This window comes from Mercenaria mercenaria, unplaced genomic scaffold (genome assembly GCF_021730395.1).
Source record: "Mercenaria mercenaria strain notata unplaced genomic scaffold, MADL_Memer_1 contig_684, whole genome shotgun sequence".
NCBI classification, from domain to species: Eukaryota; Metazoa; Mollusca; class Bivalvia; order Venerida; family Veneridae; genus Mercenaria; species Mercenaria mercenaria.
In genome coordinates, this window is record NW_026463575.1 from 5,061 (window position 1) to 66,661 (window position 61,601).

The 61,601-nt window shown below is 36.9% G+C and overlaps 2 protein-coding genes across 2 annotated transcripts; both read left to right on the forward strand.

Annotated features, from left to right (window-relative positions):
• Window positions 1–25,816: 25,816 nt before the first annotated feature.
• Window positions 25,817–58,034, forward strand: LOC128554722 (uncharacterized). The gene is made up of 4 exons (XM_053536034.1): window positions 25,817–26,334; window positions 27,003–27,060; window positions 50,258–50,542; window positions 57,904–58,034. Exons 1-4 carry the CDS (start codon window positions 25,819–25,821, stop codon window positions 58,032–58,034), a joined length of 990 nt encoding a protein of 329 aa, XP_053392009.1. The 5' UTR covers window positions 25,817–25,818.
• Window positions 58,035–59,737: 1,703 nt separating this feature from the next.
• LOC128554723 (uncharacterized) lies at window positions 59,738–60,313 on the forward strand. The gene has a single exon (XM_053536035.1). It carries the CDS (start codon window positions 59,738–59,740, stop codon window positions 60,311–60,313), a length of 576 nt encoding a protein of 191 aa, XP_053392010.1.
• The last annotated feature ends 1,288 nt before the right edge of the window (window positions 60,314–61,601 follow it).

The following is a 61,601-nucleotide window of genomic DNA, read 5'->3' on the forward strand; positions in this document are numbered from 1 at the left end:
ATTTGTTACGGACGGACGGAAGGACGGACGCAGACCATTCCTATAATCCCTCCGCCACGGCGGGGGATTAATAAATGACAGTTTCTGGGAGATGTGATTTATCAATTGTGACTTCGCTTTGAATGAAAGTTTCTGGATTTTGTGAAATTTCAAGTCCCGATTTCCGCATCATTTGCAGTTTGAGTGCCAGATTCTGGTGTTTTGTGCAGAGACACACATTTCTGCTCAAGCAGCTTGTCAAATGAATATGTTTTGGTCTCATTCTGCAGAAGGTTGACACAGACAGTTTGTGTTCTGGATTTTCAGCCAGATACTTCTGATGAAGGTTTGCCAGGTAATCAGTGAGAATACGGGTTTGAACCTTCCCTTCTTCGCATTTTGTTGCATCCCTTTTGCCTGGCTGAATCCTACAATTATCTTCCCTTTCAAAGAACTGCATGACACTTTCTTTCAGTTTAAGCATTGTTCTATTTCTCCTGATTTTTGTAAAGTTAACTCATAAATGCATCGGTATTTTTAGCTCACCTGTCACATAGTGACAAGGTGAGCTTTTGTGATCACCCTTCGTCCGTCGTCAGTCCGTGCCTGCGTCCGTGCGTCCGTCCGTCAACAATTTCTTGTCTGCACGATAGTGGTTTCATTTATGATTTTATTTTAACCAAACTTGCACACAACTTGTATCACCATAAGATCACGGTTCCTTTCTTGAACTGGCCAGTTCCCATTATGGGTTCCAGAGTTATGGCCCCTGAAAGGGCCAAAATTAGCTATTTTGACCTTGTCTGCACAATAGCAGCTTTATTTATGATTTGAATTTTACCAAACTGGCACACAACTTGTATCACCATAAGATCTTGGTTCCTTTCTTGAACTGGCCAGATCCAATTATCGATTCCAGAGTTATGGCCCCTGAAAGGGCCAAAATTAACTATTTTGACCTTGTCTGCACAATAGCAGCTTCATTTATGATTTTATTTTAACCAAACTTGCACACAACTTGTATCACCATAAGATCTCGGTTCCTTTCTTGAACTGGCGAGATTCCTTTATGGGTTTCAGAATGATGGCCCCTGAAAGGGCCAAAATTAGCTATTTTGACCTTGTCTGCACAATAGCAGCTTCATTTATGATTTGAATTTAACCAAACTTGCACACAACTTGTATCACCACAAGATCTTGCTTCCTTTCTTCAACTGGCCAGATTCCATCTTGGGTTCCAGAGTGATGGCCCATTAAAGGTCCAAAATTGGCTATTTTGGCTTTTGCAGCCATATAGAGACTTCATTTATGGTTTTATTTGATACAAACTTCCAAAATATCTTCAACAACAATAAATCTTGGATTCCATGACAAATCAGATCCAATCATAGGTTCCAGAGTTATTTTATATCTGATTACCTCCCCTGATGGTAATCAAAATGGATTTATATCAGTAAGTACTTACAGGACTTACTTGAAATTTCATTATTGTTATTAGTTGTACTGAGACAATCAGGGTAGATAACTATGGACTGATTTTATGTCAAATTACCTCCCTTTATTTCAAATTAAAATTGTTATATCTCCATAACTAATGAAGATACTGATCTGAAATTTCATTTATGTCAACAGATTTATTTGGCAGATCCTTCTTTTGTCCACTTACAATATTTTTTAGCCCACCATCTGATGATGGTGGGCTATTAAAATCACTCTGCGTCCGTGGTCCGTCCGTCCGTCCGTCAGTCAGTCCGTCCGTCCGCTAGCAATTTCTCGTTATCGCATCTCCTCAGAAACTACTGGGGGGATTTTGACCAAACTTTGTCAGAATGATGTATTGGTACCCTAGTTGTGTCCCCCTGAAAATCAGACTGGTTCAACAATTTATGAGTGAGTTATGGCCCTTTGTTTATTTCTATAATTTACATAGATTTATAAAGGGAAACACTTTGAAAACCTTCTTGTCCAAAACCACAGGGCCTAGGGCTTTGATATTTGGTTTGAAGCATCATCTAGTGGTCCTCTACCAAGATGATTCAAATTATTTCTCTGGGGTCAAATATGGCCCCGCCCTGGGGGTCACATGGTTTATATAGACTTATATAGGGAAAAACTTTGAAAACCTCTTGTCCAAAACCACAGGGCCTAGGGCTTTGATATTTTGTATGTGACATCATCTAGTGGTCTTCGACTAAGATTATTCAAATTATACCCCTAGGGTCAAATATGGCCCCGCCCAGGGGGTCATATGGTTTACATAGACTAACTTTGAAAATCTTCTTGTCCAAACCACAAAGCCTAGAGCTTTGATATTTGTAATGTAGCATCACCTAGTGGTTCTCTACCAAGTTTGTTCAAATTCTCCCCCTAGGGTCAAATATGGCCCCGCCCCGGGGGTCACATGCTTCATATAGACTTATATAGGGAAAAGCTTTTAAAATCTTCTTGTCAATAACTACAACATTCAAACTTGGACCACATGTATATTTTTGAGTGGCAGATGAACCTTGACATGAGTTGACCTTGATTTTGACCTAGTGACCTACTTTCACATTTCTGTAGCTACAGCCTTCAAATTTGGACCACATGCATAGTTTTGTGCACGGGAAAAAACTTTGACCTTGATTTTGACCTAGTGACCTACTTTCACATTTCTGAAGGTACAGGCGTCAGATTTGGACCTATGAAATAGTTCCGTGTTTCAAATGAAATTTGACATTGATTTTGACTTAGTGACCTACTTTCACATTTCTCAAGCTAGACCCTTAAAATTTTTAGACCACCTGCATAGTTCTGTGTACCGAAAAAAACTTTGACCTTGACATTGACTGGTGACCTACTTTCACTTTTTTGAAGGTACATCTTCAGATTTGGACCACATGCAAAATTTTTGGTTTCCGAAATGAAATTAGACCTTGATTTTTGACCTAGTGACCCTACTTTCAAAATTTTCTCAAGCTATACACCCTTTCAAATTTGGACCACAGGGCATAGTTTTGTGCACCAGAAAACACTTTGACCTTGACATTGACCAAGTGACCTACTTTCACATTTTTGTAGGTACAGGCTTCAAATTGGACCACATGCATAGTTTTCGTGTTCGGAAATGAAATTTGACCTTGATTTTGACCTAGTGACCTACTTCCACATTTCTCAAGCTACAGCCTTCAAATTTTGACCACATGCATAGTTTTGTGTATCGAAAAAACTTTGACCTTGACATTGACCTAGTGACCTACTTTCACTTTTTAGCCCACCATCATCAGATGGTGGGCTATTAAAATCACTCTGCGTCCGTGGTCCGTCCGTCCGTCATTCCGTCCGTCCGCCCGTCCGTCCGTCCGTCAGTCCGTCCGTCCGTTAACAATTTCTCGTTATCGCATCTCCTCAAAAAACTACTGGGGGGATTTTGCCCAAAACTTTGTCAGAATGATGAAATGGTACCCTAGTTGTGTCCCCCTGAAAATCAGACTGGTTCAACAATTTATGAGTGAGTAATGGCCCTTTGTTTATTTCTATAATTTACATAGATTTATACAGGGAAAAACTTTGAAAACCTTCTTGTCCAAAACCACAGAGCCTAGGGCTTTGATATTTGGTATAAAGAAATTATCTAGGGGTCCTCTACCAAGGTGATTCAAATTATTTCCCTGGGGTCAAATATGGCCCCGCCTGGGGGTCACATGGTTTATTAGACTTATATAGGGAAAAACTTTGAAAAACCTCTTGTCCAAACCACAGGGCCTAGGGCTTTGATATTTTGTATGTGACATCATCTAGTGGTCTTCAACTAAGATCATTCAAATTATACCCCTAGGGTCAAATATGGCCCCCCCCTGGGGGTCATATGGTTTACATAGACTTATATAGGGAAAAACTTTGAAAATCTTCTTGTCCAAACCACAAAGCCTAGGGCTTGATACTTGTAAGTAGCATCATCTAGTGGTTCTCTACCAAGTTGTTCAAATTATCCCCTAGGGTCAAATATGGCCCCGCCCCGGGGACACATGGTTCCTATAGACTTATATAGGGAAAAGCTTTTAAAATCTTCTTGTCAATAAGTACAACATTCAAATTTTGGGCCAACATGTATATTTTTGAGTGCAAGATGAACCTTGACATGAGTTGACCTTGATTTTGACCTAGTGACCTACTTTCAGATTTCTGTAGCTACAGCCTTCAAATTTGGACCACATGCATAGTTTTGTGCACTTGAAAAACTTTGACCCTTTATTTTGACCTAGTGACCTACTTTCACATTTTTGAAGGTACAGGTATCAATTTGGACCATATGCATAGTTCCGTGTTTCAAAATGAAATTGGACATTGATTTTGACCTAGTGACCTACTTTCACATTTTTGAAGGTACGTCTTCAAATTTGGACCATATGCATAGGTTTTGTGACCCAAATTAAATTTGACCTGATTTTGACCCAGTGACCCACTTTCTCATTTCTCAGCTACAGCCCTTTAAATTTGGACCACATGCATGGTTTAATGTACCGAAACAAACTTTGACCTTTTTCATTGACCTAGTGACCTACTTGCACATTTTTTAAGGGACAAGCTTCAAATTTGGACCACATGCATAGTTCTATATTCTGAAATAAAAAATTGACCTTGATTTTCACCTAGTGACCCCACTTTCACATTTCTTAAGCTACGCCTTCAAATTTGGACCACATGCATAGTTTTGTGTACCGAAATGAACTTTGACCTTAAGATTGACCTAGTGACCTACTTTCACATTACTGTAGCTACAGGCTTCAAATTTAGAACCACTTGCATAGGATTGTGTAACCCAAACAAACTTTGACCTTGACATTGACCTAGTGACCTACTTTCACATTTTTGAAGGTACAGGCTTCGGATTTGGACCACATGCATAGATTTTTTGTTCTGAAATGAAATTTGAACCCTTGATTTTGACCTAGTGACCTACTTACACATTTCTCAAGCTAAGCCCTTTAAATTCGGACCACTTGCATAGTTTTGTGTACCGAATTAAACTTTGACCTTAAGATTGATCTAGTGACCTACTTTCACATTTCTCGAGCTACAGCTTTCGAAAATTGGACCACATGCAAGTGTTGTGTACGGAAATGAAATTTTTACCTTGAGCTAGTATTTAAATCTTGAAATTGGAACACTCAAAATGGCACTTGGTGGGCGCCAAGATCACTCTGTGATCTCTTGTTTGAAGGTACAGGCTTCAAATTTGGACCACATGCATAGTTTTTTGTTCCGAAATGAAATTTGACCTTGATTTTGACCCAGTGACCTACTTTCACATTTCTCAGCTACAGCCTCAAATTTGGACCACATGCAGGTTTTATGTACCCAAAACAAACTTTGACCTATACATTGACCTAGTGACCTACTTTCACATTTTTGAAGGTACTAAGCTTCAAATTTGGACCACATGCATAGTTCTGTATTCTGAAATAAAATTTGACCTTGATTTTGACCTAGTGACCTACTTTCACATTTCTCAAGCTACAGCCTTCAAATTCGGACCACATGCATAGTTTTGTGTACCGAAATGAACTTTGACCTTAAGATTGACCTAGTGACCTACTTTCACATTTCTGTAGCTAGAGGCTTCAAATTTAGACCACATGCATAGGATTGTGTACAGAAACAAACTTTGACCTTGACATTGACCTAGTGACCTACTTTCACATTTTTGAAGGTACAGGCTTCAAATTTGCACCACTTGCATAGTTTTGTGTACCAAATTAAACTTTGACCTTAAGATTGACCTAGTGACCTACTTTCATATTTCTCAAACTACAGCCTTCAAACTTGATGCACATGCATTGTTTTGTGTACAAAAAACTTTGACCTTGAAATTGATCTAGTGACCTACTTTCACATTTCTCAAGCTACAGTTTTCGAATTTGAACCACTTGCACAGTGTTGTGTATGGAAATGAAATTTGACCTTGAGCTTGTCAATAAGTCTTGAAATTTGGAACACTCAAAAATGGCACATTGGTGGGCGCCAAGATCACTCTGTGATCTCTTGTTTTTTAATTACTTCCCTTTTACGTTACTATAAATAGCTTATTTTAGTAACTTTTTTATTACTGGCCGTAGGGAAAACACGAGACCAGTTTTCTGTGGTACAACATGGATGGTACCTCCAATTTTTAGGTGTATTTTAACATAATTATACCTTGTAAGATTTTTCTTTCTTTTTGGTTAAATTCCTTCCCTTTGTTGTTCCTGTCCTTTGGACTTAGATATTTTTTCTGAGGACCTTCTTGTCCTGAAGTGCAATGATAACAGGTGAGCGATATAGGGCCATCATGGCCCTCTTGTCTAATTACTTCACCAGCAACCGCAGTGTACCAACCATGACTGAGCCTTCTATCGCTGTTCTTTGAACCGGTTTTCATGTGATGCAGTAGTACATTTCCAAACAGTAGCTGCTTTCTTACTTGTTTCTCTCTGATTCCGTAGGTCGACATAAACATTTCAGTTTTTTTTCTTGGAGTCATATTTTCATTTTTAGCTCACCTGTCACATAGTGACAAGGTGAGCTTTTGTGATCACCCTTCGTCCGTCGTCTGTGCGTCCGTCAGTCCGTCAACAATTTCTTGTCTGCACGATAGTGGTTTCATTTATGATTTTATTTTAACCAAACTTGCACACAACATGTATCACCATAAGGTCTTGATTCGTTTCTTGAACTGGCCAGATCCCATCATGGGTTCCAGAGTTATGGCCCCTGAAAGGGCCAAAATTAGCTATTTTGACCTTGTCTGCACAATAGCAGCTTTATTTATGATTTGATTTTTACCAAACTTGCACACAACTTGTATCACCATAAGATCTCGGTTCCTTTCTTGAACTGGCCAGATCCCATTATGGGTTTCAGAGTTATGGCCCCTGAAAGGGCCAAAATTAGCTATTTTGACCTTGTCTGCACAATAGCAGCTTTATTTATAATTTGATTTTTACCAAACTGGCACACAACTTGTATCGCCATAAGATCTTGGTTCCTTTCTTGAACTGGCCAGATTCCATTATTGGTTCCAGAGTTATGGCCCCTGAAAGGGCCAGAATTAGATATTTTGACCTTGTCTGCACAATAGCAGCTTCATTTATGATTTTATTTTAACCAAACTTGCACACAGCTTGTATCACCATAAGATCTTGGTTCCTTTCTTGAACTGGCGAGATTCCTTTATGGGTTCTAGAGTTATGGCCCCTGAAAGGGCCAAAATTAGCTATTTTGACCTTGGCTGCGCAATAGCAGCTTCATTTATGATTTGAATTTAATCAAACTTGCACAAAACTTGTGTCACCATAAGATCTCAGTTCCTTTCTTGAACCGGCTAGATCCCATAATGGGTTCCAGAGTTATGGCCCCTGAAAGGGCCAAAATTAGCTATTTTGACCTTGTCTGCACAATAGCAGCTTCATTTATGATTTGATTTTAACCAAACTTGCACACAACTTGTATCACCACAAGGTCTTGGTTCCTTTCTTGAACTGGCCAAATTCCATCATGGGTTCCAGAGTTATGGCCCCTTAAAGGTCCAAAATTGGCTATTTTGGCTTTTGCAGCCATATTGAGACTTCATTTATGGTTTTATTTGATACAAACTTCCAATATATCTTCAACAACAATAAATCTTAGATTCCATGACAAGTCAGATCCAATCGTAGGTTCCAGAGTTATTTTATATCTGATTACCTCCCCTGATGGTAATCAAAATGGATTTATATCAGTAAGTACTTATAGGACTTATTTGAAATTTCATAATTGTCATTAGTTGGACTGAGACAATCAGGGTAGATAACTATGGACTGATTTTATGTCAAATTACCTCCCTTTATTTCAAATTAAAATGGGTATATCTCCGTCACTAATGAAGATACTGATCTGAAATTTCATTTATGTCAACAGATTTATTTGGCAGATCCTTCTTTTGTTCACTTACAATATTTTTTTTTTAATTACTTCCCTTTTACATTACTATAAATAGCTTATTTTTAGTAACTTTTTTATTATTGGCCGTAGGGAAAAACCGAGACCATATTTCTGTGGTACAACAGGATGGTACCTCCAATTTTTAGGTGCATTTTGACATATCTGTACCTTGTAAGAATTGTTTTTTCTTTTTGGTTAAATTTCTTCCCTTTGTTGTTCCTGTCCTTCGGACTTAAATATTTTTACTGAGGACCTTCTTGTCCTCAAGTGCAATGATAACAGGTGAGCGATATAGGGCCATCATGGCCCTCTTGTTTGATTTTGGTTTTGAAAGCCTTTGCAATTTTCTTTGTAAGGTTTTAACTTTCTTTTTCGTTTCAATATTTTCTCGGATAACCTTCCTAAGCTTTGCATTTGCCGTCTTGAGGGCTTTATTCAATCTTTTTCTGGGCCCATTTCTTCTGTTTGGAAACCTAACAATCAGGTGACTCGTATTGGATTCTTGAGTATTGTATCAACTTGTACTTTCATTCAACTGATCATCCGATTCAACGTTATTGTTTGCCTCTACCTTCTTGGACCGACGGTGTTTCTGTACACGTACATTTATCTGTTCATTTCTCTTCTTTCTTTCTGAAACCGACAACTGTGATACAGGTGTGTAGTACTTCTTTTGCCTTCTGCGTTCCTTCTGCAGGAACATCTCACCCGCACAGACCTTCTTACGCTCTCTGTAGCGCTTCTGAATCTCTGCTCTTGAAAGTGGCATTCTGAAACATAACGTTACTGAAAGTGAGTAAAGGTGGTATTACATAAAATATTCAAATAGTGTTTCAGTTTGTAATAAATTGCATGTAACTAATAAAATACTTCTATTCTAATTAAAAATGCTTTTCAGGACTTTAAAATCCGTGCAGAAATATTTTCCTGTTCTCAGGAAATCCCAGGATTATCCTGGGATATCCTGAGATTCTTTTAGCAAGGCTGCATAAAAGTCTTGAAGACAGGACTTTAACACTAAAAGACAGGACTTTTGATAGAAATTGTCCTGTTCACAGGAAAAAGATAGGACTTTTGATGGAAACTGTCCTGTTCACAGGAAAAAGACAGGACTTTTTCTAAAAGATACAGACTGAAAGATGGTAATTAATTTGAAACATGATCTTGTAATGGTCTAGTAAGTTAATTACATCCTGGTGTTGAAGACCCATGTTTTGTATCATTAAGCACTTGTGCTGTTGTGTTGTTGGAGTAACAGGAATATATTCTATATCTGTGGTAAGTTAGCAAATTATTTCTGTATTAAACTTTTAGAAATAATACTAAATATATACCTACATTTAATGATTTTACAAAACAATACCAGTAGGTTATTTAGAAAAGTATTTTTCTTTAAAATCAATGAGAGCGTTGAAGAGTGAAATATGTTAGTACTGTTTAGATTATCTGTACATGTTTGATCAAAGGCAGTTTCACTCTTAAAAGTAAACAGATCATAGAATGATAAGAGCTTTTTGCTCAATATGAAGCTCAAAATTTGATGTTTCTAGACTAAATATTACACCTAGTGTTTTTGCACATATTTGAACTGATAAATTGATATTTCTGCCATGACAGGTTGTATGTTTTAATGTACATGATGTATACTTTTTAACTAGAAAATATTTTTAATATTTGGAAATGATAATCCTTAATTATTATACAATTGAAATTTAACATTCATTCAATTTGTTAACTGTATTTCCCGCCAAAGAGAATTTCAAATCGTGTTTACAACGTATTCAATTACATGTCCTGGAAACTTTCCTGAAGACAGGACAAGTGTCCTGAGATTTCCTGACAACAGGAATTCCTGGGATTTCCTGAAGACAGGACAATTCTCCTGAAATTTCCTGACATCAGGAATTCCTGGGATTTCCTGAAGACAGGACAATTGTCCTGGGATATCCTGACTTCAAGAATTCTCCAGACATTCCTGGGATTTCCTGAGAACAGGACAATATATACTTTTATTTCCTGACATCAGGAAATCCCAGGACATTCCTGGGATTTTCAGGATAGCAGGACAGCATAGGTTTCTTGGTGTTCTGGTGTCCTGTTTTTTTCCTGTTCACAGGAAAATCCTGGGATTGTCCCATTCCCATTTAACGGCGTGAAAAGTCCCAGGACTATCCCAGGAATTCCTGAGATATTTTCAGGACATTATCCCAGGATAGTCCTGGGACTTCCTGGGATAATCCCAGGATTTCCTGTTCCTTTTTTGCACGGGTCGTAACCTACCATTTCTAAGAGATCTTTTTTCTTGGATTTACTCAAACATGTAAAATGTATATTAATCAGATTTTCCGTAACTAATAAATCTTAGCAACGAGTTTCTAGTACGGTATTTTTTGATAAACAGCATTTATATACAGGGCACTGTAGTAACAACTTATAATATAAATGAAATTCTAGACCCTTCATTGTTAAAATGGGAGATTTATTCGATGAAACATAAGTTACCACAGGTAACGTATGTTTCAGTACTTCTGACGACCTTATCTCTGTACGAAAAGCTTTGTGTACGAATTGACGCTGTCTGTTTACATAAAAAATATTTCAACAATTCGAAAAAAAACATTTATCCACATAAAATGATTGTTTCGGTAAAGAATGTAGACTAACCTTAGGGGCAGGTATTTCAGGATAATTCTGTAATTAGCGTGTATATTTCCCAGCCAAAAATCAAATTGATAGCGCTTTCAAAACATGATTGCCATTTTCTTGATGACGTCAGTGTACAAATAAAACCCGTACCGCATCCGTACTGCAGTATACCGTTGGTTTTATGCATTCTTGGTAACATATGTTTCATAACGTATGATTCATTTCAACTTTGCAATGTTTAAAAAATGGCTGTGTGGGTGTTATGTAAAGGCTTTACTCTATATTAAAATATAAGTCCTGAAATTTAATACCTGTTAATAGTGCATATGTAGCTAAAACGTTGACCTCTAAAACCAGGGTAACGTTTGTTTCATTGTTAAATGCCCTTGTGAATTTTTTAGCGAAAATTCAAAATATTCGGAAAGTGCATTTTGTTGATATGTTTCAGAGGGTGATTACATGTACGTTGATATACTCATAGTTGATTGAGGCGAAATGGTTTTAAATATACCTTATTTTGACATCTGTACATTGTTGATGAAAGAGGAATAATTTTTGTCCTGCATTTTGGCGACATCCGACAATTTTATACAGCAAAAGCGTTTTATCATTGGGAAGACCAATGGGCACGCGCAAGTAATCAGTAAACATACTTTATTCACAACAATAGTAAGAAAATGCTATACTTCCACGTTGACAATGTAGTAAAGACGGCAAGTTGAAATATTGGAGTGGCGACAGTAACGTATGTTTCGTTTCTGGGGGCTGGAAGTGCTGGTGTGCCAGAATTACACTGCATATTAAGAAAATTGGCCATGTCTCCGTTTGCCAACATTGGCATCTACAATTAAAGTATATTAATGGTGTGCCAGGTCTTTTCAATAAAGGGATATCCTTTGGAACATCAAATGGCACGTTTTATTGAGAATCAGCTATAAAGGTATCTGTTGCATTTTTAAATTGCTTAACTGGCGTTACATTTGCTTTATATTTCATACATTCTGATATGATTCTATTTAAAAATAAAGAAATATAACATAAAATGTTTATGTTTTGTATAGAAAAACTTTAATTTGAACATCTAACATAAAAAATAGAAATTATAACGTATCTGTTTTATTCAATATCTATGATGTCTTATTAACTCCAGATATCAATAATAAAACCGTAATCAACTATTTTCTAAAACTTTAAGTTAAGGTGACGATTATTCAACCAATTCAAACATTTTTAACACTTTTATAGCACAGTCGTATAACGTATCTGTTGTTTGTAACGTATCTGTTTTTAATATGTTTTCTCAAGTGAAAAATATGAAATCTGGACTAAAAGATAAATACTTTAACTTGGATACAAAGTTAAACACGTGTTCTACTACACTGACCAGTAACATTTCGAAATAAATGCAATATAAATGTATGCTGAATGAAACACTTCGTACCGTATCTGTTAAAAACAAATTGAAACACGGTGGCAGTTGAACATCATCTTATTTTATTTTCTACAATATGTTTATTTCGTTAATAAATTAATGTTATTTTGATAATCATATCATTAAACATTCAAACTGTCAATAGTCGTTCCGGAACATGCATTACGCACCTGAGTATTTGAAGTGAATAGATGTTGTAACGTATCTGTTGTCCAAATTGCCAACACAAAAGGTACGTGGTCAATATACACATGATTGACACATATTGAAAAGGGCGATATTTTGTTCTAGATGAATATCATTAACTAATCATTTGAGCATAACAGTTTAGTAATTGTCCCAATATTTAAATTTCAGTTCCATGCAATTTAATTCAACCCTAGATCGCCGACATAGATTTTTGATCTCATTTGCATGTGTTAAACATCTGATTTCGAAAATTAGTTATCTCTAGTGGACATTTCAGTGCGATTTTAGACAGTATAAAACATGCCTCCTTCATTTTGAAAGCAAAATAATGATAATACCAAAAAGTATAAAAAGCTGAACTGCGCCGACATGTTTAAATTGGAGTTGCTCCTCTATCTGTAGAATGGACGTATAGATTAAGGTGAGATATGGTTAATATGGCTGACAGCATGTATAGATGTACTTGTTCAGGTGTTACACCAAGGGCATATTCAGAGGGGGTGTGATGGGTGCAAATGCAAACCCCCTTTTTCCACAAAGTTTGCAAACTTTATTCCATGAGGGTAGTTTCGCATGTTCAGATCAAAATTTTTTTTGCAATGTAGAATTTAATTAAACTCTTGATTTTTCAAAACATTAGATTATACCTAGGAAATTCAGCAAATAAAAAGGATACTGGTCCAGTGCCTAAATCCGGACAGTGCTTAATAATTCGGACACCATTAAAAAACGCTTTACGGTCGTGATCATTTTTTACTGGAATGAACATGATCGACGCAGACGAACGTTTTGATGACCTGTAATGTCAACAACAGTGTGTGAATGTAAGTATTTCCCGAGAAAATTACCTTCAAATATCCGCACCGCTAAAAGTAAACATTGTGTGTTGTGGGGGATGACGTCATACAGCGCTCGCCAGTTATTTGAGGTGCGACAAGGTACTAATTTAATGAGAAAACAATTATGCCTGTTGCAGACGACTCTTTTTCTTAGTTGATCAAAACTGATGTAAAAATATGTTTTACATTTCTGTACTACCCTCAGTATTTATATAAGAAATTTAACCGATTTCTGTTATATAATAATCAATTCAATAGAGAAGAAAATGCCAGCATTTTTGCAGACAAGGGAAGCAGTTCATAAGATAAAGTGTATAGTGCATAGTTGCGTCACAGAGTATAACGACATCAACAGAATCTGCATGTGTGTAAACATTAATTTTCGCTAAGATAGATTTTATTGCGTATTATATTATTGTTATATTTGGCAGTTATACATTAAATTAGAAACTAGTCCACATGATCACGTGATTAACAGGTAATAAAACTTCAGTCGAATGGAGATGTCTGTATACAAAATTTACAGGACTTAATCCGACTGCTTTGTTTCAAACCAAGTCGTGTTCATTTTCATTTTTTGGAGCACTGATTTGTTGCATATCATACCGAAATAGTGTCCGAATATTTAATAACTCTGAAGGTCGTTTTTGACAGCTTTTACTGGCCCACTTTGGAAGACTTTTTTATGATGAAATCAGCAATATACGCTTTTGCTGTTTTGCATAGAGATTTATAAAGAACCTAAAATTATACATTTGAAATGTGATGCACATGCGGTTTCGGAATGCAAAGTTTTGGTCATAAAACCGCCAAAAGTGTCCGGATTTAGGCACTGGACCAGTAGAGTCATCTGCTTGATTTTATGCTAGACTGATTTGAAAAATAAAGAACCTAAAATTATACATTTGAAATGTGATGCACGTGCGGTTTCGGAATGCAAAGTTTTGGTCATAAAACGGCCAAAAGTGTCCGGATTTAGGCACTGGACCAGTGGAGTCATCTGCTTGATTTTATGCTAGACTGATTTGAAAAATTTGAGCCTCGCGCAATTTTTCATAATGGTAGTTTGGGAAAATCATAACTTTAAAAACATTTTCGCGAATAGAAATTTCTACAATGTAGATGAAAATTCTCACAGTAACTGTTGTAAAATTGACATACGGCCTATAATGTGGTGAAATAAAATGTATAGGTATGTGTGCTTATTTTTGAGATACTTGACCATGATTTTAGTGAACTGAATATTTCATGCTAATTTTAAGACATTATAAAAAATTGAATTATTTAACGTGACATATACTTTAATGTCATATTTTAATTTTAGAAATATTTGTAGTAACAGTGCCATTTTAATAATTTACTCACAGGTTGTCATTAATTCATAAAATGATTTTCAATTTCCTATGCCAAATCCAGTCTTTATTCTACGTTTTCCAGATATTTTAATGACATTATAAGGATCTTACATGCCTGCCTGTGTAAGACTGGGTTTTCCCTACCCGAGGGACAGTGTGGAATGGAAAACCGAGCGTTAGCGAGGTTTTTTATCCATGCTGTCCCGAGGGTAGGGAAAACAGCTGTCTTACACAGGCAGACATGTTAGATCATTTTTCTTGCCTATCATGTTCAAAATAGATCGTGGAGACAAATAGGTTTGGGTATTTCCTGACATTATTTATAAATTTTATGACGTCACAATGGTACCAGTACTATGTGACGTCACCTTAGTGCACGCTATTTTAGACAAGGTTTTTCCCTAGGGAAAGACAGGAATATCTATCCCCGGCTAGTGCTCGGATAAATGTATACTTTCCCCGCTAGGTAGGCAAGAATATGCCATCACTTCTCAAGTTCTGGTTTATCAAACTTTTACATACATTTCATGCCATTTCTATTTTGTTACTTTATGAGTTGTGCCATATTCGAATAGTCTGCATACAAAAGAGTGATATACCTGTATCATACATAGGCTGTATGTACTTTCCAAAATAGACAAAGAAATATTTTACAAAGTACAACTACAGTGGAGAATTTAATAAATGAGTTACAAAAAATATGAAGGATGTTAATTTGTTTCAGTGTAGGATGGAAATATCTTTCACAAGTGAACACCAGATGCAAATTTATTTTCATGTATGGACAGGGCACTAGGCAACTTTTTGGGGACAGGTACACATACCCTCAGGAAGGGGAATTTCAGGTCATTTTAAGACAAAAAGGGAAAGTTTTAGCCATGTATATGTAACTACTTTTCGCACTTATTAATACTGTTTTCAATAATTTCTAACTATAATGTTACTTAATTGCAACAGTAACCTTCCTTAGAGGCACTATAATATAACTTGAAAGAGCTTGAGTTCATATCTAGTTGTGTCAAACAACCTATTATCAGGGGAAATTTCTTATGAAAAAGGGGGAAAAAACATAATATTTTATGGGGGAAATTGGGCCCATATTTGGCCCCATAAATGGCCAAACTAGTGCCTCGATGGAATAGAGCAAGTGAAAAACGTAAGAATTAAGTGTTCATAAGTGAAAGAATAGTATTTTGATCTTACATTATTATGTAAAACAAACAAATTTTCTTTTTATTTTATGCTCTTCATTAAAATACTGAAATTTATCAGTGAAATAAAATTGATATTTTCACTGCTTCAAAAAAAAGAATTATATTAAAATTATACTATAAACGTATAATTTGTAGTGTGCGATCCAATTTTACAAAATTAGAGAAAATTCAGTTTGGACAATGTGTGTAAGTAATTATATATAATAATTATTCCTCACTGATTTTTTTAAGATAAAAATAAATGCAATTGTACCACTTGCATACTGAATATTTTGAAATATATAAAATGTGAACATACAACTGAAAATACAACTGAAATAGGGTAAAATGCACCTCAGTACAACTGGAATAGGGAAAATAGGTACCTCAGTAAAACTTAAATATGGAAAATAGGCATTTCGGTACAACTGAAATCCTGGGTAAGAATGCATTGCTGGAATATGGAAAATAGGCACCTCAGTACAACTGGAATAGGGAAAATAGGTACTTCAGTACAACTAAAATAGGGGAAATGGGTGTTGCGCATTAAACATACAGACAAAGACCTAACGGCATAGCCAAGATAAAGGGTACCCCTGATGTTGCACATATGGTGAATTTTAAACTCAATCAAAATTTCATATCTTATCATGAGATTTCAAGGTACATCCTTTGAGCACAAGAATCTATCAGGGTTTTCTTCAATTATGCAAAATAAAAAAGTTACGGATGCTCAAGGAACCACACCTCTTAGGGCCTACGGACTCTACATGCCAAAGCATAACATACCTAGATAACACAGAAAAGGTTATTCATGGTGTTGAAAATAAGTTAAATAGTTGCATTAAGATGTTTTCAATATTGCTTTATGGAATATAAAGTTGATTTTATGAATTTCATAATATATCCAGAGCTGGATATCAAAGTACCATCAAATGAGACAATATGCACTGCCTTCCAATTTACATTCTGAACAGAAAACTAAGAAGAGTATGACAAGCTTCCTTGAAACCTATTAAGAAATATGTATATAAATAGAACTAAAGGTTTCAGATAATAACTTTAAACACTTATCTGATACAGAACCCAATACAAATTGATATCAAGGCCTACGGACTCTACATCCGTGTATGGTTACTAGTAAAATAGTTGCTGCAGTATAATATTTCATAGTCAGTTTCTAGAATTAGTGATATTTTCTGACAGTCTTATAATTCTTAGGTCATTTAAGAGCATTATATAACTAACAATTTTATTTAATTTATTTTTTGCATTTTGATTATTTAAACTTTACATGTAAAGACACAAGTGAGCAAACTGTTTCATCATGAACATGAAGAACATGAACAAATCATTGAAATGTGTCAGTGTACCTCACTTTTGGTTTTAACAGGAAGATTAATCACATTCTAATATGACTAACAATGCTTTAATCATCACAACGATATTATGTTGACGTCTCATCAGTGTGATATTTAGCGCCATGTACCCATCAAGAAATAGCACTTTCAAATGTCATGAAATATTTAATTTAATAACATGTTTTAAACAAAATGTCACATTGCACAAATGTGTTGATTAATTTACAAACATACTTAGTTATTCGCTTTGCTGAATAATTCACAATAATTTTCATTCGAATTGAACTCTACCGCAAGACATATTACCATTTCCGGTCCTGGCATGTATAAACAAAGACCTACTATTGGCGCCATGCTTGCACGAAGAAACAGTTCCATTATGATTATATTTGATATAAATTTTACAATAAAGAAATTATTAGAATCAAAATAATTTGTAGCAATACAGTGCTTTATCAATATCACTATTTATACACTCCGGTGGTTATATGCCGTCTGAAATAATTTCACTCGGCATGTGCCCTCGTAAAATTAATATGTCTGACGTATGACCACCCATTGTGTATAAATAGTGATAAAGCACTGTTTTGCTATAAATTATTTCTTAAATAAAACATGTTTAAACCTAGAAAAGACGTTCCTGAATTCAAATATAGAATGGTTGCATATTTAAAATACAGACTAATATAGGGCTACGGACTCTACACAATATGTTTCATCCCTGCTTCAGTCAACAGTACACAAAATTATGCAAAAAATTGCTTTCTTCAGCTATTTGGTTCCTTGTTACAGGTCTCATGTTTGATATATTTGTTTCTTTACATTATCTGGAAATAGATCGGTAAATGTAACAGAAACGGGACTCGTTATGGAAGTGTAGAGTCCGTAGACCCCTTGTATAACATTTTAACTTGTATTTATTATCAATATATAAATACTTTGTTAATACAATTTTTATTATATGTCTGATACAGTGTATCCTTAACCATGCTTTATGATATTATACAAACATCAATATGCATTAGATCTGTAAGATTAGTGTTGGAAATAGGCAAAAATATAATTAATTTATTACAATTATATCTTTTTTCCCAATATACTGTTTACTATCAACATCTTAGATGTTTGAAAGAATGAAGCTCTTTTGTTATATCATAAATGAGAAAAATTATTAGTATTAGATATGATTATTGCATAAAAAATTCTGATTTAGTTGCATGAATATGGTGGGGCTATGGACCCTACAGGGCTACGGACAACCATTTTTTGTTCAAAACTTTTTTCTGCTTCTTCTCTGAAGAAATGTCTTTTCTGTAGTTAGTATGTAGGATAACCCGAAAATAATCAAAGGTTCATTTTTTTATTGCTCTTGTTTTTGTGCAAGCGGTACACTGTTGAAAATGGGGCTACGGACTCTACATAAAAATGTCAAGATTCAGCTATCATTTTTCAGAAAATAATGTAGTGCAAATCAATATCTTGCTTTTAGATGCTGGCAAATGTGTTTCTTTTTCATGATTATAATGATTATATCTGCCAGTTTAAAGAAAAACTTTGGTATTCCCTTTGTAGAAACAGAGCAGGTAAAAACCATCAACGCATAACGAAGTGATGGATTTAGTTATTTATAAATATCTTGAATATTTTCGGACCAATTTCAAATCTGTAAAAGGTATGTCTTACCTGAATGTCATTTGAAGTTTGAAAACTTGAAATAAAAACTGTAACAAACTAAAATAGTAATTAAATAAATGGTCAAAAGGTACTGAATTTTCCGTGCAACAGCATAACGATTAAAAATGAGCCATTTTTCGACTCTCCAACCATTGTAAATAAAAAAATACTGAACAAAAGTATGATAAACCATACATCACCAGAAAGCCCTTATAAATATCTTTTTAAAAAAGAATAAGATGATATTGTATTCCTTAAATATTGTCAGAAATCAACATATAACACAGAGGAATATGAAAGTGCCCATTTATCTTGGCTTTGCCGCTAAGTATTATTACTGTATTTCAGAGAAAGTAACAGAACCTTCCAACTTATGTGAAAACAGAAACTGATTACATATCCTACAATTACTAGTAGTTCACTTCCAACCCTTGAACATGGAATTCAACAACAGCAATAAAACCTAATATATAAAACTAAATTTGCAAACAAATTATTCATAGTTACTTAAATTCATTAGGGAAATGGAGCGGTCATCATTTTTGTGGTGAAGCTATGTCAAGATGTTAATCTATGCAACCAGACTGAAGCTTAAACTTGTAGCCTTGGAATACTGTTCCTATGGTCTACCGACTGAGCTACCAGGCTGTTTACAAATTTTCTTCCAGATTTACATTACATGTTTCTGAACTATATTGAAATTCAGCCTCAAATTTCAGTCCTATGTATTTATTAAAGGTATCGTAACCAAGTCAAAGTCATACATGTAATTATGTTTGATACCATATATTACAGGGTCGGATAAATGTGCAGAAGGACTTTGACTCAGACCAAGGGTTTTTGCTGACCAAATTACTTGGCCTCCAGAAAATTTTCTTGCAGAGTTATTGTGATCGCGCGATGTCCGGCGTCTGTCGTTTGTCTGTCTGTCTGTCAGCATTTAGATTGTGTATGCAATAGAGGCTGTATTTTTATCCCCCGACGCAAGTCGGAGGGATATAGTTTTGGCATTGTCCATCCGTCCGTCCTTCCGTCCATCCATCCGAGCCCACGAATGAACATTTGTTGGGTATAGAGAACAATAGGTAACGGTAAATTCTGTTCATTCCGTAGTGTTTATTGGGTACTTTTTGTAGCATATTGGGTACTTTTTAACAAAAGAAATACCCATTAAAGGTCCAAGACTGTAGGAACGTCCGTCCGTCCGTCCAGAGCCATATCTAGGAAATGGTTGGGAATATTTATTTAAAACTTCATATACATGTTCACCACTATGGGTTCTTGCGACCTGTCAAGTTTCAGTCAGATTGCCCAAGTAACACCAGAGTTATGGCCCTAAGAAGTTTCTAGTGTTAACTATATAGGGTACTATAAATATGGCAATTTCTGCATCATAACTTTTGATATATTTGACCTAGAACTATGAAACTTAAACAGAATTTAGATCACTATAATGTGGTTGTGAACACACAATTTCGTTCAGATTTATTTGTAAATTAAGAGTTATTGCCCTTTAATTGTATAAAAATCCACATATTTGTACATAACAAACTTACCATTTGGTAGAATTTCATGTTCACCACTATGAGGTTATGGGGCCCATCAAGTTTCAGACAGATTGCCCAAGTAACACCAGAGTTATGGCCCTTAGAAGTTTCTAGTGTTAACTATATAGGGTACTATAGATATGGCAATTTCTGCATCATAACTTTTGATATTTTTGACCTTGAACTATGAAACTTTAACAGTATTTAGAGCTCTATAATGTGGTTGTGCACACACAATTTCGTACGGATTTCTTTTGTAACTTCAGAGTTATTGCCCTTTAATTGTCTAAAAATCCACATATTTGTACATAACAAACTGACCATTTGGCAGAATTTCATTAAATTTCTTTCATTCTTTTCTGTGAACATTTATTATAAACATGTGAAGTTGCGCACCCACACCTGGTCACCCACTTGCCTTGGTCACACACCCTCCCCCCCCCCACCCCTCAAACAATTTTTTTTTTTTTTTTTTCATTTCTGATTTTAGATTTTTTTCAAACCTTCCATGATTATTTATTAACATGCAAGTTGTACCATTCCCCCACCTCACTCCTCCACCCAGTCATGCCCACCACTGATCATGCATCCTTCCCCCCCCCCCCCCCCCCCCCTCTTCACCCTTTACCCTTTTACCCTTTTTTTTCCATTTTTAATTTTCAATCAATATTTATAATCAACATGTGAAAAAGTTTGTTTCCTGTCCCATTTCCCCGCTCCCCAACCCTCTTAAAACAAAATATATACATACATTTCCATTCCTTTTTAGCTCACCTGTCACATAGTGACAGCATGAGCTTTTGTGATCGTCTGTCGTCTGTCCACAATTTCTTGTCTGCACGATAGTGGTTTCATTTATGATTTTATTTTAACCAAACTTGCACACAACTTGTATCACCATAAGATCTTGGTTCCTTTCTTGAACTGGCCAGATCCCATTATCGGTTCCAGAGTTATGGCCCCTGAAAGGGCCAAAATTAGCTATTTTGACCTTGTCTGCACAATAGCAGCTTTATTTATGATTTGATTTTTACCAAACTTGCACACAACTTGTATCACCGTAAGATCTTGGTTCCTTTCTTGAACTGGCCAGATCTCCTTATGGGTTCCAGAGTTATGGCCCCTGAAAGGGCCAAAATTAGCTATTTTGACCTTGTCTGCACAGTAGCAGCTTCATTTATGATTTGAATTTAATCAAACTTGCACACCACTTGTATCACCACAAGATCTTGGTTCCTTTCTTTAACTGGCCAGATTCCATTATGGGTTCCAGAGTTATGGCCCCTGATAGGGCCAGAATGAGCTATTTTGACCTTGTCTGCACAATAGCAGCTTCATTTATGATTTGATTTTAATCAAACTTGCACACAACTTGTATCACCACAAGATCATGGTTCCTTTCTTGACATGGCCAGATTCTATCATGGGTTCCAAAGTTATGGCCCCTTAAAGGTCCAAAATTGGCTATTTTGGCTTTTGCAGCCATATTGAGACTTCATTATGGTTATATTTGATACAAACTTCCAAAATATCTTCAACAACAATAAATCTTGGATTCCATGACAAATCAGATCCAATCGTAGGTTCCAGAGTTATTTTATATCTGATTACCTCCGCTGATTGTAATCAAAATGGATTTATATCAGTTAGTACTTATAGGACTTATTTGAAATTTCATTATTGTCATTAGTTGGACTGAGCCAATCAGGGTAGATAACTATGGACTGATTTTATGTCAAATTACCTCCCTTTATTTCAAATTAGAATGGTTATATCTCCGTAACTAATGAAGATACTGATCCGAAATTTCTTTTATGTCAACAGATTTATTTGGCAGATCCTTCTTTTGTTTGCTTACAATAATATTTTTTTCTAATTACTTCCTTTTTACGTTACTATAAATAGCTTATTTTTAGTAACTTTTTTATTATTGGCCATAGGGAAAAACCGAGACCACTTTTCTGTGGTACAACATGGATGGTACCTCCAATTTTTAGGTGTATTTTGACATATCTTGACATATTTGTACCTTGTAAGAATTTTTTTTTCTGTTTGGTTAAATTTCTTCCTTTTGTTGTTCCTGTCCTTTGGACTTAGATATTTTTTCTGAGGACCTTCTTGTTCTCAAGTGCAATGATAACAGGTGAGCGATATAGGGCCATCATGGCCCTCTTGTTTAGCTCACCTGTCACATAGTGACAAGGTGAGCTTTTGTGATCACCCGTCGTCCGTGCGTGCGTCTGTCCGTGCGTCAACAATTCCTTGTCTGCACGATAGTGGTTTCATTTATGATTTTATTTTAACCAACCTTGCACACAACTTGTATCACCATAAGGTCACGGTTCCTTTCTTGAACTGGCCAGATCCCATTATGGGTTCCAGAGTTATGGCCCCTGAAAGGGCCAAAATTAGCTATTTTGACCTTGTCTGCACAATAGCAGCTTTATTTATGATTTGATTTTTACCAAACTGGCACACAACTTGTATCACCACGAGATCTTGGTTCCTTTCTTGAACTGGCCAGATTCCATTATGGGTTCCAGAGTTATGGCCCATTAAAGGGCCAGAATTAGCTATTTTGACCTTGTCTGCACAATAGCAGCGTCATTTATGATTTGAATTTAACCAAACTTGCACACAACTTGTATCACCATAAAGTCTTGGTTCCTTTCTTGAACTGGCGAGATTCCATTATGGGTTCCAGAATGATGGCCCCTGAAAGGGCCAAAATTAGGTATTTTGACCTTGTCTGCACAATAGCAGCTTCATTTATGGTTTGAATTTAATCAAACTTGCACAAAACTTGTGTCACCATAAGGTCTTGGTTCCTTTCTTGATCCGGCCAGATCCCACAATGGGTTCCAGAGTTATGGCCCCTGAAAGGGCCAAAATTAGCTATTTTGACCTTGTCTGCACAATAGCAGCTTCATTTATGATTTGATTTTAACCAAACTTGCACACAGCTTGTATCACCACGAGATCTTGCTTCCTTTCTTCAAGTGGCCAGATTCCATCATGGGTTCCAGAGTTATGGCCCCTTAAAGGTCCAAAATTGGCTATTTTGGCTTTTGCAGCCATATAGAGACTTCATTTATGGTTTTATTTGATACAAACTTCCAAAATATCTTCAACAACAATAAATCTTGGATTCCATGACAAATCAGATCCAATCATAGGTTCCAGAGTTATTTTATATCTGATTACCTCCCCTGATTGTAATCAAAATGGATTTATATCAGTAAGTACTTATTTGAAATTTCATTATTGTTATTAGTTGGACAGCGGCAATCAGGGTAGATAACTATGGACTGGTTTTATGTCAAATTACCTCCCTTTATTTCAAATTAAAATGGGTATATCTCCATAACTAATGAAGATACTGATCTGAAATTTCATTTATGTCAACAGATTTATTTGGCAGATCCTTCTTTTGTTCACTTACAATATTTATTTTTTTCCCTTTTACGTTACTATAAATAGCTTATTTTTAGTAACTTTTTTATTATTGGCCGTAGGGAAAAACCGAGACCACTTTTCACTGGTACAACATGGATGGTACCTCCAATTTTTAGGTGTATTTTGACATATCTATACCTTGTAAGAATTTTTTTTTCTTTTTGGTTAAATTTCTTCTCTTTGTTGTTCCTGTCCTTTGGACTTTGATATTTTACTGAGGACCTTCTTGTCCTCAAGTGCAATGATAACAGGTGAGCGATATAGGGCCATTATGGCCCTCTTGTTATTTTTTTTTTACAATGTTCAAACCTTCAACATGTTAAGTTGTGACTGCACAAACCTTGCCCTCATTCATGTTCAAGATATCTTACCTGTGTTCTCTTAAGGACATCTATTCTTTTAAGTTCAAATGTACATGTTAAACAGCAACACCTGGTGCCAAACCACTCAAAGACAATATTTCGTTCCAGTTAAACTTCAAGCTCACAATTCAGTTAACTGCATTTAATTTTAAAAGCTAAGCTTATTACAGTAAGCATATCCCATTGAAAATAAATTCTTTAGTCAGGATGAAAGTATCAAACATTTATTATGTACTCTTTAATTAAACATTTGTTTTCTGTTTAAATTGATTTTGACTAATGAAATTATTTGATTCTTATTAACATCCTTAACTTTTTGCCGGATATATTTTTTTGCCATTCCTCACCACAAACCCTTTCGGCGGGGGACACCAATTCATCGAATTTGCTTGTTCAACTGATCTTCATGAAATTTGGTCAGAATAATAACCGTAATGAAATCTAGGCCAAGTTTGAAAATGGGTCATCTGGGGTCAAAAACTAGGTCACTAGGTCAAATAAAAAAAAAACCTTGTGTATGCGATGGAGGCTGTATTTTTTAATTAATCTGCATGAAATTTAATCAGAATGATTGCCTTGATGAAAACTAGATCAGTTTGAATATGGGTCATCTGGGGTAAAAAAATAGGTCACTAGGTCAAATCAAAGAAAAACCTTGTGTATGTAATAGAAGCTGTAATTTTCAATTGATCTTCATGAATTTTAGTCAGAACGATTGCCTTGATAAAATCTAGGTCAAGTTTGAATATGGGTCATCTGGGGTTAAAAACTAGGTCACTAGGTCAAATCAAAGAAAAACCTTATGTATGCAATAGGGGCTGCATTTTACACCAGATCTTCATGAAATTTGATGAGAATGTTTGTCTGGATGACATCTAGGTTGACTTTTAATATGGGTCATCTAAGGTCAAAAACTAGATCACCCAGTCAAATTAAGAAAAATCTTTTGTATGTGATAGAGGCTGTATTTTTCAATTGATCTTCCTGAAATTTGGTCAGAATGATTGCCTTGATGAAATCTAGGTCAAGATTGAATATGGGTCATCTGGAATAAAAAAAGTAGGTCACTAGGTCAAAGCAAAGAAAAACCTTGTGTATGCGATAGAAGCTATATTTTTCAATTGATCTTCATGAAATTTGGTCAGAATGAGAACCTTGATGAAATCTAGGTCGAGTTAAAATATGGATCATCTGTGATTAAGAAGTAGGTCACTAGGTCAAATCAAAGAAAAACCTTGTGTATGTGATAGAAGCTGTACTTTTCAATTGATTTTCATGAAATTTGGTCAGAATGATTGCCTTGATGAAATCTAGGTCAGATTTGAATATGGGTCATCTGACATCAAAAACTAGGTCACTAGGTCATATCAAATAAAATACTTGTTTAAACTCAAGAGACCACATTTTTGGTCTAATTCTAATGAAAATTGGCCAGAATATTTGTTTCCATGAAATCCCGAAGTCAAACATGTTTACGCTGTTATGTATTGTTTCTCAGGTGAGCGACCTAGGGCCATCTTGGCCCTCTTGTTTAACTTTTAGGAATGAGTTGTAACAGTTGTTAAAACATGCAAAACATGGTAAAAATGAATTGTGAAAACATGCTGACATCCATAAGAGCATGTCCTGAACAACAACATTGTTTTGAAGATGAAAGAGTAGAGTGGCCTCAACGTGAAACTAGTCTATGTGTATATAGAAATAGAAGCAGATAGACTAGTTTCGCGTTGAGGTCTCGATTCCTGGCTGCTGTAAAGAGTATTGAAACTGATGAAATTGACACAGAAAAAGATATTTCTAAAGATGACCGTAGTACATGTATAACTAAACTTTCAGGTGTTGAAATGAGGTCGGTTGTAGACAATCTTGTGGACAGTATAAAGGTTGTCTTTGTTTTAGTTGCATTTGACTTTGTCCCTCGGACAGAAAGTGCAATCGGGTATCAAACACACAATGTCATTGTGTTCAATCAAGGACAACCTGAACAGTACTTGCCTGGCATCGGCAGAGCACACGGTTTAGATTCACTCCATGATTTAGGTGTTGCCATTAGACAGGCGGATACAAATTCTTCTCACTCTAGAGATGATGAGGAATTCAGGGACAGCTTTCACACACCTCCAGATTTTGGAGAGCTTTCAAGACTTGAACATGACCATACAGAAGTAAGCAGATACCAGGAAATACATCCAGGTAGAACTGGCTTTATAAGCATTCGGAGTTTTCCGTTGACTGTCGCTATTAGAGAAGAAAATGAAAGTATGTGTGGCGTAACACATACTGGAACAGAAGATGTCCCTGAATATCAAGCTCCCAGTAGGGACCAGCTTTGCCTTTCTTTAGATCAAACTGACTTGAAGGTAAGTTTGTACTTTCACTTTCAAATGTGTAAGTGATGGGTTGATCATAAAGGCCAGTGAGCTTTTACTTTTAGATTTGAATCAGTTTCCAGTCAAGTGCTGATAGATTGAGCCTTGCAATAGTAATGTATATTGTATGATGGTGAGGAGCTGTCTTAAGTTGTAGAGGCTGGTTTTGATTCCCCTGTTTGCCTGAATGGGTACTTAGAGAAGTTAATATTCTAAGTTTTATACTGTCTCAAAAATTGAGGGGAGAGCATAAGGTCATATAGTTATTAATTTGTGTGTTCATCCATTCATTCAGTCTCATTGTTTTTGCCTGGAAAATACCCCACACTTTCATTCAGATAAATATAATTTAATGTTTAAAATGTTATTTTTATGTCCCCAGCATCTACTGATGCGGGAGGCATATAGTGATTGTCCTGTCCATCCGTATGAGGTTAATCAAATGGGACCATTTCGTCTAGCATCAATACCCCTTACTAGAATGGCTTGATACTAATGCAGAGTAACCTGTGACCATTCCTCATCTTCAGACATCACCTGACCTCAGTTTGACCTTGACCGTGACCTCATTTTGGACTTAGGTGCAAAATCTATCGACAAGGATGCCACTGGGGGCATCAAGCATTTATTGAAGCAGCTCCTTGTTTAATTTATTTCAGGCCAGACGCGTTGATGAAAACTTGACCAGTATTGGCCTGACAATTGTTTCTCAGGATGGTATGTAAAAATAAAAAAACTTCTCTTCTTTTGCTTACAATCTTTAAATTTTCAGGCATACTCTTGCTGATGATACTTGATTTAAGAAATAATTTATAGCAAAAGAGTGCTTTAACACTATTTATGCAGGATAAGGGGTTATACGTCGGGCGTAATATTTTCATGAAGGCGCAGCCCAAGTGAAATTATTTGTACCATGTATTACCGCTCGAGTGTATAGAGCTAAAACACGGTTTTTATGCCCCCGAAGGGAGGCATATTAGTTTTCAACTGTCCGTCCGTTAGTTCGTTCGTTTGTTAGTCACAACGTTAACTTTTTGCATGAAGGCACTTTACTCGCGAACCACTGCACCCAGGACCTTCAAACTTCACATGCTGATAGTACTTATTGAGTACACCACCCCTACTGACTTTGGGGTCACCAGGTCAAAGGTCAAGGTCACAGGGGCCAACGTTAACTTTTTGCATGAAGGCACTTTACTCGCGAACCACTGCACCCAGGACCTTCAAACTTCACATGCTGATAGTACTTATTGAGTACACCACCCCTTCTGACTTTGGGGTCACCAGGTCAAAGGTCAAGGTCACAGGGGCCAACGTTAACTTTTTGCATGAAGGCACTTTACTCGCGAACCACTACACCCAGGACCTTCAAACTTCACGTGCTGATAGTACTTATTGAGTACACCACCCCTACTGACTTTGGGGTCACCAGGTCAAAGGTCAAGGTCACAGGGGCCAACGTTAACTTTTTGCATGAAGACATTTTACTCGCGAACCACTTCACCCATGACCTTCAAACTTCACATGCTCATAGTACTTATTGAGTACACCACCCCTACTGACTTTGGGGTCACCAGATCAAAGGTCAAGGTCACAGGGGCCAATGTTAACTTTTTGCATGAAGGCACTTTACTCGCGAACCACTGCACCCAAGACCTTCAAACTTCACATGCTGATAGTACTTATTGAGTACACCACCCCAACTGACTTTGGGGTCACCAGGTCAAAGGTCAAGGTCACAGGGGCCAATGTTAACTTTTTGCATCAAGGCACTTTACTCGCGAACCACTGCACCCAGGACCTTCAAACTTTACATGCTGATAGTACTTTATGAGTACACCAACCCTACTGACTTTGGGGTCACCAGGTCAAAGGTCAAGGTCACAGGGGCCAATGTTAACTTTTTGCATGAAGGCACTTTACTCGCGAACCACTGCACCCAGGACCTTCAAACTTCACATGCTGATAGTACTTATTGAGTACACCACCCCAACTGACTTTGGGGTCACCAGATCAAAGGTCAAGGTCACAGGGGCCAACGTTAACTTTTTGCATGAAGGCACTTTACTCGCGAACCACTGCACCCAGGACCTTCAAACTTTACATGCTGATAGTACTTTATGAGTACACCAACCCTACTGACTTTGGGGTCACCAGGACACAGGTCAAGGTCACAGGGGCCAACGTTAACTTTTTGCATGAAGGCACTTTACTCGCGAACCACTTCACCCAGGACCTTCAAACTTCACATGCTGATAGTACTTATTGAGTACACCACCCCTACTGACTTTGGGGTCACCAGGTCAAAGGTCAAGGTGCTGTGGGGGCATTTGTCACCATTAGTGACAGCTCTTGTGTTATAAATTATTAGCTCACCTGAGCACAAAGTGCTCAGGATGAGGTATTGTGATCGTCCGGCGTCCGTCCGTCCATCCGTCCGTCCACACTTTCCTTTAAACAACATCTTCTCCTAAACCAACAGGCCAATTTTGATGAAACTTCATAGGGATGTTCCTTGGATGGCCCCCTTTCAAAATTGTTCAAAGAATTATATTCCATGCAGAACACTGGTTGCCATGGCAACCGAAAGGAAAAACTTTAAAAATCTTCTTCTCAAAAACCAGAAGCCCTAGAGCTTAGATATTTGGTGTGAAGCATTGCCTAGTGGACCTCTACCAAGTTTGTTCAAATCATGACCCCGGGGTCAAAATTGACCCCGCCCCAGGGGTCACTTGATTTTACATAAGAAAATCTTAAAAAATCTTCTTCTCAAAAACCAGAAGCTTTAGAGCTTAGATATTTGACATGTAGCATTGCCTAGTGGACCTCTACTAAAGTTGTTCAAATCTTGACCCCGGGGTCAAAATTGACCCCGCCCCAGGGGTCACTTGATTTTACATAGGAAAATCTTCAAAAATTTTCTAAAAATAAACCAGAAGGCCTAGAGCTTAGATATTTCACATATAGCATTGCCTAGTGAACCTCTAAAAAATTTGTTCAAATCATGGCCCCCGGGGTCAAAATTGACCCCGCCCCAGGGGGTCACTTGATTTTACATAGGAAAATATTTAAGAAATCTTCTTCTCAAAAACCAGAAGCCCTAGAGCTTAGATATTTGGCGTGTAGCATTGCCTAGTGGACCTCTACTTAAGTTGTTCAAATTATGACCCGGGGGTCAAAATTGACCCCGCCCTAGGGGTCACTTGACTTTACATTGGAAAATCTTCAAAAGTTTTCTAAAAATAAACCAGAAGGCCTAGAGCTTAGATATTTCACATGTAGCATTACCTAGTGGACCTCTACAAAATTTGTTCATATCATGACCCCCTGGGTCAAAATTGACCCGGCCCCAGGGGTCACTTGATTTTACATAGGAAAATCTTCAAAAATTTTCTAAAAATAAACTAGAAGGCCTAGAGACAAGATATATGACATGTAGCATTGCCTAGTGGTCCTCTACAAAATTTATTCAAACCTTGTCCCCCGGGGTCAAAATTGACTCCGCCCTAGGGGTCACTTGATTTTACATAGGAAAATCTTTAAAAAAAATTCTAAAAATAAACCAGAAGGCCTAGATCTTAGATATTTGACATGTAGCATTGCCTATTAGACTTTTACAAAGTTTATTCAAATCATGACCCCTGGGGTCAAATTGACCCTGCCCCATGGGGTTACTTGATTCTACATAGAAAAATCTTCAAAATTTTCTAAAAATAAACCAGAAGAGCTTAGATATTTGACATGTAGCATTGCCTAGTGGACCTCTACAAAAGTTTTCAAATCTTGTTTTTAAAGTTACTTAAAGAAAATTTCAACTATATTTTCTCATAATTCTTTTGATTGATTTCTATTATGATCTTTTGACCTTGAAGACTTGTCCTTAAGTTCAATGATAACAGGTGAGCGATATAGGGCCATCATGGCCCTCTTGTTTCAATTCTAATATGCCTTTAATCTAAAACAGTGGATAAAATAATATTATAGTAGCACTCTTTCTTGGTCACAACAAACCTTTGATTTCACCGTATGTTAACGTGACATCATTCTAGCGTAAGCGTGTTTTAACAGAGACAAGCATATTAGAATTTGGTATGCTCAGGGATTGTCATTGAAATTTGTTTCTAACAATAGTTGTGACAGCGAGTCTTAAAATTGCACCTTATAAGTATATAAAAACCCTGATATTTTGAGGTGCATCAATATACTGCAACAGTAATACTGTAAGTCATGAAGTGTTCAGTTTGAATTTGAAATTTGCCTATTTACACCTTTAGCCAATGTTTAGTGGTATTTAGGAAACGATTTATAACAAATCAGGTAGGTACAGGGTACTGTGAGATCATTTAAATTCGCTGGCATGAAATTTCGCGCAAGCATGAAGAAGGACTGTTTCGCGCGGGCTTAAATTCGCGCATTTTCAATTTTAGAAAGGGAAAATATAATAAAAAAATAATAATAGCGCGGTCTTAAATTCGCGCATCGGTCCTAGCGCGAAATACACGAAAATTCGTCCTACGCGAATAAAAATAATTTCACAGTATATCATTTTTCACTTGATCATAACATATACATGTATATAGAACTAATGCATTAAGAAAAACTCTACATAATATAGTATCACTGTATGGTATCTACACCAGTAGCCGTGTGTTTGGATCTGTCCAATATGGCCTCTCCCGAGCAAAAAATGTCAAAAATATCACGTAAGTTTTGATGTTTTCTACGATTAAATACATATTTTTACAAAAAGATTTATTAGGTATTCAGTTTTCATTCTAAGGTTTAAGTTATTCGATATAAAAAGATCAGATTATTCCAGTTTTAATTGCTAAGTGATAAAAGCATACAGATTATGGGAATCAAGAAGCGAAAACGAAACTTTTAAATGATCTTATCAGAACTCTTGCAATTGTATCATCAGACAAATCAGTTAAAAAGAAAGAAGAAACATTTCTGACATATCTTGTCATCGATCTGTGAACTGAAAATGTAGTATTTTTGCGAAAAATACCATCGTAAGTCAATCATATGTATCAAGTGTGTAACGGTTTGGATACAAGTAATTGAAAAGCAGTTAACGGTTTGGATTTAGTATATGCACCGGTTTGGATAGCAACTTAATTCACATTCCTGCACGAAAAAATCGGGATCAAAGTTGATAAAATCATATACAGCCACATCTATCTCCTTCGTTCATTAGTGTGATATAAGAGGTAATCTTGTGTATGGATTGCATATAGACTAAAAAAATCTATGGAAAGAAATAAACTGAAGGTCATAAAACTAAATATCTAAGATATGTATAAACGATTCGAACTTAACATTGTACCTAGAGTAATTATTTTTTGGTATTGGTGCATAAAAATGTGTTACATTGAATAACGAATTTATTTCATGGAATAGTTTCTAAATAAATCACTATATATCCTGATAGGTAGGTTAAATGAGTTCTAAAAACAGCAGCGTAAGAATGTTTGAGTGCCAGGCTGGTTATATATCCAAGTCGTTTGTTTCTGAAAGCTTGGGTTCCATCTACCGTCTCGAGGATGATTTGATTTGAATTCTTTTACAATAAGTGTTCATTTGTTTATCATATTTGACAATTGCTTGTTTAGAAGTGGAATTAGTACCTGCTTAGAAAATAGGCCCAAAATAAACAAAAACGTTTGTTTGCCCCTTTATCTACCAACTTAAATGCAACCTCTGTGCACATTAGCTATTTCACTATTCCAAAAGATGATTTGCATAGACTACTTGAAGAATACGAAGGGCTATTGCACGCATCCGTTCGTCGACTTCCGCATACTCTTTGTTAATTATTTCTAAGATGATATATCAGTAATGACTACTGGGAATTTATTTTATCTAGTTGTTCAATGTGATGATCTGACATGCAATACACATGTTCCATAATTCTAGTTTGCTTTTTTTTACAAATGTATGACTCTTTTCCCGATTCACTAAATTGAATTTTGTACTTTTTTGTACGTACGCAGGTATCTCATTAATCAATAGTTAGGAGGATCAAACATGCAAAGTAAGGTTCTGCAAGTCTGACTTTAACTTCATTGCAGAGTTATGCCGCTTCATTGAGCTAACAAATACTGCTGTAGCTTTGGTATGTAAGCAGGTACCTCACATACCACTTTTAAGAATGAAATGATGCTTCAAATACCTGTTCACTCTAATTAACCGACATGCAATGCACAGGCTGAAAGATTGATTCTCTTGCTTTTTCAAAACAAATATATATCGCTATTTTGACTTGACTTAGCAAGTTATGGTTAAGTTCATATATGTAAGCAGGTATCTAAGTGTTATTTAGCATCCTAAGAGGGGAAATTTCTATGACTAAAACATACGTCTTACCAAAGTTCTTGGCCCTTTTGTACTTGATTATGTCATTGATTCATTCAGTTATTTTTTTTTTGTGACATGGCATTTGAATAGTCGACTGTTATACTTGATATTTGCCCTTTTTCATTGAAATGTATATAAACAGTTGTGAAATTAGAACAGAAGTCAGTATATAATTAAACAAGCTAGTGAATCATTTCCTTTTAAAAGCTCTGTTTTGAAATGTGCGATTGGGAGACAGGAAACAAACCTTTTAATGTGACCCTTTGAACTAACAATCATGCATAATCAACAATAGTATTCTTGCACTTGCCTATTTTACTTAGTAATAGGCCTGTGTTTGAATTTCCTACAAAGATTAATGATGCTGATCATTGCTTTTCGTGGCCATTCCCCTCCCACTGGTGTTTTAGATTGGAAAAATTCACTGCTACGCTTGAGAAAAGAAATTATAATACTTAGAAACAAAATTCATTTAAAATTAGCAGTTAAAAGTGTTAATCCAAACCGCAAACATCCAAAGAGATTAAGTCATCCAAACCGGTGTACACTTGTTATCCAAACTGTTACATTCATGTTTTCACGACACTATACGTTTAGAGGCCTTTTGAAGCTTAGGTGCTACATACATATCACAGATTATGCATACTTATACTAGAGATTATCATATAGTACATTTACATCCATTTAGTCCAAATAGTTTGATTTTATAGATAATAAAAATGAAATTTTGGAACATCTGACGCAAAAATGAACAATTTCCATGAGTTTATCAGATATATTTTTGCTAAATACGATTCTGATCACCATGTCAGTCCGGCGATTACTTCTTTGGACATTACCAGTGTTAGTGAACAGATTTTGGTAACAAAACGTAGCAAGACGTATTAAATATCTGTAAGAATTTACATGACCTTCCGTTGTTTTTTGCTTTGAGCGGCCATATTGGACAAATCCAAACACACGGCTACCGTTGTAGTTACCATACAGTGAGTATGTAACTGTAATTCAGTGATGGTGTGGAAGAATATCTATACTTGGAGGCACTTATAACTGTAAAGTTACACAAATACCCCTGTCTCATTATCTATTGAGTAGATGTTGTTGAAATTTTCAACAAACGTAGTTAAGAAGTGATTGATAATATTTAAATATATTTCATCGCATAATAATCAAAATTTAGAAAACAACAGCACTTATTTCAGTGTTGCGTTAAAGTGCAAATTTACAAAATCTGCTCCTTCTCTAATCACACTGTTTTACAGTTGGCTAATTAAACTTGTATGCCCTCATTGGGCGTTTATGATAGCTAGGCAACGTCGCTGCATTGACGTTTCGTGTTATGTGTGTAATTTTGGAGAATGTTGGTCCATTCCTGTACAAGCCTTGCTCTCATCTGAGGATGGGTCTGTGGCACGTGACATCTTTTTACCCACCGATTGAGTTCCTCCCAAAGGTTTTTGTCGTGCCCGCTTGCGGAAGCAAAGACATAGTTGTCCAAATTGTTGTTCGGTGTATGTGCATGCGTCCGTGCGTCCGGATTTGTTTGTTTGACCTGCATGGAGCAATCTTGTTTATATTTGGCGTGAATGTTAACCTCAGTGAGACGGAGTGTCATGCACAAACCCCAAAGGTCAAATTCAAAAATGACTTTGTCCGGAGCATTTCTTCTTCATGCTTGGAGGGATTTTGATGTAACTTGGCACAATTTTTCACCATCATGAGACGGAGTGTCATGCGCAAGTACCAGGTTCCTAGGTCTAAGGTCAAGGTCACACTTAGCGGTCAAAGGATACAAGAATGACAGCTTTGCCCTGAGCATCTCTTCTTCATGCATGGAGGGATTTTGATGTTACTTGGAACACATGTTTACCACTATGAGACGGAGTGTCGTGCACAAGAACCAGGTCCCTAGGTCTAAGGTCAAGGTCACACTTAAGAGGTCAAAAGTCAGATACAAGAATGACTTTGTCTGGAGCATTTCTTTTTGCCGCATAGACGGATTTTGATGTAACTTGGCACAATTGTTCATCATCATGAGACGGAGTGTCATGCGCAGAATCCTAGAATTACTTCCCTTTGTTGTTACTATAAATAGCTTATATTCGTAACTTTTTTATTACTGGTGGTAGGGAAAAATCAAGACCACTTTCCTGTAGTACAACATGCATGTTACATCCAATTTTCAGGTCTATTTTGACCTATCCCAACTGGTGACGATTTTTGTGTGGACTTAGAATTTTTTTTTTAGATTTACGTCCCTTTGTTGTTACTTTGAATAACTTATATTGTAACTTTTTGCAATCTCTTTTTTATTTGGCATAAATGTTTGCCTCAATGAGACAAGGAGTGTCATGACTGCAACTCCCAATCCTTTTGACAGCTGGCGGGCTCGACATGTTACCCGTGGGCATCTAGTCTTTAATATTCAAGTCAGGGGACTTGGATGGCCATCAGATACGTTTACGTTATTATTATGCAGCAACGTAAATGTAGCTCTTGCAGTGTGACAGGGAGCGCAGCAGCCTGTCCTGAACAAACCTCATACCACAGTTGTTTCACATCATGGGCAATACCTCTGGTTGGATTATTTCATTCTGACACGTTCAAATTGCAGTTGATGAGTAGGTTTGTCTTGTGGTGTATGGACACCCCGCTCAAACCATAGCTGATCCCCCTCTGTAAACCTCCCCTGTCATGATATACTGGTGTACGACCATCGTTACCAAATAAATGAAACTTCTTTTCATCTGTGAAAAGAACATAATTATGCACATTCTGCTTGCATGACTCGATGATGACACTGCGCCCATTGGTCTCTCTGGGACCAATGTGTCTCTGCTTTAGGACAGTGCCCTTATATGGTCGCCTACTACGCATGATGCCAAAAGCCGTCCCCATAAGGTCCTCAAAGATATCAAGCACCCATGAGTTCTGTGTGTTTCTCTAGCTGGTGCGTCTTCTCTCAGCAGAATGTGGAGCAATACCATCTGCTGGTCCTATACGTCACATGTAACTCATCCACATTTCTGGCGAGGAAGGTTATCTACGCCGCCTGTACATTACTATCTGCACTCTGATGGAATTGCGATGTACTCCCGTTCATCTTACAACCTGCAGAATAAACAGATACACGCTTCATAACAATTTGTGATAATATTAATTTAGGGTGACACTTGATTTATTAACATTATGAAATCAGTTTAATTATGATAAAAGTCTTATATGAGTTCACACATTCAAATTGAAACTTACCTGTGAGTCCGGGTGTCCAGAGTTGATAAGTTTGACAGCCATTCCCCTTTGTAGAACAGAAATCCATCCCATTTGGTGTTTTTTGGTTATATATTTTTGTAACGGAATAACATGACCATTTACAATAATTGTGTTTCTCGCCGTTTCGCAATTTTCTTGTGCAATTTGCTGGATGGTAATTTTCAAAGTTCATGAACAATATGAACCGTGAAATTTGAATAATATTATAATATATTACATTATATATGTACTTGATAAAAAATATACAAAATTTTATTCAAAAATAAAAATAAACCAAAAAGTTATTATAATAGGGGATTGAAAACTGCTCAGTTATAAGTGCTTCCAAGTGTTTTCAACATAAAATACAAATGATGACTATAACATGTTATTCCAGTTACTGGCAAAGATTAATTAAGTCACAGCCTATGGCTATAGTACATTTTTTGAAGACTTTTCTGTTGTTGTTTTTTTCCACAGAATGCATTTTAAAAGTGAGTACAGACATACAGATGTTTTATGCTACATGCTACATTTCATTAGCATGTTTGTGCTTTATGACTATTGAAAAAGAAAAAAGGATAAAGTTTAAACTTTGTCAGAATGGAAGAGGATATCAGATCTATTTTATTAGTAGCTAATTAAGACCATTTGAACTGTTAAAGTGTCTTAATATAACATAGTTCCTGGAGTTAAGCTCTGCTTTAATTTATATGAATTGTCCCTTTATTACCAAATCTTTAATTTTAATACAGCTATGGCTGGCATTTTTAACTGTAGCTTGCACATACATTGTGTTGTTTCTTTAAGCTTCTTATAAGTTGGGCTTTCATAAGCTTAGAGCTTAATGCTTGAATTGAATGATGGAAAAGCTTATAAAATTTTTATGTTTAATAATTTTTAAACTATTATCTATGGTAGGGCAGCACTGGTTTGAACCAGGTCACGATATCTGTCCATATTACCTTGTATATATTAGGTGGCAGATTAAAGCTTTATCAAATTATTTCATTAAAATCTTTAATGTTTTTTATTGAAGAGGTATATAAACATATAAATTTTTGTGCCCCCTCTCTCTTTATTTGTGTGGGATGGGGGGATGGTGAGTGGGGTGTACTTAAGAGTTGCCTTTGTCCATTCTTCTGCCAGTCTGTTCAAGCAAATGAGAGAACATTTGTCAGGAACTGAAGACAATAGGTTCTGCTGATTCTGTACTGCTTATTGGGTACTTTCTGTTGCTTTTTGGGTACTTTATAACAAAAGAAATACTCAAGGTCTTTTCATAAGAACATCCGTCTGTCTGTCTGTCTGCCTATCTGTCTTGTCTGTCCAGATTGTGTTGTGCATATCTCAAAAAGTATTTGACCTAGAGTCATCAAACCTCACAGGATTGTTGTTCAGCACAGGAAGTTGTGCACCTGGTGTATTAATTTGATCTCACACAGCCAGACAAGAACTAGTGCCCTTGACTTAGTCAAAAATATGCATTAAAAGGGCCTAAGTTTGTGTTGCATGTATCTCAAAAAGTATTTGACCCAGGGTTATGAAATGTTACAGTAATGTAAATCAATGTGTGAAGTTGTGCACCTGTGATCTTGTTAGAGATATCACTCAGCCGGACCCGAGTTTAATGCATGGCCCATGACTTAGTAAAAAAACTAGAATGTGTCTGTAGGACACAGGGTGTGCCCCCCCCCCCCCCCCCCCCCCCCCCCCCCCCACTGGAACATTTGTCACAAATAAGGGGAAATAATTCAAATGTTTGCAGTCTTAATGGGGTATAGCCTCAAAAAAAATTATGAAAAGGATTCATTATTCTATACCATATACTTTTTGAGCTATGAGCATCACAAACAAAAAATCCACTATTTTGGCTATTTCAAGGGCCATAACTCTGTAATAAACGCTAAAATTCTCAAGAAGAATGCCAAGTGTGCAAGGTCACATTATGATAAAGACTCAAGCAAGGTTTCATGAATTTATATTAAATACTTCCTGATTGAGGCACATAATTAGGTTTTTTACTATTTTAGGGGCCATAAGTCTGGAAATAGGGGCAGACCAAGATGAAAAATAGTAGGTGCGCAAGTTCATATCATGATAAAGATTCATGCAAGGTTTCATCAATTTATATCAAATACTTCTTGAGCTAGGCATGTCACAAGGTGAAAATGTGCATTTTTGACTATTTTATGAGCCATAACTCTAGAAATAGGGTGCAGACCCAGATTAAAAATAGGAGATGCGCAAGTTCATATCATGATTAAGACTCGTGCAAGGTTTCATGAATCTATATCAAATACTTTTTAGCCTGACTAATCGAAGAATAAGTAGAGCTATCCTACTCACCACGGTGTCGGCGTCACACCCTGGTTAAGTTTTTCCTACCAGTCCACATTTTGAGAAAGTCTTTTGAGATAAAGCTTTGAAACTTTCAACACTTGTTTACCATCACCATGTCCAGTTATAGGCAAGAGTACATAACTCTGTCAAGCATTTTGACTGAATTATGGCCCCTTTTGACTTAGAAATCTTGGTTAAGTTTTTCGTACCAGTTCATATTTTGACAAAGTCTTTTGATATAAAGCTTTGAAACTTTCAACACTTGTTTACCATCACCATGTCCAGTTATAGGCAAGAGAACATAACTCCATCAAGCATTTTGGTTGAATTATTGCCCCTTTTTGACTTAGAAATCTTGGTTAATTTTTTTCGTACCAGTCTACATTTTGACAAAGTCTTTTGAGATAAAGCTTTGAAACTTTCAACACTTGTTTACCATCACCATGTCCAGTTGTAGGCAAGAGTACATAACTCCATCAAGCACTTTGGCTGAATTATGGCCCCTTCTGACTTAGAAATCTTGGTTAAGTTTTTCGTACCAGTTTATATTTTGTGTAAAGTGTTTGACATATGGCTTTGAAACTTTTATATCTTGTTCAGTATTATAGTCTCTATCAATAGGCAAGAGTACATAACTCTGTCGTCTTTTTTGGCTGAATTATGGCCCTTTTTGAACTTGGAAATTGGTTCTGTTTTCGTATATGTCCATGTTTTGTCAAGACTATTTGACATATGGCTTTTAAACTTTTAACACTTGTTTATCATTATGATTTACATCTGTAGGCAAGAGTACATAACTCTGACAACTATTTTGGAAGAATTATGTCCCTTTTTGGACTTTGAAATTTTTTGTCAAAACTATATGAACTGTGGCTTTGAAACTTTTAACACTAGTATATCAATATGATTTCCATCTGTAGGCAAGTGTACATAACTCTGTCAACTATTTTGACTGAACTATGACCCTTTTTGGACTTGGAAATTAGTTAAATTTTTCATACAAGTCCATATTTTGCCTAACATATAACTTAACTTATTATATACCTATATAAATTCTGTAAAAAAACGGCTTGTATTTCACAAATATGAACAGACAGACAAAAATTCCGTATTGTACCTTTTAAATTTCGTATTGTACCTTCCGTATTGTAGGCTGCCGGACTATTTTCATTAATATGCATGACCCGACAAATTTCTATAAATAGCGCACATAAAAACTTCAGTAAGTTCCATTTAATATCGATAAACATTGAGGATTTCGTTCAAGAACAAAACAAGAATCAAAGTAGTAAAGGTATATAATAAAAGGGTCATTATAACAGTAGCTTATAAGATCTGGGACTTTGTATTCGGCTCTCGTGGATTTTGCCAGGTTGGATCACACTAGGCGCTTGCGCGCCTCGTGAGATCCATTGTGGCAAAATTCACTCGAGCCGAATACAGCATCCCAGATCAAGCTACCGTTATAATAACCCTATTATATTTGCCATCATGGTCACACATTGCCATTTAGTGCAAGACTAATCGAAATCCACAAATACAGGAACATTTTTTGTTTAATCCATTTTTTTCTTTTGTCTGAAAATCTATGGAAATATTTTGACCCCATTCTTCAATCAATTCTTCGAATAGTCCAGCGCGCTGTCATCCGACAGCTCTTGTTGTGTCAGGTGTGTCACAAGGTGAAAATGTGCATTTTTGACTATTTCAGGGGCCATAACTCTAAAAATAGGGGGCAGAGCCAGACGAAAAATAGGAGGTGCATAAGTTCATATCATGATTAAGACTCATGCAAGGTTTCATGAATCTATATCAAATACTATATGAGCAAGGCGTGTCACAAGGTGAAAATGTGCATTTTTATACGCCTGAAGGGACGTATTATGTTATGGCGCCGGTGTCCGTTTGTCTGTCTGTCCGTTCGTTAGCAATTTCGTGTCCGCTCTGTAACTCTTGAACCCCTTGAAGGATTTCAAAGAAACTTGACACAAATTTTCACCACACGGAGACGACGTGCAGAGCGCTTGATTCGGATGACTAGCTTCAAGGTCAAGATCACACTTAGGGGTCAAAGGTCATATGAGTGTGTTTCGTGTCCGCTCTGTAACTCTTGAACTGCTTGAAGGATTTCAAAGAAACTTGGCACAAATGTTCACCACACTGAGGTGACCTGCAGAGCGCTTGTTTCGGATGACTAGCTTCAAGGTCAAGGTCACACTTAGGAGTGAAAGGTCATATATGACTTCGCTGTGTCCGCTCTGTAACTCTTGAACTGCTTGAAGGATTTCAAAGAAACTTGGCACAAATGTTCACCACACTGAGACGACGTGCAGAGCGCTTGTTTCGGATGACTAGCTTCAAGGTTAAGGTCACACTTAGGAGTGAAAGGTCATATATGACTTTGCTGTGTCCACTCTGTAACTCTTGAACTGCTTGAAGGATTTTAAAGAAACTTGGCACAAATGTTCACCACCCTGAGGCGACATGCAGAGCGCTAGTTTTGGATGACTCGCTTCAAGGTCAAGGTCACACTTAGGGGTCAAAGGTCATATATGAATTTGCTTTGTGTATATTGCTCTGCATTGCAGTGCTCTTGTTTTTATTTGCCAGTTCCCTTTTTAGCTCACCTGTCACATAGTGACAAGGTGAGCTTTTGTGATCACCTTTCGTCCGTCGTGTGTGCGTCCGTGCGTCCGTCCGTCCGTGAACAATTTCTTGTCTGCACGATAGTGGTTTCATTTATGATTTTATTTTAACCAAACTTACACACAACTTGTATCACCATAAGATCTCGGTTCCTTTCTTGAACTGGCCAGATCCCATTATGGGTTCCAGAGTTATGGCCCCTGAAAGGGCCAAAATCAGCTATTTTGACCTTGTCTGCACAATAGCAGCTTTATTTATGATTTTATTTTTACCAAACTGGCACACAACTTGTATCACCATAAGATCTTGGTTCCTTTCTTGAACTGGCCAGATTCCTTTATGGGTTCCAGAGTTATGGCCCCTGAAAGGACCAGAATTAGCTATTTTGCCCTTGTCTGCACAATAGCAGCTTCATTTATGATTTGAATTTAATCAAACTTGCACAAAACTTGTGTTGCCATAAGATCTCAGTTCCTTTGTTGAGTCGGCCAGATCCCCTAATGGGTTCCAGAGTTATGGCCCCTGAAAGGGCCAAAATTAGCTATTTTGACCTTGTCTGCACAATAGCAACTTCATTTATGATTTGATTTTAACCAAACTTGCACACTACTTGTATCACCACAAGATCTTGGTTCCTTTCTTAAACTGGACAGATTCCATCATGGGTTCCAGAGTTATGGCCCCTTAAATGTCCAAAATTGGCTATTTTGGCTTTTGCAGCCATATAGAGACTTCGTTTATGGTTTTATTTGATACAAACTTCCAAAATATCTTCAACAACAATAAATCTTGGATTCCATGACAAATCAAATCCATTCGTAGTTTCAAGAGTTATTTTATATCTGATTACCTCCCCTGATTGTAGTCAAAATGGATTTATATCAGTAAGTACTTACAGGACTTATTTGAAATTTCATTATTGTCATTAGTTGGACCAAGCCAATCAGGGTAGATAACTATGGACTGATTTTATGTCAAATTACCTCCCTTTATTTTTGAAATTAAAATGGGTATATCTCCGTAACTAATGAAGATACTGATCTGAAATTTCATTTATGTTAACAGATTTATTTGGCAGATCATTCTTTTGTTAACTTACAATAATTTTCTTCTGAATTACTTCCCTTTTACGTTACTATAAATAGCCTATTTTTAGTAACTTTTTTATTATTGGCCGTAGGGAAAAACCGAGACCACTTTTCTGTGGTACAACGTGGATGGTACCTCCAATTTTTAGGTGTATTTTGACATATCTGTACCTTGTAAGAATTTTGTTTTTCTTTTTGGTTAAATTTCTTTCCTTTGTTGTTCCTGTCCTTTGGACTTAGATATTTTTTCTGAGGACCTTCTTGTCCTCAAGTGCAATGATAACAGGTGAGCGATATAGGGCCATCATGGCCCTCTTGTTTGTTCTCTTACAATAATTTTTATTTTTTTGTATTACTTCCCTTATTTGTTACTTTAAATAGCTTATTTTGAAACTTTTTATACGCCCGAAGGGACGTATTATGTTATGGTCCCGGTGTCCGTCTGTCCGTCCGTCCGTCCGTTAGCAATTTCGTGTCCGCTCTGTAACTCTTCAACCCCTTGAAGGATTTCAAAGAAACTTGACACAAATGTTCACCACACTGGGACGACGTGCAGAGGGCATGTTTTGGATGTCTCATTTCAAGGTTACACTTAGGGGTCAAAGGTCATATGAGTGTGTTTCGTGTCCGCTCTGTAACTCTTGAACTGCTTGAAGGATTTCAAAGAAAATTGGCACAAATGTTCACCACACTGAGACGACGTGCAGAGCGCATGTTTTGGATGTCTCATTTCAAGATCAAGGTCACACTTAGGGGTCAAAGGTTATATGAGTGTGTTTCGTGTTCGCTCTGTAACTCTTGAACTGCTTGAAGGATTTCAAAGAAACTTGGCACAAATGTTCACCACACTGAGACGACATGCAGAGCGCTTGTTTCGGATGACTAACTTCAAGGTCAAGGTCACACTTGGGAGTTTAAGGTCATATATGACTTTGCTGTGTCCGCTCTGTAACTCTTGAACTGCTTGAAGGATTTCAAAGAAACTTGGCACAAATGTTCACCACACTGAGACGACGTGCAGAGCACTTGTTTTGGATGACTAACTTCAAGGTCAAGGTCACACTTAGGGGTAAAAGGTCATATATGACTTTGCTTTGTATATATTGCTATGCACTGCAGTGCTCTTGTTTTTATTTGGCCCCTTTTTGTTCTCTTACAATTATTTTTTTTTAATTACTTCCCTTTTTTGTAACTATATATAGCTTATTTTGAAACTTTTTATTATTGGCTGTAGGGAAAAACCGAGACCATTTTTCTGTGGTACAACTTGGATGGTACATCCAATTTTTAGATGTATTTTGACATAACTTTACCTGGTAAGAATTTTTTTGTGGACTTAGAAATTTTTGAATTTCTTCTTTTTGTTGTTCCTGTCCTTTGGGCTTCAACAGTCATGTTCTTTAAATTTTGCTCCCATCCTGTGATGTAATCCTTCGGGCGTATATTGCCCCGCTTGGCGGCGCTCTTGTTTATTTTTGGCCGTAGGGAAAAACCGAGACCACTTTTCTGTGGTACAACATGGATGGTACATCCAATTTTTAGATGTATTTTGACATAACTTTACCTGGTAAGAATTTTTTTGTTGACTTTGATTTTTTTTTGTAATTTCTTCTTTTTGTTGTTCCTGTCCTTTGGGCTTCAACAGTCAAGTTCTTTAAATTTTGCTCCCATCCTCTGGTGTAACCCTTCGGGCGTATATTGGCCCGCTTGGCGGCGCTCTTGTTGACTATTTCAGGGGCCATAACTCTAAAATTAGGGGGCGGAGCCAGACGAAAAGTAGAAGGTGCGCAAGTTCATATCATGATAAAGACTCATGCAAGGTTTCATTAATTTATATCAAACATTTTTTGAGCTAGGCGTGTCACAAGTTGAAAATGTGCGTTTTTGACTATTTCAGGGGCCATATATCTAAAAATAGGGGGCAGACCCAGATGTAAAATAGGAGGTGTGCAAGTTCATATCATGATTAAGACTCATGCAAGGTTTCATGAATCTATATCAAATACTTTATGAGCTAGGCATGTCACAAGGTAAAAATGTGCATTTTTGACTATTTCAGGGGCCATAACTCTAAAATTAGGGGACGGAGCCAGACGAAAAATAGAAGGTGCGCAAGTTCATATCATGATAAAGACTTATGCAAGATTTCATCAATTTATATCAAATACTTTTTGAGCTAGGCGCGTCACCAACTTCAGACGGATGGACAGATGGACGGACGCACGGACAAGAGCAAATCTATATGCCCCCACAAGTCATGGGGGGGGGGGGGGGGGCACAAAAATGCATGAAAGGGCATAAAAGTTTGTGTCGCACATATTTCGAAGAGTATTTGACCTAGGGTCATTAAGTATGATTATTGTAGGAATATTATTCAGCATTGTGAAGTTGTGCACCTGGATTTTGTTCAGGATTTCTGTCAGTCAGATGTGAGTTATGACCTTTGATTGTCAAAAAATATGTATAAACTTCATACAAGATCTCAAAAAATCACAAAACTATTTAGGGGATTGTTATATACTGTGAAATCATTAAATTTCGTGGGCACGAAATTTCGTGGTTTTGGTCAAAACGGCAATTTTGTGGGGATACGAATTCGTGGATGTCAACTTTTGAGCATAAAATGAATGGGAATTTTACTTGTGCATTGGGATTAAATTTCATGGATTGACTCAACCACGAAATCCATGAAAATTAGTCCCCCATGAAAATCAGTGATTTCACAGTAGCATGTCAAGTTGAGAACTTGGTGTTCTCTTTGGTATTTCACCCAGCTAGGGCAGAGTTATGGTCCTTTACTTAGTGCAAAATGAGTTGCAATATCTTAAAAATATTTCACCTAGAGTCATTAAACCATGCACAGTGTCAGGAGTGGGGGGCACCTGTGTCCTGTGGACACACATTTACTTTAAACAATCTTTTAAATCATCTCTAAGCAGTTAAAACATAAGTGATCATCTTTATTATGCCCCCCTTCAAAGAAGTAGGGGTATATTGTTTTGCAGATGTCGGTCGGTCGGAATGTAGACCAATCCGTTTCCGGATGATAACTGAAGAACGCTTGGGCCTAGGATCATGAAAGTTGATAGGGAGGTTGGTCATCACCAGCAGATGACCCCTATTGATTTTGAGGTCTGTATATCAAAGCTCAAGGTCACAGTGACCCTGAATAGTAAAACGGTTTCCGGATGATAACTCAAGAACGCTTGGGCGTAGGATCATGAAAGTTGATAGGGAGGTTGGTAATGACCAGCAGATGACCCATATTGATTTTGAGGTCAGTATGTTAAAGGTCAAGGTCACAGTGACCCTGAACAGTAAAACGGTTTCCGGATGATAACTCAAGAACACTTAAGACTAGAGACACGAAAGTTGATAGGGAGGTTAGTCATCACCAGCAGATGACCCCTATTGATTTTGAGGTCAGTATGAAAAGGTCAAGGTCGCAGTGACCAGGAACAGTAAAATGGTTTCCAGGCAATAACTCAAGAACGCTTGGGCCAAGTGTCAGGAAAATTGATAGTTAGGTTGGCCATGACCAGCAGATGACCCCTATTGATTTTGAGGTCATTAGGTCAAAGGTCAAGATCACATTGGCCCGGAACAGTTAAACGGTTTCTGATCTTCTTGTCCAAAACCATAGGGCCTAGGGCTTTGATATTTGGTATGTAGCAAATCTAGTGGTCTTCTACCAGGATTGTTCAGTTTATTTCCCTGGGGTCAAATATGGCCCCACCCTGGGGGTCACATGGTTTATATAGACTTATATAGGAAAAAAACTTTGAAAAACTTCTTGTCCAAAACCACAGTGCCTAGGGCTTTGATATTTTGTATATGACATTATTTAGTGGTCCTCTACTAAGATTGTTCAAATTATTTCCCTAGGGTCAAATATGGCTCTGCCCTGGGGGTCACATGGTTTACATAGACTAACATAGGGAAAAACTTTGAAAATCTTCTTGTCCAAACCACAACGACTATGGCTATGATATTTTGTAATGTAGCATCATTTAGTGGTTCTCTACCAAGTTTGTTCAAATTATCCCTCTAGGGTCAAATATGGCCACGCCCCAGGGGTCATATGGTTCATATAGACTTACATAGGGAAAAACTTAGAATCTTCATGTCCATAATTTACATCATTCAAATTTGGACCACATTTATAGTTTTGAGTGGCAAGATGAATCTTGACATGAGTTGACCTTGATCTTGACCTAGTGACCTACTTTCACTTTTCTGTAGCTACAGCCTTCAAATTTGGACCACATGCATAGTTTTGTGTACTGAAATGAACTTTGATCTTGAGATTGACCTAGTGACCTACTTTCACATTTCTGAAAGTACAGGCTTCAAATTTGGACCACTTGCATAGTTTTGTGTTCCGAAATAAAATTTGACCTTGATTTTGACCTAGTGACCTGCTTTCACATTTCTCAAGCTACAGCCTTCAAATTTGGACCGCATGCTTAGTTTTTATGCCCCCGAAGGGAGGCATATAGTTTTTGAACCGTCTGTTGGTCTGTCCGCAATTTTCGTGTCTGGTCCATATCTTTATCATCCATGGATAGATTTTCAAATAACTTGGCATGAATGTGTACCACAGTAAGACGACGTGTCGCGCGCAAGACCCAGGTCTGTAGCTCAAAAGACAAGGTCACACTTAGACGTTAAAAGTCATATTTCATGATAGTGCAATGATGGGCATGTCCGGTTCATATCTTTGTCATTCATGCATGGATTTTAAAATTATTGGGCATGAATGTGTACCACAATAAGATGACATGTTGCGCGCAAGACCCAGGTCCGTAGCTCAAAAGTCAAGGTCACACTTAGACGTTAAAGGTCATATTTCATGAAAGTGCAATGATGGGCATGTCCGGTCCATATCTTTGTCATTCATGCATGGATTTTAAAATAACTACGCATGAATGTGTGGCACAGTAAGACGATGTGTCACGCGCAAGACCCAGGTCCGTAGGTCAAAGGTCCTAAACTCTAACGTCGGCCATAACTATTCATTCAAAGTGCCATCGGGGGCATGACTGTGTCATCCTATGGAGACAGCTCTTGTTTGTACCGAAATGAACTTTGATCTTGAGATTGACCTAGTGACCTACTTTCACATTTCTGAAGCTACAGGCTTCAAATTTGGACCGCATGCATATTTTTGTGTTCTGAATTGAAATTTGACATTGATTTTTATTTATTACCTACTTTAACATTTCTCAAGCTACAGCCTCCATATTTGAAGCCCATGCATAGTTCTATCTACCGAAATGAACTTTGACCTTGAAATTGATCTAGTGACCTACTTTCACATTTCTCAAGCCACAGCTTTCAAATTTGGACCACATACACATTGTTTTGTACCGAAATGAAATTTGACCTTGATTTTGACCTTGAGCTAGTCTTGAAATTTGGAACATTCAAAAATGGCTCAGTTGATGGCGCCAAGATCACTCTGTAATCTCTGGTTAGGTTAATAGGTTAAAGGTCAAGGTCAGATTAAACCAGAATGGTAGAACATTTGTTTACAGTGAGCATATAATTTCTGTTCCTAATGTGCAATTACTGAATGCATCAAGGGGGGCATTTCGTGTTCGACGAGCTCTTGTTTTCAATAAACTTTATTTGCCACCTTAACATGCCTGACCTCCAGATTTTGGCTAAAATGATCCTTTTTTGTGCCCCCCTATGAGTGGTGGGGGTATATAGATTTGCTTTTGTCAGTGCGTCCTTCCGTCCATCCGAAGTTCGTGACACGCCTAGCTCAAAAAGTATTTGATATAACTTAATGGAACCTTGCATGAGTCTTTATCGTGATATGAACTTGCGCACCTTCTATTTTTCGTCTGGCCCCTGAAATAGTCAAAAATGCACATTTTCACCTTGTGACACGCCTAACTCAAAAAGTATTTGATATAGATTCATGAAACCTTGCATGAGTCTTAATCATGATATGAACTTGCGCACCTCCTATTTTTCATTTGGGTCCGCCCCCTATTTCTAGAGTTATGGCCCCTGAAATAGTCAAAAATGCACATTTTCACCTTGCGACACGCCTAGCTCAAAAAGTATTTAATATAAATTGATGAAACCTTGCATGAGTCTTTATCATGGTATGAACTTGCGCACCTACTATTTTTCATCTGGCTCCGCCCCCTAGTTTTAGTGTTATGGCCCCTGAAATAGTCAAAAATGCACATTTTCACCTTGTGACACGCCTAGCTCAAAAAGTATTTGATATAAATTGATGAAACCTTGCATGAATTTTTATCATGATATGAACTTGCGCACCTCCTATTTTTCATCTGGGTCCGCCCCCTATTTCCAGAGTTATGGCCCCTGAAATAGTAAAAAAAATGCACATTTTCACCATATTATGTGCTTCACTCAAAAAGTATTTAATGTAAATTCATGAAACCTTGCTTGAGTCTTTATCATAATGTGACCTTGCACACTTGGCATTCTTCTTGAGAATTTTAGCGTTTATTACAGAGTTATGGCCCTTGAAATAACCAGAATAGTGGATTTTTTGTTTGTGATGCTCATAGCTCAAAAAATATATGGTATAGAATAATGAATCCATTTCATAATTTTTTTTTTGAGGCTATACCCCATTAAGACTGCAAACATTTGAATGATTTTCCCTTATTTGTGACAAATGTACCAGTGTGGGGCACACACTATGTCCTACAGACACATTCTAGTTTAAATTGAAGTATGATCATATTATGAACATTAGAACATAAGTTTTAGTTTCTAAACTATCTTAAAAATGCCAGTACAAGAAAAAAAAAAGATGACGACATTGGGAATCTAACCTGATCAAAGCTTTTTTGATGGTTCAGCCAAATGCTTGTTGAAACAAATCATCTGATTTGTTCAAATAAAAATAGATTCGCGAAAATAAAAATAGAAATTTCGGAAATAAAAATATACAGAAAGATGAATGTGAATGGGTCATCCTCAGATCTTTGTTTAGAAGATCAAGACCTTTAGTCAGACTGGATAAGTATTTGTGATTTAGACAGTTTACCTCGAATAAAGCGATTGTAAAAGTTAGTAAAACAACTAATTCTCATGGTGATTGTGTTTCCATAACATTCAGTGTTTCAGTAATTAAGTTTCAAAGCTTTCTTATCAAATATAGCATTAATTTTCTTGATACCTATTTTTTTCTAAAAAATGTTGTCATACGATCTGGAGGGCAATGCCTTTAATCCCATGCCTTACATAATATGGAATGATATAACTGCAGTTGTCATATGAAGAAAAGAGTACTAACCAGGAGTTTAAGCAGATTACTAAGTGCCAAAGCCCTGTACTAGTATCTAGATAGTACCGTAGATGATTTATAAGGTTTTTAATTTTTTAGCTCACCTGTCACATAGTGACAAGGTGAGCTTTTGTGATCACCCGTCGTGCGTCCGTGCGTCCGTCGACAATTTCTTGTCTGCACGATAGTGCTTTCATTTATGATTTGATTTTAACCAAACTTGCACACAACTTGTATCACCATAAGATCTCGGTTCCTTTCTTGAACTGGCCAGATCCCATTATGGGTTCCAGAGTTATGGCCCCTGAAAGGGCAAAAATCAGCTATTATGACCTTGTCTGCACAATAGCAGCTTTATTTATGATTTGATTTTTACCAAACTAGCACACAACTTGTATCACTATAAGATCTTGGTTCCTTTATTGAACCGGCCAGATTTCTTAATGGGTTCCAGAGTTATGGCCCCTGAAAGGGCAAGAATTAGCTATTTTGACCTTGTCTGCACAATAGCAGCTTCATTTATGATTTTATTTTTACCAAACTTGCACACAACTTGTATCACTATAAGATCTTGATTCCTTTCTTGAACTGGCTAGATTTCCATTGTGGGTTCCAGAGATTACCATTATTTGCTTAAGTCAGAAATTGACTCTGCCCTGCCAGGTTGGATAAAATGCATTATAAGATTAAATGATTGGAATATTGTAATAAGACTTTGAACTTACTAAACTGATATTTGAATTGTCAATTATTTTGTTTTATTTCCACTTTGAATTTTTGTTCTGGTTTATAGTTTTGCAAGAATGTTCTTTAAAAACTGTAAAAAAAAACCAGTTATACAAAACAAAACAACATTACTAGTAAAGTATATATTCTGCTTAGCAACAATGAAAACATTTAGTACATGTTGTGAAGCTAAGTATATTTGATTTGATGCTTTTTACAGGTAAGCAAACTACAATTGGTAAGAGAAGACCTGAAGTTCAGGCAGTACCAGATAGCGATGACCAGGAAGACGGCAGTATTTCTGGGATGGCCAGACTTCCCACCTCAGTCTGTGCACATGGCTCATCTTTGTCGAATGACAGTTATATAAACGCCATTAAACAGCAAGAGAGAGTGACAGAGGCAGAATCTAATGTTAAGGCCAGAACAAAGACGTTTGACAGGCGATGGCCACATAAGCACCTGAAGCCTGACAAGATGGCTGGAGCTGGCTTTGTGTTTACTGGTGAGCTTAAAGTATTGTATTTTTGGGGGGACTTCCATTTTTAAAAAACAAGATTTGTATAAAGGAAGCATTTTGGACACTGATATCATAAGATGTCAAAACTACTGTTCCATTTGTCTCATCAAAAATAAACATAGGTCTAGGTTAACTTAGAGTCACTTTGCATGTTGTCGAAAAACTTTTTATCAGAAAAATAAACATTGACCTATGAAGAAATCTCCAAAGAAAGTATTTAAAACAAGTTCTAGGCTAGGTAGGTTTAGCTTGTATGCAATTCGTACAAACAGAGGCAAAAGCTATTGAGTTTATACCAGTTTCCTGATGATTTTGTCACTGCTCAAATTTATATAATAATAATATGAAATCCTTCATTTCAATCTGCTATATCGAAGAAATTTATACTTATTGAAATTACCCCCATAAAATGAAGTGATGACTTAAGGTTTAGGATTATATGTGACAGAGCATGAGATTTTGGGTCCAAATGTGATTTTTGTCATGGAGAAATAACCACTTTTCGGACGCCCATGTTTTTGTGATCGCCCGTCGTCCGTCCACAATTTCTTGTGAACACGATAGAGACAACATTTTGCAAGCAATTTTGATCAAACTTGTACAAAACTTGTATTGGCATGATATCCCGGTTCCTTTCGAAAACTGGCCAGATCTCATCATGGGTTCTAGAGTTATTGCCCCTTAAAGGGCCAGAATTTGCGTGTGTGCATGCGTCAACAATTTCTTGTCTGCAGGATAGTGGTTTCACTTATGATTTTATTTTAACCAAACTTGCACACAACTTGTATCACCATAAGATCTTGGTTCCTTTGTTGAACTGGCCAGATCCCATTATGGGTTCCAGAGTTATGGTCCCTGAAAGGGCCAGAATTAGCTATTTTGACCTTGTCTGCACAAGAGCAGCTTTATTTATGATTTGATTTTTAGCTCGGCTATTCATAGAATAGTAAGGCTATTGGACTCGCCCATGCGTCGGCGTCCGCGTCACGATTTTGGTTAAGGTTTTGTATGTAAGCTGGTAACTCAGTAACCACTTGTGGCAATGGATTGAAACTTCACACACTTATTCACTGTGACAAACTGATTTACATTGCACAGGTTCCATAACTCTAGTTTGCTTTTTTTTACAAAATTATGCCCCTTTTTTGACTTAGAAATTTTTGGTTAAGGTTTTGTATGTAAGCTGGTAACTCAGTAACCACTTGTGGGAATGGATTGAAACTTCACACACTTATTCACTGTGATAAACTGACCTACATTGCTCAGGTTCCATAACTCTGTTTTGCTTTTTTACAAAATTATGCCCCTTTTTCGACTTAGAAATTTTTGGTTAAGGTTTTGTATGTAAGCTGGTATCTCAGTACCTGGAACAACTGATACGGGGACTGGAAACCGGCATTTATCTTATCTTATGCTGTCGTCCAATCGAAGCGTATGCCATAGGTTATTCTGCTATTACTCAAACACTTGCGCCTTACAGTTTAACTCGTCCTTTCAGTGAAAATCTGGGAAAGCATTTGTTAAATTTTATGTTGAAACCAAAAGTTCTGCCATGAAATTGTTGCCTGCATCTGTTTTTAAATGGAAAATATCTACATTAATGTTACTTTTCGCCCTGTGAAAATGGCTAAATCTAGACTTGTCTTACCCAGAGAGAAAGATGTCGTTTCTTACATGATATTTGCCTTGTTGAATCAGAGTATTTAGAACAAAAAAAATAGGACATATTTTAATGAAAATAGCAAGTCAAAACTGTAAACTGTTGCCTGAAAATATTTGTTTATGATATTGCTCTGTTCTTCACCATTTAAATATGTGTTAAACCTAGATGATTTTCTGCAGTTTTATCTAAAAGTTCGGAATACTAAATGTAACTTCGTTGTCAGCCTTTTAAAAAAATATTGTTATTTTAATTTAAATACATTGTATTTTTCACACATCAGTTTTAAGTTTAAATTTTTTAAACTAATTTTTGGAGTTTAAACAACAATTTCGTTTGAAACATTCCCTACGTTCAAGAAGAATGTTTGTTTCTGTATGTAGAAATCTGACATTATAAACAATAATTATAATTATGGCTCTACAAGATTAAGAAAAGTGTCAGCTTTCTGTTATTTTCCATTTTTAGCTCACCTGTCACGTAGTGACAGGGTGAGCTTTTGTGATCGCCCTTCGTCCGTCGTCCGTCCACAATTTCTTGTCTGCACGATAGAGGTTTCATTTATGATTTTATTTTAACCAAACTTGCATACAACTTGTATCACCATAAGATCTCGGTTCCTTTCTTGAACTGGCCAGATCCCATTATGGGTTCCAGAGTTATGGCCCCTGAAAGGGCCAAAATTAGCAATTTTGACCTTGTCTGCACAGTAGCAGCTTTATTTATGATTTGATTTTTACCAAACTGGCACACAACTTGTATCACCATAAGATCTCGGTTCCTTTCTTGAACTGGCCAGATTCCATTATGGGTTCCAGAGTTATGGCCCCTGAAAGGGCCAAAATTAGCTATTTTAACCTTGTCTGCACAATAGCAGCTTCATTTATGATTTGATTTTAACCAAACTGGCATACAACTTGTATCACCATAAGATCTTGCTTCCTTTCTTGAACTGGCGAGATTCCTTTATGGGTTCCAGAGTTATGGCCCCTGAAAGGGCCAAAATTAGCTATTTTGACCTTGTCTGCACAGTAGCAGCTTTATTTATGATTTGATTTTTACCAAACTGGCACACAACTTGTATCACCATAAGATCTCGGTTCCTTTCTTGAACTGGCCAGATTTCTTCATGGGTTCCAGAGTTATGGCCCCTTAAAGGTCCAAAATTGGCTATTTTGGCTTTTGCAGCCATATAGAGACTTCATTTATGGTTTTATTTGATACAAACTTCCAAAATAACTTCAACAACAATAACTCTTGGATTCCATGACAAATCAGATCCAAGCGTAGGTTCAGAGTTATTTTATATCTGATTACCTCCCCTGATTGTAATCAAAATGGATTTATATCAGTAAGTGCTTATAGTACTTACTTGAAATTTCATTATTGTCATTAGTTGGACTGAGCCAATCAGGGTAGATAACTATGGACTGATTTTATGTCAAATTACCTCCCTTTATTTCAAATTAAAATGGGTATATCTCCGTAACTAATGAAGATACTGATCTGAAATTTCATTTGTGTCAACAGATTTATTTGGCAGATCCTTCTTTTGTTCACTTACAATAATATTTTTTTTAATTACTTCCCTTTTACGTTACTATAAATAGCTTACTTTTAGTAACTTTTTTATTATTGGCCGTAGGGAAAAACCGAGACCACTTTTCTGTGGTACAACATGAATGGTACCTCCAATTTGTAGGTGTATTTTGACATATCTGGACCTTGTAAGAATTTTTTTTTCTTTTTGGTTAAATTTCTTCCCTTTGTTGTTACTGTCCTTTGGACTTAGATATTTTTTCTGAGGACCTTCTTGTCCTCAAGTGCAATGATAACAGGTGAGCGATATAGGGCCATCATGGCCCTCTTGTTTTAAAATTCAAATCCAACAAAAATCGGCCCTTTGATAAAGGTTTGAAGTTACCTGGTAAAATATTTCTTCAGGGAAGTGAGCTCAAGTTAATTCATAATAATTAAGTATATCACCACATGCAGTCGCATGCTGTTTTTGCTTCAGAATCGCTTTAGATCAATCTCTGATCATCTAATTATCGCCACTTAACATGTGACTGGTAAACCCTTTGAACAATAAGTGTTATAGCTCCATGATTAACATGAGGTAATATGCTAATTACACGCTAATCGATAGTGGCGAAAACAAAATATCGATCGCTAACGACTGGTCGATATTTACAGGTATGGACGACAGCATAATACAGATCAATGTATTGATTTATACGGAGTTTCTACTCCCCGTATTAGACCTTCCTGTCAGTACTTACTAATGGGAATGGATTGAAACTTCACATACTTGTTCACTGTCATGATCTGACATGCACTAAGCAAATCCCATAACTCTACTCTCTTTTTTTTCAAAATTATGCCCCTTTTTTGACTTAGCAGGTTTTGGTTAAATTTTTGTATGTAAGCTGATATCTCAATTGGAATGGATTGAAACTTCACACACTTGTTCACTGTCATGATCTAACATGCACTGTGAAGGTCCCATAACTCCACTTGGCATTTTTAGCTCACCTGTCACATAGTGACAAGGTGAGCTTTTGTGATCACCCTTCGTCTGTCGTCAGTCTGTCCGTGCGTGCGTCAACAATTTCTTGTCTGCACGATAGTGGTTTCATTTATGATTTGATTTTAACCAAACTTGCACACAACTTGTATCACCATAAGATCTCGGTTCCTTTATTGAACTGGCCAGATCCCATTATGGGTTCCAGAGTTATGGCCCCTGAAAGGGCCAAAATTAGAAATTTTGACCTTGTCTGCACAGTAGGAGCTTTATTTATGATTTGATTTTTACCAAACTGGCACACAACTTGTATCACCATAAGATCTCGGCTCCTTTCTTGAACTGGCCAGATCCCATTATGGGTTCCAGAGTTATGGCCCCTGAAAGGGCCAGAATTAGCAATTTTGACCTTGTCTGCACAGTAGTAGCTTTATTTATGATTTGATTTTTACCAAACTGGCACACAACTTGTATCACCATAAGATCTTGGTTCCTTTCTTGAACTGGCCAGATTCCTTTATGGGTTCCAGAGCTATGGCCCCTGAAAGGGCCAAAATTAGCTATTTTGACCTTGTCTGCACAATAGCAGCTTCTTTTATGATTTGATTTTAACCAAACTGGCATACAACTTGTATCACCATAAGATCTCTGTTCCTTTCTTGAACTGGCAAGATTCCTTTATGGGTTCCAGAGTTATGGCCCCTGAAAGGACCAGAATTAGCTATTTTGACCTTGTCTGCACAATAGCAGCTTCATTTATGATTTGAATTTAATCAAACTTGCACAAAACTTGTGTCACCATAAGATCTTGATTCCTTAGTTGAACCAGCCAGGTCCCCTAATGGGTTCCAAAGTTATGGCCCTTGAAAAGGCCAAAATTAGCTATTTTGACCTTGTCTGCACAATAGCAGCTTCATTTATGATTCGATTTTAACCAAACTTGCACACAACTTGTATTACCACAAGATCTTGGTTCCTTTCTTGAACTGACCAGATTCCATTATGGGTTCCAGAGTTATGGCCCCTTAAAGGTCCAAAATTGGCTATTTTGGCTTTTGCAGCCATATAGAGACTTCATTTATGGTTTTATTTGATACAAACTTCCAAAATATCTTCAACAACAATAAATCTTGGATTCCATGACAAATCAGATCCAATCGTTCAGTTCAGTTATTTAAGTTTAATTACGGTCCATCCGCCCTTTCAGACACAATGAAGCATATAAATGCCCCGTAGAGTATAGACCGCGAACATGCCCCTTTTCATGTTCTTAAAGTATGTTTTGGTTCTAATGTAGGGGTATTGAGTACCACTCTGCAATTTCCAGAGGGTTTCGGTCAGTAAGCAAAAATTTAGTAGCCAAATTGAGACTATAAGTACAGCGGTCAATGAGACCTAAACGTACTCCAGTCAGGATGTTACAGTCTGTTTTTTGGGAGTGCAAGCTCTCGGACCGGACCGGTCACGCGTTCCTAGCGTAGACAATATAGTAGGAGAAGGAGAAGGCGAAAGCGAGCCGAGCTGTTTTTCGGACCACTGGAGTCTCCCGCAAATCCATGCCACCCAGGAAAAGCCAACGCATCTTGTAGTCACTCCTGTCGTATTCGTTGATGGAGCCCCTTGTCTTCGGTCTGTGCTGTGTCAACCGGTCTTCACCCTCCCCTCTAAGAGAAGCACGTTGAGCGTAACTTCTCTTTTAAGGCTTGGGTCGTTGATTGATGAGGTTCCATCTCTGGCCACGGCTGGAGCGACTGTTCTTGCCACTTGTAGAACACACCACACGTCCCTTTCGGAGCCACTCATTTTAGAATTTGGAAAATGGTCTAAATTATATGCCAAATGAGAAAAAGATTTTACTAAAAAAGTTGCCAAAAGTAGAAAGATTTTTTTTTTTTTTTTTTTTTTTTTTTTTTTATATATATATGTATATAATTACTTAAAATATGCTAATATGTATTTACAAGATATGAAAAAATCGAAGACAACACAAGTACTGAGCTTGAAACAAAAATTTAATAAAGTTTGTTTTTTGTTCTGAAGTCAATAGGAGCCTATTTCTAAACTAGCACTGGATGGTAGATTTTCCTTTATTTTCATTATGTCATATGTTTTTGTAGTGTCAGGGCTATTCCCAAATAGTTATAGTGTATAAAATGATTGTAGCACCTGCACTTTTTCTATATTGCCTGTCATTTTTCTTCTTTGCGTTGCAGTTTGGCCAAAAATTTGTAACGACAGGCTTTGTTTGGAAAGCTATATATTTCATAAATGCTGTTATATAGGCTCCATTTTTGATTTTTATAATACCAGAGTGTTTATCTTACTTAAATTGCTCTTACTATTGTTCTACATTGTTTGGTTTGTTGGTAACAGACATGCATTTTCTTCTTTTTGTTACAAAAATCGTCGAAACATCGTTTGATGACCTAATTTCTGTAATATTCTACTACTGTCTTTTGATTGGCTGAAAAAATTACTGCCTTAATTTGATTGGTTCTTGCTATTGCTTCAGTACTGTGTGTCTTCTTTGCATGAAATCGTTATTAAATTAAGCTATATACAACATAGGTTTGGCAAGATGATATTCCACTGGGTATTTGTTACGAGTGCCTTTCATTGTATCTTAAAGGGAGCAAACAGTGCACGGTGGGAGCCCAGTTTCATATCATCTATAATGTACAGTCAGTATCCAGCTCATAAGTGGGTTTTTTAAAGATATGGGCCAGGGTATCACTGTGGCACTTTTCGGTTTTGTCCTTCTACTGACTGAACATCTGCTTTACCTGTTTTATTTTAGTATAAGAAATATAGTAATTACTCGGTGCAGTCAGACAGGTTAATAGAAATTATATCAAGTTTTCTGGTCGGGAGGTACGCCACATGGTTGGGTTTTGTTGCCATTTTTACTTTATTTGGGTTACCCTGCAGACATATGGAAACCATGTATTGTACCTCCCATCATATGCATCTGGCCTCCAGCTCATAAGGAGACGACCATGGTTCTTTATTTGTTAGGAATTTTTTGGTCTGGGCGATATGCTTGGGGTTCTGTGGCATATTAACAGACCTGTCTTTCAGCCAGATGCACACTTGACCTTACTTGGTGTATTACTTATATTATGATAAATATTTGATTTAATCTTTTTATTCTGTTTTCAGTTTTCTTTTGGATTTCTGAAAACAGTTTAGCTAAGGCCAGAAACCGGATAGTAATTCTACAAATCGCGACAGAGATGACAAGAGCGCTAAGCCAATCAGCGCTCTTCTCTTATTTGCCGTGTTCGGCTTGAAAATGTAAACAAACTGATAGAATATACTTGTTACTTTGATCGCGTTTTTTTGTTGTAGTATATTGATCAATTCCATCAATATTTTATTTTCACAATGTGAGAGGACTTTCTTATCGAATAAGTCCTGTAAGTATTATTATCTGTGTCTGGTTATGCCAGAACGGTATGCCATTTTCTTCATTTCGTTAGGTGCTTTTTTTTTGTAGACTTACAGTAAAAAGTGAATATTTGTTGTATGGCATCATAACGGTCCATTTTCATGTATTTAAAAACTTTCTACACCCTTCATATTACCAGACAAATGCATGCTTTCTTATTATTGAATGGTTTTGATGATTAGGCAATCAAAAAATAGGAATTTGGTCGGATGATACTAGGCTAGGTGGGTGTTATTGCCATTATTTGAAGGTGGGGAAGCCTTTAGTCCTTTGGGCCCTTGCTTTGTATCATCCTTGGTATGCATCCAACATCCAGCTCATGATAGGCTAAGGGTATGATAGGCTGTTGGCTATTATGTGGACCTGTCCTTCAGTTGGATGCATACTTGACCATTCCACCAGTACTATCTTTACTTCTAATTATTAATATTAAAGTTAAGAAAAGAGAATCTAAATTCTATACAGTATGATACTACTGTGTACAGTACACTTATGCGTTGAGCTTAAGCCTAAAATCGGATAGTAAATTTACCAATCACGACATAAGACGCTAGAGCTCTCATCCAATGAGAATACTCCTTTCATATGCCGCTTTCGGTACGATATTGTAAACATTGAATCTAGATTGATATTGTCTAAAATTGGGTATCATTTTGTCGGTCACTATTGGTTTTAGTTTTGCCTTATTCTACTGATAATTCAAATAATCATAGTCTATTTGTTTTTCTACTAGGATCACTTACTAAATAGTGATTCTTACGGCTAATTTAGCCAAACTGATACCTCCTTTTCTTCCTTATGTTCATTGTTCGAAATACATTTCTGTGACATAAGGTTGCCTATTCTCAATATAATTAAAGTTTGGTCAGCTGAAATTGGTATAATCAGAATTAGCCTTTGTCGAAATCCGAAAACACAAAGACTATGTTTCTGCTATACATGTTGCCATATGAGTGCAAAATTTAGCCTTAAAATTATATTAAAGGTATTTGGATGCATATTTTATCATGCCAACAATATTATCTTTACTTCCAATTATTAATATACACATAATTAAGCAAAGTAAAGAGAATTCCAATAATGCATAGTATCGTATGATCCTGCTGTTTAGTGCGTTTAGCTTAAGCTGAAAAACGGATAGTAAATTGACCAATCACGACAGAGGAGACAATAGCTCTCGTCCAATCAGAGAACTCCTTTCATCTGCCGTGTTCGGTATGAAAATGTAAACAATGGAAATGAATCTGGGTATCATTTTATCGGTCATTATTGCTTTTAGTAATTGGTTGATTCCACTAATATTTCAAATATTCGTTGTTTGTATGGTTTTCTACTGGAATCACTTACTAAATAGTGATTCTTAAAGCTAATTTAGCTAAACTGATACCCTTTTTTCTTCGTTATATTCGTTTTTGTGATATATCAGGTGTGAAAAAATTTTTTGCACCTTCATTGTTCTGGTCTAATTGGCAGTAGTTACTCAATTTGGCGGCACGGTATATAATGATATTTTTGTTCATGTATTCATTATCTTTTTGATAAACCATGGATCGGGCTCTAGTGAAGTTATTGCGCCATACCGGAAAAGCCAAGGGGTTGATTATTGATACTGAGGGCTTCGTGGCTTTCGACCACATCACTCGTTTACCCCGCTTCAGGGGACTTCAGCCATCTGATTTATACAAGATTGTTAGAGACGATAAGAAAGGACGGTTGGAGTTACGGGCCCGTCCGTTTCTCCAAGTAAGGGCGGTTCAGGGGCATTCCATGCCGGTTTGCCCCACAATGGAAGTTGTTCATCCCCCCACCATGATTCATGGAACCGACAATCGTGCTTGGGCGATAATCCAACGGGATGGACTTCGCCTTATGGGGAGGCAGCATGTGCACGCTGCCTCTGCACCAACAGCCAGAGCAGGTCTGCGGGCCAGCTCTACCGTTTTAGTGTACCTAAATACTCATGCCATGATTTCTTATGGCATGAGGATTGTTAGGTCAGTTAATGGTGTTTTGTTAACACAGGGAGATCATGGACTCATATGTCCATGTTTCTTCCTAAGGGCTGTTGACAGGTATAGTGGTGAAGAACAGAGATTCTGTTGTCGCCATCATGTTGTATAGTGGAATGCCTACAACAAAATAAAACGGCCCTTTTAAGGGCCACCCAAATCGTTCAGAAATAGGGAAATCTTCCTTATATTGTCTTGGTTATAATTGTATTATTTATTTTTGTGGGATAATGGCCACTTTGGTCGATCGCATGTTATAACTCGTTACGAAAAAATAAAATAATCATCAGGTTTGGCTGATAAACGGATTGATCTACTTATCACTTTGTTCTGGTCATTCGATTTTCATTGGTTGTTTGGAAAGCAGGTGCGTGCAAGTGCCCCGAGATATATCGGAAAATATAAAATAAGAAGTAATAGGGGTTTTCTGTTTATATCTGATATAACAGTTAATCATGCCTGGTATTGTTATTTTCGGGGACTCGTTTGTTAGACGCTTACGCGATTCACGCTTATCACTGACCGGTCGGTCTGATTTGGCTGAGCATACACCGTTATGGGTTTGCAAAGGCGGGTTACAGATAGCCCAAGTTAACAGCTTCTGGATCGACGCGATTTTACGGCACGGCGTTCCCGATTTGGTTGTTGTGCATTTAGGTGGTAACGATTTGGACCTTGGAGGGAAGAGCCCTGAAAGAGTATTTGATGACTTGATGCATCTTGTTGGTGTTTTGAAGTCAGCCGGTGTTAGAGACGTTCGAGTCATTGAGCCTCCACTACGCGGTACCACAACTACCACCTATGCACAGGGTCGGAAAGTTTTGATTAAGCTATTGTTGAAAGAAATGAAATCAGATTTCATTTTGTTGCGGTCAGTTAGATATCCGCAGCATTACTTGCGCGATTTAGTGCATTTAAACGCTAAAGGGATGCGGCAATACTATTTTGCCGTATTGCGTTCCTTGCGGATATGATCGCTGATACAAAGGCCCTTTTAAGGGCCATCCATATAACTTCGAAAGAATTTCCAGTGATTGTCTTTAGTTTGATTTTCTAGCATTTGCAATTGTTTATAAATTGGATTGACCTACTTTGAACCTTTTACTCGATGTCTGAATTTCATTGGATGATGAAATTGCAGGTGCGCGCAGGTGCGCGTAAGCGTATTCTTACGTTGTTTCTTGATCGGAAGCCTATTTTTTAACTTAAATATAGTTTCCGTTATCTTATGTACATTCAGTTTATTTACGCATTATAATACTGTAGTGTTTGCTATGAAGATAATCCCATATTGTATTGATAGATCCCTCGAAAAGTAGAGATATGATATCCGAATTTCTTGCGTTCGTTAATAGGAGCACCAATTCAGAATTTTGTCTAAAACTGGGTATCATTATATC

Coding starts and splice junctions, on each gene's coding strand:
- LOC128554722 (XM_053536034.1), top strand. CDS start 25,819: ATGAGGTCGGTTGTAGACAATCTTGTGGACAGTATAAAGGTTGTCTTT. Junction 27,061..50,257: donor GACAATTGTTTCTCAGGATG/GTATGTAAAAAT, acceptor TGCTTTTTACAG/GTAAGCAAACTACAATTGGT. Junction 50,543..57,903: donor AGCTGGCTTTGTGTTTACTG/GTGAGCTTAAAG, acceptor TTCTGTTTTCAG/TTTTCTTTTGGATTTCTGAA.
- LOC128554723 (XM_053536035.1), top strand. CDS start 59,738: ATGGATCGGGCTCTAGTGAAGTTATTGCGCCATACCGGAAAAGCCAAG.